The 56241-nt window shown below is 40.0% G+C and overlaps 2 protein-coding genes and 2 pseudogenes across 3 annotated transcripts; 2 read left to right on the forward strand and 2 right to left on the reverse strand.

Annotated features, from left to right (window-relative positions):
• The first annotated feature begins 253 nt into the window (after positions 1 to 253).
• LOC137866706 (SH2 domain-containing protein 3C-like) lies at positions 254 to 34404 on the forward strand. Its single transcript, XM_068702772.1, has 12 exons — positions 254 to 316; positions 3716 to 4394; positions 10925 to 10964; positions 12243 to 12371; positions 14434 to 14828; positions 15532 to 15635; positions 29722 to 30140; positions 30646 to 30761; positions 31023 to 31194; positions 32528 to 32639; positions 32719 to 32925; positions 33521 to 34404. The coding sequence occupies exons 1-12, from the start codon at positions 298 to 300 to the stop codon at positions 33688 to 33690; spliced, it is 2562 nt and encodes an 853-aa protein (XP_068558873.1). The 5' UTR covers positions 254 to 297; the 3' UTR covers positions 33691 to 34404.
• On the reverse strand, positions 19934 to 28461 carry LOC137866708 (UDP-glucuronosyltransferase 2A2 pseudogene; annotated as a pseudogene).
• LOC137866707 (UDP-glucuronosyltransferase 2B31 pseudogene) lies at positions 22910 to 28461 on the reverse strand (annotated as a pseudogene).
• Positions 34405 to 35359: 955 nt separating the features above from the next.
• On the forward strand, positions 35360 to 40335 carry tor2a (torsin family 2, member A). Of its 2 annotated transcripts, none has more exons than XM_068702788.1 (5): positions 35360 to 35509; positions 36436 to 36701; positions 36844 to 37019; positions 37711 to 37838; positions 38240 to 40335. In XM_068702788.1, the coding sequence occupies exons 1-5, from the start codon at positions 35389 to 35391 to the stop codon at positions 38482 to 38484; spliced, it is 936 nt and encodes a 311-aa protein (XP_068558889.1). In that variant the 5' UTR covers positions 35360 to 35388; the 3' UTR covers positions 38485 to 40335. The 2 variants fall into 2 exon arrangements, with proteins under 2 accessions (XP_068558889.1, XP_068558890.1); XM_068702789.1 differs by having other exon boundaries at positions 36847 to 37019.
• Positions 40336 to 56241: the final 15906 nt, after the last annotated feature.

Below are 56241 nucleotides of genomic sequence, written 5' to 3' on the forward strand. Positions count from 1 at the left end.
TGCTGGAGGATCTGGGTCTGTCCACGGTGGACCGGTCTCTGCTGGAGTCTGAGCTGAAGGAGTTTCTGGTGAACCTGCATGGCTAAACTGAGATCTATCTATCTGAATCCTGTCAGGAACATCCACAGTGACTGTCGAAAGTGTGAACTCACAGAGAGACTTGTCACCTGATTGCATCATCACAACGTGAAGCTCTTCCGCTACGTTCAGTTTGACAGGAAGTGGAGTTGCGAGCTCGCGGCTTATTATCACAGAAACTGTTTCGTATGAGCATATCAGGAAGTTCACGTCTGAACCATGAACAGACGAAAACTGAGTAAGTTTTATTTCACTTTATGATTTATTTTACTAAATAATCTTTAGAGAAAGTTATATAAAATCGATGTAGTCCCCATAGTACACAAGGAAACTACTATGTTATACATAATTATGTTTAAAGTAAGTTTAACAAACCAAAAGCTGGTGGATTTTCCTCATAGACGCAGTATTAAAATGTATTTATTTGTATTCTTTACTAAAGTAAAAGCACTAGTACTACTAGTTAACAAGTTAACAAGCTAACTTGTTAAAAACAAGTTCCTTCATTTACAATTAAGTAAAATTACCAGCGAAATGTACTCCAAGTATCAAAAGTTAGAGTACTCATTCTGACTGATATATTAGAGTATTAATACTGTTAGAGCTGATGCTACAGGAACCAGTTTAAACTACTTTCATTAGATAGTTTAGTTCAGTACTTTACTTGAGTATTTCTATTTGATGCTGCTTTATACTTCTACTTCTACAAATATTGCACATTTACTTGACAGCTGTAGTCACTAGTTATAGAAAACACAGGTATATTTTTGGTTTAGAGTTTAGTTCCTCATCTTATTTCAGATTTCTTGTGTGTTCAGCTCCTAGAAATACTTTGCAGCTGTGGTCTGTGGGCAGGAAACAGAGAAGGACACTGTAGTATAAAAACACAGTTACAACACAGTACTACATTCAACATATACTCATAACGACCGCAGTCACCATGAAACTTCCCCAGTTGATTACCTACATTAAGGCAATTATTTTATGTATTACAAGGTTTCTGAACTGTTATGTTTAAATATGCAAATTAGTCATTATCTAATGGTAACTTTTGGTGAATTTAGGAGAAATCTACAGATACAAACAGACAAAGTAGTAAAATAAACAGCTAAATGTGCATTATGTATGTTTTCTCTCCACTATTGTTCTGTGTTATAGAATAGAAATATACAAAAATGTCAACGTCGATCAGTTCAAACAATGTTTTTGCCTAAAGTGTCGACTCTTATAACTAAAAACTAACAGCTGCCAGATAAATGTAAAAGTACAATAATTCCCTCTGAGAAGTAGCGGAGAAGAAATTTAAAGTAGCAGAAAATGGAAATACTAAAGTACAAGTACATCGTAACTGTACTTAAATGCAGTACTTGAGTAAATGTACTTAGTTACTTTCCACCTTTGGAAAATGAATTCCTAACGGAGACGAAGAAGGTGTTTAATGATGATTCAGCGAAAAGTTCCCTGATGCAAGTTTGTTTGTGTAATCCTATAAAAGACAGTAATCTATTGACACTTGTTTCACTCTGAGTGTGTGCGTGTGTGTGTGTGTGTGTGTGTATGTGTGTGTGTGTGTGTGTTGGTTCTTTGTTGCGCTCACAAACAGTTTGTTGGTTCATTGTAAAAGAAGCATAGTCGTGTCTTTGTGCACTGTGAATGGACAGCTGAGAGCAGAGTTTAAGAAAAGACAACACTGTGCTTCTCTTCTTCTGCCGTTTGACTCCATCGTTATTCACGTTTTAAAAGCTGAATTTTACCCATGATGCATCTGAAGGCCGGTCATTCAGTCCAGTTAGAAGCTTTTAGTGTTCTTTGACTTTTACAGGCTGCATCTATGATCTATTGTAAAAACACTTTTCATTTTGGTGTCGATCTCTTTACTTTTACATTTTCCTTAAAGTTTTCCTTAAAAAAGTGAGTAAAAAATGTCTCTGAAAGAAAGAAACAGAGCAACATTTTAAGGAAAATCCTGACAGCTCCAGGATGTGTTTAGCCTAGCTTAAACTAGCTTAGCACAAAGAGTAGAAGCAGGGGGAAACTGTTGGCCTTGCTTCGTCAAAAGTTTAAAAAAACCCTCCAAAACCATCTTATTTGAGAGTCGTCGGCTGGATTCTGTTGAAGACCTGAACAAACATTTGTTGTATAATAGATGTGGAACCCTTTGGGATTAGGAAAGTGAAGGCTTTTGCACAAAAGAAATCTGTATTTATTGTCTAAATGTATTGCATGTTTAATAAGAATACATAGAACCTCATGTTGTGTCAATCAGGTTTAAACACCAACTCTGAAACTTTCGTTCATCAGTATTTAATAAAAAACAGGTTTGATTTGTTTGACCACTCTGAGCCACCGTAAATGCAAACGTTATCAGCCAAAATGATGAATGTTTCTTGGTATTGTGGTAGAAATAATGAAATTTTTACTGTGAAGAAGAACAAAAAGTTAATGAAAGCAGTCAGTAGATCTTCTGGCTTTTAAAAAAAAGCAGCTTCTTTGCATCTGCACCTCCATCATCTTCCTCCTCTCTCGTCCTGAAATTCAATAGTTTATGTAACAGAGATAATAAATATTGGTCGGTGTTTTCGGGGTCTAATTGGTCCCCAGGGCAGAAACATAACCAAACACTGATGAGAGCTCGAGGGGCTGCAGTTTAGAATAGAAACGATGAGAGTTTCAGCAACATGAGGGTACAACAACATTCCTCAGATGACTCCAAGGCAAAGAAAACATTTCTTTTTTTTGTGTTTCACAGGACAAAGTGAAAATGAAATGCAGCTGTTGGTCCCACTGGAGACTCAAAGATCTCACGTTATTCTTTAAATTGTTGTTAAAATGGACGACTACATCTCACAATGGGAATAATGGAGCTGGATGTAATAAATGCTACCATGTCAGATTCTACTCTAAACAACGAGATAATCACATTGAACAGGTTGTATTTCTCTGTGTTGCTGAAGGCAACATGTCATATTTTGAAAGAACAGTCAGTCATTTCCTGCCTGTCATCAGTCAGCATCTCAGAGTGTCTTAAGGACCGGATAAACGGATGTATAACTTGGTATTTATAAACCATTTGGCCTCTCTGTGCTCTTAAAAAACAGAATATAGAAGACAAACTCACATGACAAGTGAAGGAATTTGGAGATCTGCAGGGTTGGAGGTCAGAAAAGTTCTGCAGAATAGTAAATAAATTATCAAACCACTTCTCCTTGATCTCATAAAACTTCATGAGGTCAATAAAATATGTAAAGGAAATTCATAAGGACTTAGGAAAAGAGAACCGCGGTGCTCAGAGAATCGGACTGCAATTAAATTATATCACATAATTATCAATGTTGACTTTAAGCATGTTACGTAAGAAAAGTTGCAGTACATTGTTACGTTGCGTTGTTAATTTGCGTTGATATTTAACGTTGAGACGTTGTGTTGGTTTGTAGCTTTGTTAAAGAACCTATTCAAAAGCTATTGAAGTTTTGAGTGAAACATCTCCACAGCTGAGTCACTGACAGAAGTCATATCTTGTGTCTGTAAAAAGTAACAGATTGGTTTGATTCGTATTTTGCATTTGAGTTGCATATTTCATCATGTCTTTAAGGTCCTTGTTTCTGTCGACTCTAGTTAACGTCCTTCTACTCTCCAGCTTTCAAATGGTTTGGGAGCCTCACCAATCTGTCTACCCGCCGCCCATCAGAGAAGACCAATATCAAGGCAGCCCTAGAGCATGATGGGAGCCTCGCCGGAGCCAAATCTCCAGCGGGGGAACAATCGGTGGATGACATGGATGCCTGCCTCCGCAGCCCCGGCTACGCCTGCTCCAGCCAGATGTACACACATGTGGGCACTGTGCCACGCAGCCTGTCGCAGAAGAAGAACTGCAGGGGGCTGAAGGAGAAGAAGAAGAAGAAGAAGAAAGAGGAGGAGCAGAGCCAGTGGAAGGAGGGGGAACATGTCCAAGACTCTCCTCTGCTCAGTGCCCTGTCCAGCCTCAGCGTGACCAGGCTGGACCGGACTCTGCCTGGTCCTGCACCGGCCCGGCCGCTGCCCACCACCCCAACACCCAGCCGGGCTTCCCCTTTGACCTCGGCACATGAAAGCCGCTTCAATGATCCTTCAGCGGACCCCTTTAAGAGCCAGTCAGTGTCAAGGAGCAGGGATGCTTTAGAAAGGGAGCCTTCAAACATGGCAACCAACGGCACCAAAGGAGCTTCTTCGCAGGACGTTTACGTGCCGATGGACCCGATAGCCGAAGCAGCTCGCAGCCAAACACAGGAAACCACGAAGGCTGTGAGCGGCTCGCAGGAAGTGGAGCGTGTCGACAGGTGAGGAAGTAGATTTAGCTATTATACTTTCAGATGATGACAGTCCAAAAATAATAAACTTCAGTTCACGGTTTTAAAGCCACAATAATCTGTCAGTGCAGTGAGATTATATCAACCTAGTCAGACTAGTCTACTAGTCACAATAAGGGAGATTGCAGTACTTTCAGAAAACTTTTAGAATTTATATTGGTACAATGGTAAATTGTGTTTTATTGCAGTAGAAATAAAATATTTTCTAAAAGACAGAGACAAAAATACCTAAAACTAATTAAATTAAATTGCATAAAACATATTATTAATTAAAACATATAGACTAAAATATTCTCTTCTACTTCAAATATAGGAAAAAAAAACGTAAACAATTAATAATATAACCCAGACTTTTTTGATAGTCATAGATTTAATCAAACAATATGATTAACATTGTTTAATTTCACTTCGTGAAAAAAACATATTTATAATTATTCATGTGCTACTGTTACAGTTTATAATCATGATAATTACAAGAAAAAGGAAGTAATATTATTAAAATAAAGTTGTGTCATTTCTGACTTAAAACGTCATAATATTAAAAGAGGAAATGTAATATTTATACAGTAAAGATGTAATATAATAAAAGAAAAAGTCTTTATGAAGAATGTCCTGGATAATGGCTAATACTACTACTAATAAACTACTACTAATATTAATGCATCATGCCATTAAAAGAGCGGTTGTAGCAGCGGACATGCGCAGTGGCTCGCTGTCTGCCCGCTGTGGTTCCGTCGGTCAGCTGGTTCTCACTCAGCAGCAGTGCGCGTCTGACCGTGCGGGGGGAAAGATGTGCGAACTCAGGGCCGTTAGCTGTCGGACAGTCCGCTGCGGGGAGCGAGAGAGAAGGTGAGAAAACCAACACGAAAGAAGTCTATTAAAAACATGTGAAAATAAAGTCAGCGAACTGTCACTGTCAGAGGAAGAATGCACGGAATGTGTCAACCGTTAAAATCGGCTCCCGGAGTCATTAACACACTGCTTTAATACCTTCAATCAGTATCTTCCTGTTTGTGTTTTTTGATCCATTTAGAGCAGAAACACACGTGTTTTCGGTTAGTTTCATGCCATAAAAAGATGAAACGCTCCTGACTAGTTAAACATTTACTACAACTTTGAAGTCAGCGGGTTACCGGCTGCTCTTCGGTCTGTGTGTTTTATATGGAGGCTGTTCAGGCTGGAACTGGACCGGACTGTGTGTTACATAAGAGGGGGAATTTGATCCTCTGCTCTTAGTCAGTAACAGTGAAGGTTTTTTTTGGCAGAGATGCTGCAGCCTGTTTAATTTTATTATGTCTGTCTGACCTGATTAACACCCGACTCTCATCTTAAAATGTAAAACGAAGCTGTTTGATACATGACACCAGATATGATCTAATATCATCTTGCAGATTAAAAGTCTTCTTCTTCTTCAGGCTGTAACACAAGACAGTTTTCTGACCTCACTGTATCGGATTGATGCTCCTGTTTGTTCGATCGTCATTTTATATATCGTTTTATAGTGGAGGCACATCGCTTCACCTGAAGTAAAGAGCACCTCTGCTGATATCAGAGGAAATTATCAGCAGAATTTTAAAGAATATAACACAATATTAAGGTGACGTCACAACGTAACGTAACCACGTAACCTATTAAAAAACGAAAATGTTATTGTAACGACGTCAGGTATTAACATAACGTCACAACGTCACGAAAAAAGTTAACATAACACGATAACAACTTAATGCAACAATGGAACATAACAACGTAATGTTATTATTAATGAAACAACGCAACGGAACAACTCAACGTTATTTGTTAACGCAACAATGCAACATAACAAGGCAGCGTAACAAGGCAACGTAACAAGGCTATGTAATGTAACAAGGTAACGCAACAATGCAATGTAACATAGCAAGTTAACGTAACAAGGCAGCGTAAGAAGGCAAGGTAACAAGGCAATGTAACAAGTTAATGTATCAACGTAACAAGTTTTCTGATCTAACTGCATCAGATTGTTGCTGCTGCTCGTCATATCTGGAGTGTTTTATAGTGGGGGCAACCCACCTCACCTGAAATAGAGAACACCTCTACAAATATCAGAGGAAATTATGAGCAAAATAGTAAAATAATAATTATAACATTACACTAAGGTAACGTAACAACGCAACGTATCATCGTTACAAGGTAACAACCGCAATAAGGTAACTAGCGTAAATAAATAACCGATTTAACTGGACTTTCTTACGTAACATTACGTAACAAGCGTACCCTCAACGTTTGTTTTTGTGTTCACACGGGACAAGAACATCGTTTTCCTGAGTGCAAGTCCTGTGTTTGTTTGACCCAACCATCATTAGTGCACTCTCTCGCTTGTTATTTTGTCATTTGCTCTGACTGAATGGAAAAACATCCACATTTAATGTATACGTGGTTTGCAGTGTACAACGCCAACATTGTTTCCTGGTGAGTGGGCATCTTTTTCTCCTGACATCTGACCTCTTGTGGTCATACAGATAATGATAAAGTCAGAAGTAGTGTGACGTTTCTACTGGTCAGGATGGCCATCCAGATGAACAAAGACTGCGTTTTGCATTCACATATTTTTATGAGCAGAAATGTTTTTAAGACTCAGTTCAGTTATTTTTTTCCCTTGTCCAAAAAGAGTTGATCCGCCAAATAGGATATGGAAATTTTGTCCCTTTGTCAATTAAGTACTGACGTAGCGAACATTGGACTCAAGTGACTGAGCTCTTTCTCCTGTCAGCGGATATAAAGTTTGATTGTCTTCCGTCTCCAGACAACATGACACACGTGTGTGTGTGTGTGTGTGTGTGTGTGTGTGTGTGTGTATGTGTGTGTCTCATGCAGTGATGTCAGAGTTTCTGGCTGAAGAAGGAGCAGGAAGTGCTGTAAAAATGTAATGCTGGTTTGGGGGAGCGCAGCCCCCAGGCGGAGGGTGGGGTTGGGGGTAACATTTTAGTGTAGACCAGGACAACGCTTCAGAAACACACATGTCAACTTAAACAGAAGAAGAATAAATCTCTCTAACAGCTTCTTAACTGAACAATTTCAATTCAAATTCAATCATCTGTTGAACCGGGATGATTGAATGAATCACTCTCTTGTTGCCTCTTAGAGCCAGTTGTTGAACCACTGTTGTTGGCCAGCTAACCGCTAACACACTTACAAGCCAGGAACTTGGTCGGACAATAAGTTCACACAATTTACTCAAAAGATGTATTTGTACCTTTGACTTGTGTTTAATAACTATCTGCCTCTCTTGTGGAGCACTTTATCCCTCCTTCCCTCCTCCTCAAATTCATTTTAAATGCTCATGTGAAAAATGCTTTCAGACCTTAATGGTTAAAAGAAATAAAAAATTTTATCCACTTTCATGACACAAGTTTCAGCCATGTGAATGAGTTCTCAACTCCCATGTGGTCTTACAAGGTTGTACTTTTAAAGCTGCTCCACCTCCACACAGGTGTGTTCACATATGTCTGATTAGAGCTCAAGATCTCAGCTTGATTAACAGGCTCCTCCTCCTCCTCCTGTTGCACCTGTTAAAGACAGACAACCTTCATCGCCCCGATTGATACATTGAGTTTGGTGACTTTACATGATTTGCCGCTTCAAAATCTAGAAACACCTGTGCAGTTTGACATAATTCTGTTTACTTGTAGGCTCAGCCTCCATGTGACCGGCTTTCTATCAACAAAGTTGTGTTGGACGTCACAAACCAAATACCTGGTGAAGAGAAAGACACTTGTACTTTGTGTACATTTGTTTCTTGGGGACATCAATTCCTGCTTGTGAATAATGAAATATTCAGCTTCAATATATATTTGTTTGCGTTTAGCCTTTCAAAAACATTTACTTTTAGACCAGAGCTTTACATGTAATGAGGGCCAGATGAAGAAATGCTGAAAGACATTTTCTCATGGTCATGAAGAAGATAGTTCATGATCTCAATAATTCAAACTTGTTTTCTTTGTGCTGATAAAATCTGCATTATTTTGTAATCAGGGAAAACAAAATGTGTGAGAAAAGAAAATTGTGAGAAATAAATGCGTGTCATAAAAAAAGGTTCTCCCTAAAAATGAAATCATTCAACAAATAGCTCATCTGATATCACCTGATGAGCTCCATACAAGCAGCAATAATAAAATGGACTGCATGAGGTTTGTGAACGAAGCTTTTTGACTGTCAGGGACTTTCTCATGCATCACGTTTTACTTATGTGTTCACATCTCTGTCTGTGTGTGTGTGTGTGTGTGTGTGTGTGTGTGTGTGTGTGTGTGTGTGGGGGGGGGGGGATATGTGTTGTGTTTGTTCTTGGAGTTTGTGTTTGGGAACAAAAGGTCGCCTCCCTTGACGTTACTCATGGAAATATGCAACATGTTGAGGAAGAGCAGAGTGACCCAAAAAAAGTTTCACATTGCCAACGTGCAGTTTCACTAATTGCTGTCACGCAACTGCACTTTGTTTTTTTTCCTTCCCTTTTTTTCAAAAAAATTCCCCGTCATCCTCTGAGAAGTTTGTTGTGTGGAAAGCTGTTGCTGGGTGGTGTTGCATTAACACACTGCTGCTGTCAGAGGGTTGTGCAACAGGACGGACAGACAGACTTTACTATAGTACTGACACTATTGCTACTGCTATTAGTACTGCTTTTACAGTACTACTTAGGGCTGTTTACGGAACCTCCATACTTCTTTGTTGGCAACCAAAATGTGTCTGTTATGCCGAGTAGCAAACTGTCAAGTACTGAAAGTTTGTGTCAAATATCTGCCCAGATTTGTAATATGTTTCGTCTTATTTACTGATCCGATGTTGATTTAGATTAAAATGGTATTTTATTTAGTCAGAGTTCTTGTGTTTGGACATTTATCGTCCCACACACCAACTAGTAATATAGTAATCTGAATCTGATCAGTTGGTTTTTTGCTTATGTTACAACAGAGATGCCTCCATCAATCAACTCCGATAGATACACACCCACACAATCCTGATGACCAGATTAGTGTTAAACTCCTCCGGACTGTTGACGATAATATATTTATCTTAATTATTTCCTTGGAACGTCCTGGAAACAAATACATAATCTGATACAAATTAAAGGTAAAATGTATATATTGTTTAATGAGTTTTTTTTGTCACCAATAGTCAATGAACAGATTATGTGTATTTTGGTTTAATTAGATCTGCTGCTCTCTCAAGTACATTCCTTTTTTCATCATTATTAAAACCAGTTCTGTGGAGGAAACTTCCAGGGAAACTATAAATGTATTTTAAAATTATTCAACCAAAAAAGCTTGAGTGAAAAAAACACACATTTTAAGTGTCCTGGACAATATAAACAGGCAGCAATATACCACAACAATATGCCTCATATCAGAGTTGTATAGAAGTGTGATTATAAAACTATGAATACAATGTCCTTTCCCTTTGAAAACAACCTAAGAGATGTTTAAACATTTTGCCATGCTAACTACATGGCTCTAGTAACTGAATGCACCTCTGTACATACATTCATGGTCTCCAGAGGATGAATAGTAATAACTTTGGTGACCCTCTGACTTTTCATCCATCCGGTCAAAATTCCCCTAACTTTGGTTTATGACCAAAAACTTGCAAAACTAACTAAACCATTCCCATCAGCCTGAGTTGTACTTTGTGTTTGTTGCTTATTAGCAAATCTTAGCATACTAACACGCTAAACTGACTGTGAACATATTTGTTCACAAACTCTGTGTGTATAAATGTACATGTATAAAACCATAGACTGCCTTTGGTATAAACAATAACATCCCTGCTGTATTTATGTCTAGATTACATTATTTTGAGTGTTGATGGAGCAGCTAAAATGTTAGCATAGCGTAGCCCCCATCGATCCAAACTCCATTCAGAAAACAAGCAATTTAAAAGTTGTTTACTTGTCGTCTTGTAGACAGACCTGACAAAGCATGAATTCAGACTTTTTAAAACTCTGTATTATTATGTAGTTATTTTGGCATCCTTTTAGATCCAATTAGATCACAGCTAAATCTGTTTATTTTAGGTTCATACCGCTGGAGTAAACTAGCCATCTTGAGGCCTGATACAGCTCTGTGAAATACCTCCAAGAGATGTTATGAGCCCAGACAGCACAGCATTTGATTTTCTGGGACATCCACAACAAAGCAGCAACAGCATCTTTTTTTCCCGCCCATGGTTGATAAAATGTTGTTGGTGGCTTCATGGAGCCGCGATGCTTCTAGGGCGAGTGACTCGAATATACTCAAATGATCCCATTGTCAAACTTGCGAGGCTAAAGTTCGCTTTGTGCTTGGTGTGAACACAGCATTAAAGCTCTATGATATTCAATATTTAAATATATAAGAACTAAGAAGTTGCATGCATGTACAGTTAATCTTTAGTTTTTAGCAAAGGCATAAAAGTAGCTAAAACATGAGTAGAAGGTTACAGTTAATAATAATGAATTATTAATAAGTGTTTTTTGTGTTTTGTTTGTTTTTCAGTCAGCAGGACTTGACAGACAGCACTGGAGACTATGTGAAGGTAAACTTCCTCTTTACTAGACTTCGAATCTATTTTCATGCAACACTCTTATCTCTTTAATGTGCAGCTTCCTTTTGCCGTGATGCTGCTGCTGCTCTCTCTTCCTTTTCATCAGAAGAAATAAAGACACCTTTCAGTCCCCTTCGCTGGCAGCGTTTCCAGCGAAGGTTAAATTAAAACGCCGCTGCAGTGATCCTCTAAACTCAGCACTCAGGCTCTAATTCATTCAGGATGGGTGACAGAAAGGACTCGGGGGGGGGGGGGGGGGGGGGGGGATACTTTTAAGTTGGAAAAAAAAGGTGCACGCGGAGAGCGAGAGAATTTCCAGTTCATTGACTCATAATTGGATACTTGACAAACACATTTGTCTGAAAGGGACATGCTGGCAATGAATGATAATGCTAATGAAATTAAAGCTATTCATTAGGGGCTTCCAGGTCTCTCCCCCCCTCCAAAACACACACACACACACACACACACTCCTATGTTGTTTTGAAGTGGTCCTGGCCCGGTGCCCAACCCTTGATTCACAATCCCGTGGGACAAACCATTCTGTCACAAATTGAGGGGTGGGAGGTGTCACCTATAAAACAGCGTAGTAACAGTAACTAGTGTGTGTGTGTGTGTGTGTGTGTGTGTGTGTGTGTGTGTGTGTGTGTGTGTGTGTGTGTGTGTGTGTGTGTGTGTGTGTTTGTGTGTGTGGGTGTTAGTGTCCCAAAAACAAAAGCATTCCCGGCTCGTCGTCGGTGTAAAGTCTTGATATACAGTATCTTCGCTTGTGTTTGTATAAAGACGTGTCGGACAAAAGCGCCACTGAGTGATGACCCCCGTCACAATGACGTTGCCCGGCGACGAGGCCAAGACTCCACGCCAGAGGGTCTAGCGGCTCTCGGGGGCCCCTGGCGTCGCCAGTGTGGGTGCCAGTGTGGGAATGCCCGAGCTGTCCGTCCTCATCCTGCCCCCCCCCCCCCACCCCCACCACCACCTCTGTCCTCTAGTTAGCGCACACATTCACACAAAAACAGGGCTGAAAAAGGCAGCAGATTTACCCACAATGCTTGTTCTCTCAAATATTTCAAGACGTTTTTTTTTAAGAAAGCAAAGAGGAGTCTGGTTTGCTTTGGAAAGAAGCAGCAGAAATGTGTCGGACAGTAGACGTTTCTGTCTTGGATTTGAACCCAAAGTCAGACGATGCTACATGAATGGTCTAAAGTGATGTTTTTATTTTCTTTTGTTGTTATTGTTGTGTCTGATTGTGCGCCTGTGATGCCCTTTAAGTTCTTCAAAGAAAAGTTGTGGTTGGAGCCACCGTCAGACAAACTGAGGAAGCAGCTGGAGGAGGAGCTGAAGCTGAGCGGCACCAACCTGAAGAGCTACGCCTGGTACCACGGACGGGTCCCCTGGGAGGTCGGCCTCACACACACACACACTCACACACACACACACACACACACACACACACACACACACACAAACATTGCATTGGCTGGAGGCTTACTTTAACCTTAATCATAACCATTACATACACCCTTAACCAAATCTAAACTTAAGTCTTTTACCATCTGAAAAGCTAGTTTTTGTCCCCAAATGTGAAGTGAGTCCTCATAGTGATCAGATTTACTGTAGGTCTCCACATTGTAGTACAAGTGAAACAAGTACACACACTTCTGGACAACAACATTTTTTAAACACGTTTCTTAGATTGTTGTTTTAAATGTTGTAGCTTGAACGCTAGCAGCCAATACACCTAAAATGCATCATGTTTTGTTTAAGTAAAGACATTACAGGTGAATGGGGTAAAAAAATAACTAATGGATGTGGTTAAATATGCAAATAAGGCATTCTCTTATTAAATATTTGTCATTTGCATGTCCAGAACATAAATGTGAACTTTGGATAAAGCCAAGTTCAAAATTGGTGTTTCATGTTGTTGACATATTAAGTCAAAGGTTTTTAAAGAGGGAATTTAGGATATATCTTTGTATCATCACTCCATGAATCAGAAAATACTGTCAACAGCCATAAAAAAAAAACAATTTTCTCTATGTTTTTACAACTAAAATGGCTAAAATGTAGCATAAATGAGGCTCTGAATGAAATGTGAACAAACCCCTTTGTAAAAACCTTCAGAATCAAAACTGTTTATTTTGCCAGAGTATGTTGCACATACAATGAATTTTACTTGTGGATGGTGCATAACATTAAACAGTCAACGCAGTGCAAAAAGTAGAAAATATAAAAGAATTTACAATAAAATATAAAATGCACAGACAAAACATAACAGTACTGTAAACAAGTGTAATGTATATAGAGAGGAATGAAAGTATAAAGTTTGTAAGAGCTACTGAAGTGGAGATTTCTGGATCAGAGTCTGAGAAAAAAGTATTTGAAAGAAGACGTCCTTTAAAGAAATGTTTAGTTAAATTACAGACATTTTGAAGACACTACAGGTGAATAGGGTAAAAAACATAACTAATAGTTATCACCATGAAACTACACCAGTTCATTACTGACATTAAGGCGATTATTTTTTGTATTACAAGTTTTCTGAAATGTCATGTTTAAATATACAAATGAGGCATTATCTAATGATAACTTTTGGTGAATTTAGGAGAAATCTACAGACATAAACAAACAAAGTGATAAAATAAATGTTTTATTTCCACTAGTTTGAAAGATGGAATGCTATGGAAAAATACTCTGATTGAACAGTGCTTATAAGTTAGGAAAGTGTACAAAGTCAGTATCTTTCACAGGATTTAAAGTTTTTATAGTTACATAACTGGCATTTAAGTATTTCACCACCTGAATGATTTGTACAATGATTTTTGCTTAAAAAAAGAAACAGAGCCCAATGAAAACAGTTATTTTTTGGCTATTGGGACCTCACCTTCACAAAAATAACACTGTGTTTTTTTTAATTGTATTTTAGAGTGAATTTTCCCTTCAAATTCTCAGGAATCATGCCATGGTTCAACCACAAGAGGGAGCTCTGTTCAAACACCAGTTGATCCGATTCTTAGTTTAGAGGCAAAATCTTGTTCAGCAAATCTAGATTCATAAAATGTGTTTAATACAGTACAACAAAAAGGGCAGAGTCCAATAAGCAGCATTGTTTATACAGTGAACAGTCATTATTTAGACGTAGAGAAATAATTGAATATATACAATATTATTCTACGAGAGCTGATTGAAAGTTTCTGTTGAGAATTTCAGATATCAGGAGGGTGGACTGGATATTAAAACACAACAGCGTTAAGATGAACATATAGTAATTCTTCTATAAGCAGCTGTTGTTTGATGTTGGAGAGCCTCAAAGTTGCATGTTGAAATCTTTCTGGACATATTGCGTTTTTGTTATCAAAAATAGAAGCAAAGCCAAACACTTAAAATGTTTACACAAAATTATTTCTTTGAGAAGTCTACACATAATATAAATACATATTAATTGATATTAATGTCCCATAAGGTGTCAGAGAGTCTGGTGGTAAACCACGGCGACTTCCTCATCAGAGACTCTCAGTCCAGTCAGGGCGACTTCGTCCTCACCGGCCGCTGGGAGCAGAAGACGCTTCACTTCGCCATCAGGAGGTCGGTGGTTCAGTCCTCGGAGACGTACACTCGGGTCCAGTACAGCCTGGAGGGCGAGGTCTTCGACTCTCTACCGGCTCTCGTTCACTTTTACGTGGGGAGCAGGGCGACTCTGACCCAATGGAGCGGAGCTCAGATTCACCGGCCCGTGAACAGGACGCTGCCTCTCAGCTACCTGGAGACGGCATTCTGCACCGTCGTCAGTCCGCCGTCCTGCCACAGAGGGCTGAAGAACAGGACCATGGCCGGCGAGGAGAAGGTCTGTCCGAGGAGGTGAGGTCTCACTTAGAATACTTACAGGACAATTTGTTTTGTTTTATTCAGAGGAGCACAAACTATGAGAGTTTCTCAATAACGCAGCATTTTTTATGACTGATATTTAAATTTTTTTAAATTAGACTTTTGCTTTTATTAAAAAGTTCAATGTAGAGTATAGCAGAAAATGTAGACGGGAAACAAATATTGTCAAACAGACAACAGACATCACATAACCGCAACTTAGAGTGTTCGGTTGGCTCCTTTGTTGCATGTCATACCCCTCTGTTTTCTGGTTTCCCAAAAAAATGGGAAAACATCATAGCATATTATATCTCAACACTATAACATTTTAAAAGCTGTAGAAATGTTAGTGAATGTGGTGCTATCTGATTACAATAACCCAAAACTGATTCAACAATGTAAGAAGTGTAAGAATATACCAATAAGCTTCTAGGCTTTTAAAAATGCTGAAAAGTTGTTTTTGTTGTATTTCCAAGTGCAACTCTTCTGTGACAAAACTTCTTTCGGCAGCACCATTATACACAGAACACATAATTCCCTCTTTATATAATTTTATTAGTCCGAGACAGTGAACAATTCAAAATGAGATACTGTTTCCTGTTTGGTAAAAACCATCCGTCTCTCTTTCTCTCTCTCTCTCTCTCTCTCTCTCTCTCTCTCTCTCTCTCTCTCTCTCTCTCTCTCTCTTTCCATGCAGTCCTTCCTCTCTCCACCACAGGGAGGTAGATGTAAACAGGGAGCAGGACAACCGGCCTCCGTTGACCACTGGAGAATCCTCTCTCTCTACTCTGTACAACAACAGTGAGTTTAATACCAAACTAAAGTCGTTCTCCTCTTTGTTCTGATGCCCTATATGTAAACCCATGAAATATTTTCATCATCAATGAATATCACTGTTGAATTATTCCAGGACACAGTAGGAGTCAACTTTAAATTCTAAACGTGCCCTTTGTTCCCATTCAGTTCACTAGGGAGTGTTTTGTTTGTTTTACTTTGTTGACCAAGTTGGTGCACAGGTGATGTGGGTTATAGAGACATGATGCTAAAAGTTACCATAAAAAACAACAACTAATGCTACATCTATACTACTCCGTTTTCGTTTGGAAACGGAGTTTTCAAACGAAAACGATCTCCGTCTACACGGCGTTTCAGCCATCATTTCTGAAATGATCTCCGTCCACACCACACGCCTGGAAACGAATATCATGTGACTCTTCACGTACACTGGGCATGCGCCGATGTAAACAGGAAGTAGATTGTCGTATTTTGTAACTAAGCAACCAGAGTAATAAAGTAGTCTTTAATGATCGTAAGTACGTGTTTGATCCTTAAGATCTTCTCTCAAATCTTCCTCTATAAACTCAAACAGATACAGTTTGTGGAAAGTTTAATAAGTTTTATTTTTCAGACTTAACATTAGTTACAGCGCTGCGGGTCTCTCTCTCCCTCTCTCCGCTCACTGATCTCTCTTTCTCACGCCGCTCACTGATCACTACAATAACAGCTGTTTCCTCCGCAGACATGCAGACTTTAACTGGACAACAGCTGCTAGTAAAGACAACAAGGTCAGCAATGCCTGTAATCAGTTGTCCGCGTTAAATTAACCTGGTAGTCGATCGCGGGTGTCTACGTCATCGTTTCCAAACTTATGCGTTTCCGTCCGTCCACACGAATACGCTACCCGGAGTTTTCAAAGTTATCCGGCTTCGGGATCGTTTCTAAACTCCTCCGTTTACGGTGCTCGAAAACGCCGGCGTAGTGTGAACGCTCAGTGTAACCGTAGCAAAACATATGCGTTTCCAAACGAGTAGTATGGATGTACTCTAAATGGGATGATATCATAGCATATTATATCTCAAGACAATAACATGTTCAAAGCTGTAAAACAGTAAGTGAATGTGGTGCTATCTGATTACAAAAACAAGTAGTGTAAGAAGATACCAATAGGTTTCTAGGCTTTGGTAGTCAAGGATAACACCTGCTTCAAGGAATAGAAGAGTAATTTAATATGTCACCATTCATTTGAGTTATTCTTTATTTAACAGAGACACCCATTAATAATTATTAATTTAAACACAATGTTCAAGTCATCATGACTTCTAGTAACAAATTTCCATACAATTGTGCAACCATAACATGACAACATCCTATCATCACTAAAAATCATGAACAATATTGGATTATCACCCAGCCCTAGTGATAGACAATCACAAGATACATGTGCAAGTTTTTTAGATAAGTAATAAGATTAATTATATTTTATTTCAAGAAAATTATCAAAAAAGCAAGAAATCCTTTTAAACATTTCTAGATATGGACTAAAAACTGATAACTTGACTCAAGGTCTAACTTTTAACCAAATTGCATTGCAAATTATTTACAGGTAAAAACATAGATGTTCATAATAAAGATGTGCTCACACCACACACACTACACAAAGTATTTCATATAGTTGATGGTAGTTTATCATAGTTATTTTCCTGCTTTTTTATAACTTAAAAAAGCAGATAGACTAATGTTTGAGGCGCATATCACATAACCGTACAGAGTTCGGCTGGGGAGCTTTGTTGTATGTCAATATTTATTTTAGTTATCCTTAATTTAGCAGAGACAATATCCATTATCAATCATTAAAAAAAATGTTCCCGTCCTTTTATGATCCAGTAATCACAGTTGTATGGTCCGTTGTTTACTTTTTAAAATCAGACAATCCAACATTCAGAGTGATAATTGGAACAAATTATCTAATGTTTTAAACATAACTGCACACTACGAAGAATAATAATAATAATAATAATAATAATAATAATATTTTGTTTCAGTAACCTCTCAAAAATTAAAAACAAGATGACAAATTCTAATTACAAACTAAAAAGCTTTAAGAGCATTCCTGGATATGGACTAAAACGAAACAAATTGACTTTCCACAAAACTGCATTGTAAGTTATTTGCAGATTTTTTGATTGTCTTTCTAACTAACAAACAGACAAATGAACGAACAGAAACCTCTTTAGAGACCTCTTTACCAAAAACTTCACCACTGTAAGAGGCTGTTCATGCGTCCCGTTGTTTGCGCCTTGAAATCCACTGTTGTCAACGCAGACACGCATATGGCGCACTCCAAAGCAAGAGTGACAGCATTGCAGTGCGCAAGCTTGCCATAACAAAAACTTTATTATTATCTTTATTGCAGTGGGCAGATTTTGGTTTCTAAGTAACGACGGGCGCGACAGTACCGCAACCCCCCCCCCCAAGCACTTTGTTTAAAAGAATGAAAGTGGCATGGCTGGAGTTTTCCACACATTTTTTGGATGCAACATGTCAACGTCCTCTAAGACTGTTTGTATCCTGCTCAGGACTCTAAATGCAAAACAGAACAGTATGAATGCTTTCAATTTCCAGAAATTAAAATCCAGAAAAGTGAAACAACTACATTGCAGCACATTCTTCATTCCTTTTTGGCTTTGCTTCTAGAAAACACTCTACCCCACAAAAACTTAACTGCAGAAACAAAAACAGTAAATACTAGCAAAATAACTGCCAGCAGAAACACCACCACATCAATTGAGTGGTACTGGATCATTGACATCTTTTAGGACTCCGTCCTCAGATGTGCTGCTCCTTTGTGCCTCATGACAAACTCGATCCAGAACATGGCCCAGTCTATTGGTTTCATGGGCTGCTCTCTATGCAGGCTGGACAGCACCTTCATCTTCTCCATGTAGGTTGGATCATAGAGTACCTCCTTCAGAGCCTCCAGGAAGTTGTCTTTGTTCACAGTTGCAATGTCCAGGACTTTGGCCACACCTCTTGTGACAAGTGGAAGACCCAAACGATGACCCAGAAGGACCCCTGCACCAGTCGCAGGGTCTGTCAGGAGCGCACCAGTCGCAGGGTCTGTCAGGAGCACATCATATTTGGCATCTTGGAGGCTTTGCATCAGTTTTGTATTCTCAAACATCTCCCTCACCATCTGAATCGGAACCTTATGCATCTCATAGAACTGTTCCACCAGTTAAAAATGTAGAGACATACGAGCCCAAAGCGAAGCACCTTTCCGCCGCATGTTAATCATTTTGTCTACAAATATCCCAACGTTTTCTTTATCAAAACCAATAGAGGAATTTACTCTGATGGACTTGTAGTGGGGGGACTCTGGCTTGATGTACAAGGTCTCTGTTGGTATTATCATTGTAATTTCGTGGCCTCTGGCGTGAAGTTCCTCAACGAGGACTTTCATGTTGATCATGAAAGGGAAGGAAACACCAAGACTTTCCCTCCAAGACCGGTCGGTACATCTTTGAAAGAGATTCTAATGAGATTTAAGATTGTTAGATTTGTCCTGATCAGTAACGCTTCACAGTTCTTCAGTTCAAGAGTATGCATCAACTTAACAAATAATCTAAACTAAATCGAACTAAAAAATAGAGAATAGTGTATAATTTTAGCTACTTCATAGTTTTAAAAACGTTTGTGCTGACTATTAGCATCTCTATATTAAGTACATTCGTATCGTCCATTGTTTTAATTCATAAGGAAGAAAATACAACTTTGAGAGTAAAAAGTCTACCACACCATAATATGATTGATACACAAATGGAAAAGATGACAACATAAATTGCTGGCTCGTTAAACTATGCATAGAATGCATTGATTTAATGAAATATTTGTTTCAGTTACCTCTCGAAAATAAGGAAAAACAGGAAGAAAAATTCAAATTACAAACTAATAGCTGTTCTGTATTTTTTAACCTGCATCTGAATTCACTTCTACATAAAAAACAAGCATGATAAATAAGGTTGGACCATATAGTTTAAAACATTATGATATTAACAAGGATATTTTCTAATGTTTTTAATACTTTATTGTATACCATATATGTTAATACCTAAAGCGTGAGTCATTATATTAATATACTGTGTATATATATATATGGTCCAGTGTGTATTGACCAGGGAGCAACTAGGATGCAAGTTTTTCATTGTATATCTGCAGACTGGTGGCACATGATAATACATACATTTAATCATTGAATGTATGCAAAGGTACATACAAAATAACCAATGTTTTGTGAAGCAATTAATCAGTCAATCAATCAATCATTTTGGTATTTTTTATTCACAGCTTGAAATAATTATTTTAAAATAGTGAATTTGTAGAACGATTTGCATGACAACATTCTATCACCACTAACAATCATGAACAATATTGAATCATTGTCCAGCCATAGGGATAGACAATCACAAGATACATGTGCAACTTTTTAAAATTAAATTGATCTCATTTCATTTAAATATGTGCAGTAGTTAATGACAATTTGTTTGAATTTTTCAAAAAACCTGCAAGAAATCCTTCAAAACAAATCCTGGATATTGAGTAAAAACTGATCGCTGACTTAAGGTTTAACCTAACACCAAATTATATTGTAAATTATTCATAGATTTTTGAGGGATTCTGCTACCCGTGGAACACACAAACAAACAAAAATAACGTAAACATGAACTCTTTGGTTGAATTCATTAGATAATACGAGATTTTTGAGTGAATTCAACGACACACTGAGGCATGTTAGGTTACCAATGTAAGACTGCTTGTATCCTCTTCAGCAGAATAGAACAATTCATTAATGTTTTTTGTTTTGTCCTTTTGAATCTTTTCGACAATAAATCAGGATCCAGTTAACAATCTAGCAGCACGTTCTTCATTCCTTTTTGGCTTTGCTTCTAGAAAACACTTTTCGCCACAAAAACGTAACTGCAGAAATAAAAACAGTAAATACTAGCAAAATAACTGCCAGCAGAAACGCCACCACATCAATGGAGTGGTACTGGATCATTGACATCTTGTAGGACTCCGTCCTCAGATGTGCTGCTCCTTTGTGTCTCATGACAAACTCAATCCAGAACATAGCCCGGTCCATTGGTTTCATGGGCTGGTCTCTATGCAGGCTGGACAGCACCTTCATCTTCTCCATGTAGGTTGGATTATAGAGTACCTCCTTCAGAGCCTCCAGGAAGTTGTCTTTGTTCACAGTTGCAATGTCCAGGACTTTGGCCACACCTCTTGCTTTCATCCTGAAGAAGTTGTCAGGCTGGTCGAACATGAGGGGCAGGCCGACCAGGGGAACACCGTGGTAGATGGCCTCCTGGATTCCGTTGGTACCTCCGTGGGCCACAAACACTCTGGTCTTTGGGTGACCCAAGAGGTCTTTTTGAGGCAGCCAGTCCAAGAGTAAGGTGTTGTTGCCGAGGATGGATGGTCTTTTGCCTTTGTGCTTCCAGATCACCTTCTGAGGAAGCTGGGCGAAAGCAGCGGCAATGTCCTCAGTGATGTCCTCAGGAAGTTTTGCCACCAGGGTTCCCAACGTCATAACGATGACACCATGTTCACCAGAGCTCTGGACAAAGTCCTCTAGTTCTTTAGACAGGGGCTGTGAGGGTTTGCACTGAAATCCTGACATGTAGACGACGTTTGGCATTGTGGGTCGTGGGAACTCAAAGGTGAAATCGTTCCTCATCAGCCAGATGTCTGCTATCTGAAACAGCTCCATGTAATGTACATCATTTCCAAAGTAACGATGGACGAACGGTTTGTAGTTAGAATCTGTGACATACCAAATTTGAAAACAAGTGAAAAAATAGTAAAGTAAGTTCTTGACCCGATCAGAAAACGTCATCTTGTCAGTCAGCTCTGCCCCTGGTATTGGGACATATGACAATGGGGAAGGTGCAATCGCATGATGCCCCTCACCCTGAACAGTCCACCTCACATTAAAGACAAGTGGAAGACCCAACCGGTGACCCAGAAGCACCCCTGCACCAATCCCAGGGTCTGTCAGAAACAAATCATATTTGGCATCTTGGAGTCTTTGCATCAGTTTGGTATTGTCAAACATTTCCCCCACCATTTCAACCACTTGCTTATTCATCTGATAGAACTGTTCCACCAGTTCAAACTCCAGAGATATACGAGCCCAAAGTGAAGCACCTTTTCGCCGCATGTTAATCATTTTGTCTACAAATATCCCAAAGCCTTCCTCATCAAAACCAGCAGAGGAATTTACTGTGATGGACTTGTAGTGGGGGGACTCTGGCTTGATGTACCAGCTGTCTGATGACCTCATCACTGTGATTTCGTGGCCTCTGGCGTGAAGCTCTTCAACAAGGACTTTCATGTTGATCCAGTGGCTTCCATCCAACGGGAACACCAAGACTTTCCCTCCGTTAACCGAGAGTGAAGAGCAGAGCAGCACCGCAAGTGCCACCAAGGCCAGTCGGTACATCTCTGAAAGAGGTTCTGATAAGAGATATAAGAATGTTAGATTTGTCCTGATCAGTAAGGCTTCACAGTTCTTCAGTTCAAGAGTATGCATCAATTTAACAAATAATCTGAACAGAATGAACTAAAAAATAAAGAACAGCATTGTATAATTTTAGCTACTTCATAGTTTTAAAAATGTTTGTGCTGAATATTTGCATCTCTATATTAAGTACATTCGTATCGTCCATTGTTTTAATTCATAAGGAAGAAAATACAACTTTGAGAGTAAAAAGTTTACCACACCATAATATGATTGATACACAACTGTAAAAAGATGACAACATAAATTGCTGGCTCGTTAAACTATGCATAGAATGCATTGATTTAATGAAATATTTGTTTCAGTTACCTTTCGAAAATAAGGAAAAACAGGAAGAAAAATTCAAATTACAAACTAATAGCTGTTCTGTATTTTTTAACCTGCATCTGAATTCACTTCTACATAAAAAACAAGCATGATAAATAAGGTTGGACCATATAGTTTAAAACATTATGATATTAATAAGGATATTTTCTAATGTTTTTAATACTTTATTGTATACCATATATGTTAATACCAAAAGCGTGTGTCATATTAATATACTGTATATATATATATGGTCCAGTGTGTATTGACCAGGGAGCAACTAGGATGCAAGTTTTTCATTGTATATCTGCAGACTGGTGGCACATGATAATACATACATTTAATCCTTGAATGTATGCAAAAGTACGTACAAAATAACCAATGTTTTATGAAGCAATTAATCAATCAATCATTTTGGTACTTTTTATTCACAGCTTGAAATAATTATTTTGAAAATAGTGAATTTGTAGAACGATTTACATGACAACATCCTATCACCACTAAAAATCATGAACAATATTGAATCATTGTCCTGCCATAGGGACAAGATACATGTGCAACTTTTTTAAATGAAATTGATCTCATTTCATTTAAATATGTGCAGTAGTTAATGAGAATTTTTTTTTTTTTTTTTCAAAAAACCTGCAAGAAATCCTTCAAAACAAATCCTAGATATTGAGTAAAAACTGATCGCTGACTTAAGGTTTAACCTAACACCAAATTATATTGTAAATTATTCATAGATTTTTGAGGGATTCTGCTACCCGTGGAACACACAAACAAACAAAAATAACGTAAACATGAACTCTTTGGCTGAATTCATTAGATAATACGAAATTTTTTAGTGAATTTAACGACACACTGAGGCATGTTAGGTTACCAATGTAAGACTGCTTGTATCCTCTTCAGCAGAATAGAACAATTCATTAATGTTTTTTGTTTTGTCCTTTTGAATCTTTTTGACAATAAATCAGGATCCAGTTAACAATCTAGCAGCACGTTCTTCATTCCTTTTTAGCTTTGCTTCTAGAAAACACTTTTCGCCACAAAAACGTAACTGCAGAAATAAAAACAGTAAATACTAGCAAAATAACTGCCAGCAGAAACGCCACCACATCAATGGAGTGGTACTGGATCATTGACATCTTGTAGGACTCCGTCCTCAGATGTGCTGCTCCTTTGTGTCTCATGACAAACTCAATCCAGAACATAGCCCGGTCCATTGGTTTCATGGGCTGGTCTCTATGCAGGCTGGACAGCACCTTCATCTTCTCCATGTAAGTTGGATTATAGAGTACCTCCTTCAGAGCCTCCAGGAAGTTGTCTTTGTTCACAGTTGCAATGTCCAGGACTTTGGCCACACCTCTTGCTTTCATCCTGAAGAAGTTGTCAAGCTGGTCGAACATGAGGGGCAGGCCAACCAGGGGGACACCGTGGTAGATGGCCTCCTGGATTCCGTTGGTACCTCCGTGGGCCACAAACACTCTGGTCTTTGGGTGACCCAAGAGGTCTTTTTGAGGCAGCCAGTCCAAGAGTAAGGTGTTGTTGCCGAGGATGGATGGTCTTTTGCCTTTGTGCTTCCAGATCACCTTCTGAGGAAGCTGGGCGAAAGCAGCGGCAATGTCCTCAGTGATGTCCTCAGGAAGTTTTGCCACCAGGGTTCCCAACGTCATAACGATGACACCATGTTCACCAGAGCTCTGGACAAAGTCCTCTAGTTCTTTAGACAGGGGCTGTGAGGGTTTGCACTGAAATCCTGACATGTAGACAACGTTTGGCATTGTGGGTCGTGGGAACTCAAAGGTGAAATCGTTCCTCATCAGCCAGATGTCTGCTGCCTGAAACAGCTCCATGTAATGTACATCATTTCCAAAGTAACGATGGACGAACGGTTTGTAGTTTGGTTCTGTGACATACCAAATTTGAAAACAAGTGAAAAAATAGTAAAGTAAGTTCTTGACTCGTTCGGGAAACGTCATCTTGTCAGTCAGCTCTGCCCCTGGTATTGGGACATATGAAAATGGGGAAGGTGCAATCGCCTGATGCCCTTCACCCTGAATAGTCCACCTCACATTAAAGACAAGTGGAAGACTCAAACGGTGACCCAGAAGCACCCCTGCACCAATCGCAGGGTCTGTCACGAACACATCATATTTGGCATCATGGAGGCTTTGCATCAGTTTGGTGTTTTCAAACATCTCCCCCACCATTTTAACCACTTGCTTATTCATCTGATAGAACTGTTCCACCAGTTCAAACTCCAGAGATATACGAGCCCAAAGTGAAGCACCTTTTCGCCGCATGTTAATCATTTTGTCTACAAATATCCCAAAGCCTTCCTCATCAAAACCAGCAGAGGAATTTACTGTGATGGACTTGTAGTGGGGGGACTCTGGCTTGATGTACCAGCTTTCTGATGATCTCATCACTGTGATTTCGTGGCCTCTGGCGTGAAGCTCTTCAACAAGGACTTTCATGTTGATCCAGTGGCTTCCATCCACAGGGAACACCAAGACTTTCCCTCCGTTAACTGAGAGTGAAGAGCAGAGCAGCACCGCAAGTGCAACCAAGGCCAGTCGGTACATCTCTGAAAGAAGTTCTGACAAGAGATGTAAGCTTGTTAGATCTGTCCTGATCAGTAAGGCTTCACAGTTCTTCAATTCAAGAGTATGCATCAACATTTGGAAGCTGGACTCATTTGCTAATTATGGTTAGTTATGTAGTAAATTACATAACTGTGTTGCAGATGACTTGAACCTTAAGAAGAACTAAAATTGCTGATTAGATTACCTAATATAAAACATAATTGGATTAGAAACAACATGCAGTTGCAGAACCATGTTTCCTCTTAAATCTGCAGTAACTTTAATTCTAGATCCTTTCATTTTAGTCTGGAAAGCATCATCTGAGGATCAGAGGAGCCTGGCAATTGGAAGATGGGAAGTTTTGTTAGTGGTAAGATAAAGATGTAGACTAACTACCAAAGTGCAGGATCTTAGAGAGATATCAAGCTGTGTCGTCTGCAAAAATGCTAACTAGAGTTCACGAGTTGTCCAGCATCCAGACAGACTCCTGACATAAAATTTAGTTTTTTGTAGGTATACCTTCACATCCAAGAGGACTGTTCACAGTAGAAACAAAATCAAAAAGAACTGGAGATGTACTGTAAATATTGGCAATGTAAAATTATGTTTTTGTCACCCCAGATTCTAATTTTGGTGAACTGTTTAGGAGAAGTTGAATGCAGGAGAAATCCTTTTTTTCCAAAGAGAGACACCTTCAAAAATCAAAAGCAAGATGACGTTTGTCAAAAGAAGGGCAAACTTGTCTAATCAAGTGTATTGGGCTGGATAGAATTAAAAATGGACATGGACATGCGTGCGGTTCTGTTTATACAGCATTGGATACGTGGACATGTCCTCAAATGCACATGCAATGCGTGTATGGTACTTAAAGTTTGGGCCAATACGTCCAAATTTCTGAGACCAGATTAGAGCAGTGATTCTCAACTGGTGGCTCGTTTTTAGTGTTTCAGTGGGTCGCGGGCCTTTGCCTGGATATAAAAAAAAAGTTTTTTTAAATCCTGTGCTTTTATTTTGAGGGGTATTTTTTATGCAGCGGAGTTATTCACACTCCTTAACAGTATTTGGCGTTAATGCCTTGTAATGCTAATAGACACCCATTTCACAGTATAGAAGAACACCCAAAATTTGCTTTCATATGCTTATTGAGCGAAACGTAAGTACGACACCGACTACATGAGATATGGATTTTCTTATGTTGAGGACAAAAGAGGGCAAAAACCTCAGTGTGTTTTCCACAGCGGATAAACTGAAAACTATATCTCTGTCAAATGACACTATAAGTAAGCGAATTGAAGACATGTCGGATGACATCAAACAACAGACCACAGCTCAAATTAAGGCAAGTGGTCATTTTGCATTACAAATGGACAAATCTACAGACATAACAAACAAAGCAGTTTTACTCATTTACGTGAAACATGACAGGGACTGACAGGAACAATTTCTCTGTACAAGAGAGCTTCCTACTACTACGACTGCAGAGGACTTTTTCAGCTCAGGTTCCAACTGCACCATCTTTTCATTAAATATATTTGAGAAGTAAAAAATTTGGGTCGTGGCTTGTCATTAAGGGGTAATGGTGGGTCCTGCAGCCAGACCAGTTGAGAACCACTGGGTTAGAGAATTACATTTATGTCACGTAGATACTTGCGGCTATGCCAACAACAACAAACATATTTAAGCGCTTATTTGAAGCAGAGTTTCTATTTGCACCCAGATGGGAATAGTCACATGGCAGCTATAAAGCAATTTACACCCAGCTAGGATGAATTATGCTACTTTATTTAGCAACAGTTAGCCAGTCGAAAGGCTTTTATTTTGTAGTAACAGTAACAGTAGAAGTATAAAGAGCAACAAAGTGTGTGTACGGAGAAGATTTGGTCCAATTTAGGACTTTCATCCAGGAGACCAGGAGTAGAGTCCTGTGTTACACATATTATTTCCCCTATTTGACTTATTATTTTCTATGCTTTTTATCATTATTTTCAGCTTAGTTTAGTTAGATTTAGGCAACACAACTTCTACTACATAGCCTACATATACACTGAAGAGTATCTAATAAATATTATTGTTGGCTTCGGACACCTGGGTGCTAATATCATCTGCCTAATCCAATAAGATACAAATGTTTCTGAGTCTTTCCAGTTGACTTTCACATTTGATGGTAATGACTGTCAGTTTCAGTAGTGCAGCCAAACTGATGCAGATGCACATCACTACAAGACTTTCCACAAAGGATTTTCAGCTCCAAGACTTACATAACTTCCAGATTTCCTGGTTACACAACCACTCAATGTGGGAAGTCCTGCCGCTTATTCCCAGGAGGTTTACAAAAGTGGTTTTGGATTTGGTCCATGTTCCCTCTCTCAGGTTTCACAGCTTTGTGTTCATGTACATGCGTCGCTCAGTAACGATAGGTGTCGAACAATAAAAGGGATTAAATAGCAGCTGCCTTTTGTTTGTAAGAGGACAAGGGTCAAACAAGCTTTCACGTATTGTGCTAACAAGAACCACAACTGTTAGTAAAATGTTCAGCTTTAGCTTCACAGTGTTTCAAACATGATAATAAATAGATTTGTGTCAGCAAAAGTAATTTTGACTCAGGTTTACTAAAGATAATACGTATGTACTACTTCCACTACTACTACTACTACTACTTATACTACAAATAATTATGATACTATAATATGGAGATCATGGACTTGGATTGATTTAGGCTCCTCTCTCAGATACAATTAAAACCATTAGTTGTAAAGAACATTTTGAAACGATGCAATAAACAGCCAAGACTACCAGTAATAAATGTACATGTTCTCTTTAAAAATGAGAGAAAACGTGTGCCCCTCTCATTTATGCAAACAGGAAACATGAGCTGATACACATCTGTTCCCAACAATAATTCAATGCTATTGCTTTAATTACCATTATTGTTTTTTTTCCTGTTGCCGTGAGTCTGCTCATTCAAACTTCCAAACTTTGATATGTCTTCTCATAGCTGAAGGGATGTCATAGTTGTGAATAAGCACCGTTTGATGCCAGGTTGCTCAAAACATTCCTAAATCACTCTCCTCCTGCTTGTCAACACAGAAACATCTGGAAGTCGCTAGACATCTGCAAGTACTCAGGGTTTAGCTGCACATATTCATCATGGTAACACAACATGAACCCTAAAACAACAGCACGGAAACATCACTAAAATGTTTTTGTTGTAGCTTTATATTAACATACCACCGGCTGTGTCCATATTTTAGCCTGTAAAGCGTCTATTCTTTGACGTAAACACTTACCGATAGCGTCCCCAGTCGACAGATTTCACGCGTCAACAGGAGCTTGTTGTTTGTGCGTCCAGCCTCCCTCACAGTGAACTGAACCCCACCGACGTCCAGCTCTGAAGGTTAGAGCAGCTCTCGGAGGGGGTTGACGCTGAACAGGACTAAAGTCCAGAGTGTGTGTGTGCTGTGCAGGTTAGTTACATAAAGGAGAGCTGAATATAAACAGCCTCACGTGGCAAACTTGAACCTTGGTAAGACCACAGGATGTAGTACTGAGATAAGAGTGACCTGTTGATATGGGACAAAGGCAAATGAAGTTGATATTTTTTTGTCCTTTTTGACACACTTTGTTTTCTTTAAAACACAAAGGCAGCAATAATAACCATTGAATTTAAATTAAAACAAAGTAAAAGGTGTCTTTATTTGATTCAAATTATATATAAAAACCTTACAAAATGAAGTAATCTTGACATTGCACCTACATACAGAAGATGGAGGCTTCTTAGTCATTAAGAAGCTTCAATGACATCAGTGTGATGCTATTGGTCACTGTCATGGCAGCGAGTAACTAAAGAGCATGCTCGTACCTGAATTACACAACTTCGTTATCTGACTGTAAAACAGTTGATAGGGTCTTTCACGAGACAAATATATCACACATTAAAACAAATATGTTTCACTCAGATGCTAAGGTACAGGATATTGTGAGGGGAGTACTAAATGTGATTTTTTACTTCAAACTCATTTAAAGGATACGGCCCTTTATTTTGAATTTTGGGATTTAATGTTTAATATATGTTTTAAGATCTTTTGTAAACAATCAAGCTAAACTCCATCAAACATTTTTGGGAAACCAAAAATATATTGATGAAAGCTGCTCAATAATAACACAAGAAAACCGAGTAGACAAGACTTCTGTTTTGTTGTCTGATGATGTCATCGATGTTGATTAGTAAACTTCCTATCGTCAGATGAGTCTGACAAACAGTATTCTTATTTTCAGTGGTTGGGTTGGGTGCTTTTATATTTCCATGGAGATATTTGTTACTTTTGGATATTGTATTTGTGCCTACATCTCCAATAATACTTTAATAAATACTTTTTATATTTATTTTTATTAATGCTGAATAATTCTTCTTCTTTTGAGTTTGACTTTAATCTGGATTAATCCGCCACATCCAAAACAAATATGCCATTTCCTCCTGATTGTTCGACAAAAATCCAACACTGTTTTAGGAGACTTAAAAAATATAATAATATAGTAATTTTCAGAAGAAGTAAGAACCAATGGACATTTTTTTATTTTTGAAAACTGACTAACACCATCATTTGATGGTTTGACTGAAACATGCTGTTGTTTCCAGCCTCGGAGTCCACGAGCCCCAGCAGCCGCCGGGCAGCCAGTGTGGCTCCATCCCCGTCCCTCTCCAGGCGCTTGGATCCCGACTCTCCAAACAGCACCCTCCACCGATGGTGTACCGAGGGACCCCGACCTCATCTGAACCGGGACTCCCCGTCCTCTGATGATCTTGGAAGCTGCTACACGGAGCTCTACCCCGGCCCCCAGAGCTACGTGGAGAGGCTGCGGGTGGAGGACGGGAACGTGTACTTGTCGCCGGTGGTGGAGACGGTCTCTTCTTTTAAACCGAGCAGGTACCAGTCGCCACTGATGCCCACGGAGAATAAACCTTTGGAGGTGGGCGTCCTGCGGCGGGTGAAGGAGCTGCTGGCCGAGGTCGACCCCAGGACGGCGGCCAAACATATCACCAAGGCCGACTGTATGGTACTGTCTGAAGCTGCTTATGATTACCAGTGGCTAAAATTACTATTTTTAATGGGAAAAGAGTAGCTTGTTGTGTTTTTTCAATTCACTTTTTAGCCTCTTTAGTCTCACTTTATGGCCCAAAACATAACTGCTTTGATTCAGTCTCACCACTTTCATCATTTCCAGGTGCAACAGGAAGCAGAAAGACACAGTTTAGGACTAGTTAGAGAAGGAAGTGGCACATCTAGCAGCTTAAGAGACCGACACATTTCTCAGTTAAAAAAGAGAGAGTTAAAAGAGAGAGAATGTTGGACTGACATTCATCAGTGGGACACAAACGCCACTTTAAATGAATGGTTGGGAACTGTTTTCTTACCCATTAGCCTTCACAACTTAAATATAAGATGATACAGAAAAACATGGGCGGTCAGGATATCTCATAGGTACTGTGCATTAAAATCGCTCACCAAATATAAAGAGACCTATTCAGGAGTAGACCAGTAAACATGTGTCTGTTTCCCAGGTGGCCAAAATTCTGGAGGTGACTCCGGAGGCGCAAAGGATGATGGGAGTCAGTTCTGGGATGGAGCTGCTCACGTTGCCACATGGCCAACAGTTGAGACTGGACTTGCTGGAGAGGTGAGTAAGGATTCAGAAATCCCGGACACTCAACTTGAAGTTTTTATTGAATATTTTAACAAGCTACGGTCCTTTATGCATCGTTTTATTTGTGTGATTAATCCCCATGTCAATTTATTTTTGTAACGTAAAGTTGTTGCTAGTTGACTTTTTGTGAGAATAGATCATAATTTACCTCCTAAAGCAATATAGGACTTAAGTGTCACCCTCCTCACTGGTGACGTGAGCTCAACTTTTAAAGTGTCTCCAACGGTCCTGCAGGTTCCAAACCATGGCGACCATGTTGGCTGTGGATGTGTTGGGCTGCACGGGGACGACCGAGGAGAGGGCCGGCCTGCTGCACAAAATCATCCAAATCGCAGCGGAGCTCAAGGGCACCTCGGGCGACATGTTCGGCTTCGCCACAGTCATGAGAGCATTAGAGCTACCGCAGGTGAGCATGCAACGTACAGAGACAGGAAGCATGGGGAGAGAGAGAGAGACAGAGAGAGAGACAGAGAGAGAGACAGAAAGAGACAGAGAGAGACAGAGAGAGAGAGACAGAGAGAGATGGAGAGAGAGAGAGAGAGAGAGAGAGAGAGAGAGAGAGAGACAGAGAGAGAGACAGAAAGAGACAGAGAGAGACAGAGAGAGAGAGACAGAGAGAGATGGAGAGAGAGAGAGAGAGAGAGAGGAGAGAGAGAGAGAGAGAGAGAAAGAGACAGAGAGAGACAGAGAGAGAGAGAGAGACAGAGAGAGAGAGAGAGAGAGAGAGAGAGAGAGAGAGACAGCCAGAGACAGAGAGAGGGGGCCTGACATGCAGCAGCTGAACAATAGTTGGGAGATTAACGGGTTATGATATTGATGCCTTAGTCAATCATCTGCAATAAAACCTGCAGTATAACCCCTTATCCACTGAGCATAAAGGAACAATGAGCACTGCTGCACACCGATAATACTCTAGCGTGACCACATTATCTACTATTCAACCTCAAGAATTTATTGTTTTCTCATTTCAAAGTTGGAAGCATGACCTGGCGAGTTAGATATCACTAATAGCTCACCTTTATAACAGTAGAGGAAGAAACTCTACTGAACGACAATACAACTTCATTTTTTGACTTTTTATTTCAAGTTTGTCCTCTTTTACAAAATCACATCAATGTATCACCTGTGAATGGACTGATCTATAATATACAGTATGTCAGCATTGATTCTGCTTCCTCAGCCCTCTCTGCCCCTTTACATTTTATGTAATTATATTACTTTTTTTTGTTTTTTAGACTCTAATATGTCAACAACATGAAACAAGAATTTAGAACTTGGCTAACTGATTTTTTGATTTATGTTCTGGAAATGTATGAAAATTAGCACATATTTGATAAGGTAAAGCCTAATTTGCATATTAAACACACAATCCCAGAAAATTTGTCATACAAAAAAAATTATGTAATGTAAGTAATCAAATATCATATATTAGTATTTTTTACCCTATTCACCTGTAGTGTCACAAATATAAATAAAGGTACTGAAATGAAAATGTTCAAATCCAATTTCATTCACTCAAGAAAAATTCTACATTTACAATTTCTTGGTTATTTCATGTGGTACAGGTAAGTGGAGATGAACATCACATCCAGTCGAATTACTTTCCATCAAATAATACCAAATATCCTATTAATAAAGCTAAAACTCTATTGAAGCAAGATATTCTCGCATTTAAATCACAGGTTCCATCTGGAAGAATCACTGCCAGGTTTTAATGCTGATGTCTCTCTGTCTCTCAGGTGTCCCGTCTGGAGCACACCTGGACGGCGTTAAGGCAGCGACACACAGAGGGCGCCATTCTCTACGAGAAAACCCTGAGGCCATTTATGAAGAGCCTGAACGACGGCAGAGGTATGTGTCCGTTTTATAGACCAACAAACTTCCGTTTAAACTGAAGACACTGACTGTCTGTGCGTGTCCGTCCATCCAGAGAGCTGTCCGCTGTCCAACACCACCTTCCCCCACGTCCTGCCCCTCCTGTCCCTGCTGGAGAAGAGCATGGCGGTGGGTGAGGGGGCGGAGCCGTGGGAGACGGCCGAGGTCGGGGTGGACGTGGTCATGTTCCACCTGGGGGCGGCGAGGACCATCGCTCAGCTGGGGGGCATCTACCGCTCCAACGCTGAGAGCAAACTACAAGGTAAAGGAGACTGTGTGGTGTTGATGAGGGACATTTTACCTGCATTAAATCCATACTTGTAAGATTTTAAACTTTCAGACTTTGGTGCCCCCCCAGTGGTGGCAGACAGATGTGAATAAACTTAGAGAATATCCCCTTTTTTACCAGGTGGCGACCTCTGGTTGTATAGAAGTCTATGAGAAATTGACTCTACTTCTCTCTTGATTTATTCTCTCAGTAAACATTGTAAACATGAGTTTATGGTCTCAATCTCTAGTTTCAAGTCTTCTTCAATACAGCATGATGTTCATTTAATAAACCGATGTTTATGTTTATGAACAACCGATGAACAGAAGTGACCATATTAGAACTGAGGAGGAGTGACGTAGAGATGCCGTATACGTCTCTGGTAGAGAGACCTGTCAATGACAGTAAGCCCCGGCCCTAAAGCATACCCTACTTTATGGTCTGTTTGACTCTAAATGGACCATAATTTATTAAATGAACATCATGCTGTATCATGCTTCAAAATGAAAAACAAACGTTTAGAAAACTATTATAAGCCCATTCTTCTGTTGATCCAGTGGTGTTGTTGTTGTTGACGTTGATGCTGCAGGTTTCCAGGAGCAGCCGGAGGTCCTGGAGCTCTTCCTGACCGACTTCCAGATGAGGCTGCTGTGGGGGAGCAGGGGAGCCGAGGAGAGCCAGGCTCTGCGATATGCCAAGTTTGACCAGGTTCTGACCGCCTTGTCCAACAGGCTGGAGCCGCCCGTCAAACCGCGCTGACCCCGGAAAGAAACCACTAGATGGACAAACGATGCAAACCAAGAAGCTGCAGAATTCACAGTCTTCACATCTGATTTGTTTTCTCACAAACTCCTTGTGTTCTCATTTACCGTCCTCATCCAGTATCTATATTCTTAACAGAGGACTTTAACGTGTCAGAAATAAACTTTATCCTGCCGCTATGAACCAAAATTGCAAATGGAAGATATCCGTGTAAATATGCAGCGCTGTGCCAGAATCTTGTAGCTTTTGTTCAGCGGAAACAAAACAGGAAGTTGTTTTCTGTTTTCGTGAAGACGAGGCTGAGCCTCAGTGTGTTAGAAACGTGTTCATGTCTGGAGCTGAAGGCTGGACCTTCCCTAAATTTACAAACGTATGTCATATTGTACAACCCAATAACAGAATAACATTGTATCTACATTTCCAACGTGTTAATCATTAAGATTTTCTAATTTGAATATGTAATGTAATGGATGCTGTAATCAGTGCTGAGGTCAGTTCAGAACTTTAGTTTTTTTTTTCTTCCTGTTTCCTTCAAAGTTAAATCCGTACAGTTTCTCACATGATCACACATTCTCTCATCATCGCTTTGTGAATTTATGTTTGAACTGACCCCAACCACACGAGTACAGCAGCACGGATACTTTTACTTTACAATACATAGTGTTAATGTCTGATATGTATCTGAAATGTAAATAAACATGTTTACCTCACTGTCACGCCGGTTTATTGGATGAAACTGTCATCTGTCAGTTACATAGCTGATGCTTATTTCTCGGTTTCCACTAAAACCGATTCATCCTCAAAACTTTTGAAAAGAACTTTGAGGATTTCAAAAAATATATATATGTTCTTTGAAGTGTTATGACATTTGAGCATTTTGTTGCTAGATGGCATGATCACATCTGTGAAGGAGCATGCATTAGGAACATCTCGACAACTTTTACAAACACAAAGACTACACACCTGTTCTCTCTTAATGAAACCTAAATCTCTCTGAAGTGTTGTATCCCCTCTAATGTGGTGTACCATGAATGGATGAATGAATAAATAAATAACTAAAACAAAAGCATGCAAAGTTCTTTGAGTTCAGTTTTTACCGTCTGGCCACTTTTTCTAAATTACAAGTCATTACAAATATAAATGTCTAATATCAGAATCTAAAAGATCCCTTGAGACCTGATGACCCAAGAAGCCTAGCTGCTATTTTAGACTGTCTTAATGATATCAACTGTTGGATGGTACAACATTTTTATTGTATCGACTTTCTCACTGAGCTTTCAGTTATTGTTATTATTGTCTTGCTTTTGCTGCTTTGTCGGTCAAATAACTTTGCAAACTCTTTTTTATAGGTGCTATAAATAAAGTTATTTTTTTTAATGCAATTAGAAAAATTATACTATTTTCTACCATGTTTTGTAATTATGTTCAGTATAATTATATAAATTATAATTTGAATATTTTTCTAATAAAATGCTGCATATAAATGTGACTTTTATTTTCCTGATGTTGTGTTTACCGCTTTGCTTTCTGGACTGTGATCTTCCAACGTGTCCCTCCAAAAATACGCCCCCATGCCAGATGCTTTCTGGGAAATGTAGTCAACTTCTGTCACTTCGTTACCTGCGTGTGGACGGACTTCCGCGAAGGAGAAAAACTACAAACTGACCGGTCGTCGTTGCGGAGAAGGTTGGAGAAATGTTGGCCATTCTATCTGTGCTGTTTGTATACCTTTATAGTCCGGTCTGTGGCGTTTTTCAGAAACTTTACTGCACCATATCAGACAGCTGTGAATGCGACTTTAAGCCGAATATCAGAGGTAAGACGAGATGTGTAGCTAGCTAGCTAGCTAACTAGTTAACGTTAGTTTGCTGCTTCTAGCTAACCAGGTAGCTAGGTTAAAAAAACAGCGAGAGTATCGCAATGTGCTTGTTCAGTGACTTCAACATTTGTGATATGTTTTGTTCCAATGAATAAAGGGTTAGCTAACTGACGTGTTAGTCTACAGTGTTCACGGAGAGTTAGTTATTACTGTTATTGTAATCACTGCTTTGCTAGTTAGCGTTATGCTAGCTAGCAAAACACAGGAAGTGTTCTCTGCTGTTAGCTAAATACTGAAGAGAGAGAGCTCTTTATTTAGCAAGTAGCAAGCTCTAAACTATGGAGATAATTACAAATGTGAGGTACTTGTACTTAACTGGATTGTTTATATATTTCTGCTACTTTTTACTCCACTACATCTCAGATGTATGTATTGTACTTTTTACTACATCTCAGAGGTAAATATTGTACTTTTTACTACATCTCAGAGGTAAATATTGTACTTTTTCCTGCCGTACTACTTAATTTAGACCTCTCACCATCTAGTACTGCAACAACAGGGGGTCAAACTCAAATCAGCAAAATATATAATATCCTTAACTTGGAGAAGGTTTTTTTTTGATTTTCTCAATTTTAGAAATGACCAAATGTGTGGCACCGTTCTAACGTGAGTCTACCGATGGAACCTCAATGGTCTTTTCTTCATTTTTTTCTACCAGTGTCTAAAGCAAGTTCCTCAGCCAAACAAAGTCTATGTGCTGGGACGGTATTTTTTCTTTTAGTTTCTGGTTTAAGTTCCACTTCCTGTGGCTCCTTTCTTCCTGGTCTATTTTGGTGTAAAACGTTTTAAGCAGCCAGCCATGTAGCTGTTGAGGATGGCTGATAACATCAACTTTTCCGCTGTCCTTATATCCTGACAACCAGACCTGGAGTGGGACCTCTATAAGAATGTGTACGGCCAACATCTGGCCCAGGACATCGTGTCAGAGGAGGTGGCGAGGTTCCTTCAGAATAAAACCCCCGAGCGGCCCCTGGTGCTGTCCTTCCACGGCTCCTCTGGGACAGGGAAGACGCTGGTCAGCTCCATGCTGGGAAACCATCTGTACGGCTCGGCGATGAGCAGCCCGTATGTCCACCAGTTTGTTCCCACGCTGCACTTCCCCTTACCGGACCGGGTTCAGGAGTACAGGGTGAGTCAGGGGCCATTAATCCCGTTTTAAGAAGTTTTAAAGATTAAACGTGAGACGCTTGGTGGGTGGAACGTGCTTATCGTTTGCAGCCCTCCGAGCTGCTGTCAGGACTGAGTCTTCCCTCCTTTGGTTCTTTCCTCAGAAGGAGTTGAAGAGTTGGGTGCAGGGGAACCTGACGGAGTGTGCTCGCTCCGTCTTCCTGTTTGACGAGATGGAGAAGATGCCTCTGGGTCTCATCGATGTCCTGGAGCCCTTCCTGGGTCCCTCCCACGTTGTGTTTCGCACCAACTACCGCAAGGCCATCTACGTCTTCATCAGGTATACACACACACACACACACACACACACACACACACACACACACTAGGGGTGTAACGTACACAGAAGCTACAGATCTGTTTCTTTAATTTATTTAAGTGTCAAAGACAAAATCCTCCTGCTGGGAACTGAGGAAACATTTAGTACATTCTGTGGTAACTTTGGTACTTTAATTGAAAACAGTTTTCATTTCAAACACTAAACAAGAGCTGCTCAAGAAACACCATTTGTTTACAAACAATAATAATAAAGAAATGTTGATTCCTTTCTTCATTAATTGTCCTTTTTTTTCACAAAATAATGAAAAAGAACCGATAAGAGTATCAATAACATCCTAACGATACTACAAAGTACATGAACAAGGTGTTGAATGGTAACACAAATAAGTAAATCTAATATTTATGATTTCTGGTCGATAGACAACAGAAAGAAAGAAGAGTTTAGTGGGTCATGTTGGTGTGAAAAGAGACAAACAGTGGATTTGTCCTCTGACTTCCAGCATGGAATACTTCCTTATTTAATGCAAAGTGAATATGCAGCAACATTCCCCTCACAAACAGCAGCATTGTGTGTGTGTGTGTGTGTGTGTGTGTGTGTGTGTGTGTGTGTGTGTGTGTGTGTGTGTGTGTGTGTGTGTGTGTGTGTTCGTGTGTGTGTTCGTGTGTGTGTTCGTGTGTGTGTGTTCGTGCAGCACCTCAGGAGAGGAGGTGATCAACAGGAAGGCTCTGGAGAGCCGGCAGGCTGGACGGGACCGAGAGGAGATCACAGCAGATGACTTACAGGAAGCCATCGCACGGACGGTTTACAACAGCACAACCAGTGAGTGAACTGTGAACAAATAGTTAGAAAAAGGTGGAATACATTTTAAAAATGTTTAAACTAACAGAAGTTGCTTGTCTTATTTGCTTCACCATACTTTCTGTACGTCATTTAAATGTTTGATATTCTTTATATAGAGCCACAAATTAATCTGATTTATGAAAATGTGTGCTTCTTTTTTATCTTATGTGACATTGACTGAATATCTTTTGGACTTTTGGTGTAATATTCACAGGTTTGTTACAATTCCTGGACCGAGGATTGAGTCTCAGGATGATATAATATTCAATAATCACCATAATATTTTAGAGATGCAGCGGTGCAGGATAACAAACAAACAACCTCTTAGTCACATCACTGTGGGATGAAGGAGACTGAAGGTAGTTTCTTTCTCTCTCCAGGTGGTTTCTTCCAGTCCTCTGTCCTCCATCAGAAGCTCATCACGCGCTTTGTTCCCTTCCTGCCGCTGAGCCGGCGTCACGTGGAGCGCTGCGTCCGCTCACAGCTCTGCCAGCGGGGCAGCTGCGGTCGCAGCGACGTGGTGGAGGCGGTGGGCGGAGACATGACCTACGCCCCCGTGCAGGGACACTACTTCTCCACCACCGGCTGCAAGGCTGTCCCCGCCAAAATAAACCTCTTTCTGTGAGCCGAGGAGGAGAACTTGTTTTTAAAAGACTGAAAGAGAGAAGGGGGGAAACTCCCTCTGGAGGTAAGACAGTAAGGAGGAAACAAATCAGTTTCAGAGCAGCAGCTAACTACACTCTGGGGGAATTGAACTCGCAGCTTTTGTGCCGTCAATGTAGAGGGTCCCTGAAGGCATCGCCGGTACGCGTCTGGCTGAAAGCTCAGGAGAGATTATTCCCTGAGTCATGTGACGCTCTACCTCAACTCCTCCTTTCCTTTATGAACTCTACAGTTAATACTTTCATATTTCAGCTGCCATCAGTTTATTTATTCAGTATTTATTGGTCTTTTTTTTCTCCCCCTTGACACCTCCATTTTACTTTGATACAGCCACACTGGTCCGGTCCCAGTTGACCCACAGGTGGAGGTGCAGATTTTAGTTTGGGTGTTTGAGTATAAAAGGGATTGAAACTTTTTTTTTAAGTCTTGTTGATTTTAATACGTCTGAATGTTTAAATTTGTGAGAAATCAACATAACGTTGCTAATATTTCCTGCGTGCAGCAGTTTAACAAAATGTTTGTTTCAGCTGGTGCACGAAGTCACTCAACTTTTGTGAAAGTGTAAAACACCAGAAGAAGAAATTTAATTTGGCAACAGTGGATGTGATTCCAAGATTTAGAGAATTTAGAAATATATTAGATTTTTAAGCACAATGTTTTCATCATCATGGCGCCGGACCAAATTTAATAAATATAATTGAACAATAAACACTAATTTAAATATCTGATATCTGCTCATACATATCCCTAAATAAGAACCCGATTATTAAAATATCAGCTTCACTCAGCATCCTCTAAAGTATCAGCATAACATCATGTGTTGTACTAAAACTACGTGTATTAAAAAAAAAGTACAACGTCCATAAGTATTTGTCTTCTGGATTTTACTTGAAAGTAGTTTTTCTGCTGCTCTGCAGGATTTTGGAGCACATCATCATCTGTGCCACCAAGGGGCAGTAACGACCTCCTTTAACCAATGAGAGGACGAGGTGAAGCAGAGTTCACCTGCAGCTCCATGCATTTATATTCAGACGAGCTCTGTAAAATAAAAAAAGTATTTAGTGTCTTTAATGTAAATTGTATTGTGAAGACGAGTCCTGTGTGTTTAAGCACAGAGAAAAAGTGCACTTTACTATGGAGGATAAAACGGACCTGGTGTGTTAGAGTCTGACTTTTGTGAAGGCAGAGCTTGTGTTTGAGTCCAAATGAAGGCTTTTAATTCTGAAATATTGCCACGCGTTTGAATTGTTTACAACTCGTTAATGATTGTAAAGATTTGTTGTGTGCGTGAAGAGCTGCAGCAGCAAGTCAGACAATTAAAGTGCAATGAAAATCAAACTTAATTGAATTTACACGTGCAGTACAAGAGAGGAAGTCTGTAACGTGCGGTTCATCTTCACTGTGCAGTCAGTGTTGTCAAAAGAGAAATCCACAAAGATTGATCAACTATTTAAGATTTATTTTCCCACCAGCTATTGTTTTCAGTTGTTATATTTCCTATTGTTTGTTTTTGTTATTTTGTATTAAATATCAGAGACTTAAATGTTGTTGAACCTGTACTGTACACAAAGAAGACTGTAAACTCCCACCAGACTCAATGCAAATATATAATATATGCAAATTAATCTTTCTTTTTTTTTTGCCACAACGATCACTCTCAGAAGTATTTATAGTATTGTTTGTGTCTTCTTTGGACGATCTGCCATAGTTGAATACTAAGTTTCAGCCACTGAAGTGCCTGAGTGTCTGTGACTGAAGCCAAATGCAACATGTGGTACTACAGTGTAATAAAAAAATAAAATTGAAATGCTCAACAAAACTGTTGTTCTGTTGTCTTTCAGACATTTAAGAAACAAAATGTCCATTAAATACAATATAACGTGATTCCAGTGATTGATTGACTTCGCTTCATTGAAATGATTCATTTAAAATTTTAAAGTAGTCTTATAGTTTCATCATTCTGTTTCTTTGTTTTTGCTTACAGTAGGTATTTACACAGCTATTTAGCATTGTGAAAAAATTAAGTAGTTGCAGTTGAGTTGAGTGTGTTGCTTAGACAGAAAAATATAAAATATCTGTTGTTTGAAAACCAAGATGGCTACTGTCCAAAACCCAAGATGGCAAATGTCCAAAGACCAAGATGGCGACAGCCAAAAAAACAAGATGGTGACTGTCCAAAAACCAAGATGGTGATGGACAAAACCCAAGATGGTTATGCCCAAAAACCAAGATGGCGACGGGCAAAACTCAAGATGGCAACTTTCCGAAAACCAAGATGGCGATGGCCAAAATATCAAACTCAAGGTTTCAAATCTTCAGTCCACAAACCAATGGGTGACATCCCGGTGACTACGTCCTCTTCTTATATACAGTCTATAAGGAGTCACATTTTAGGTAGAAAACCTAAACACAGTCCGTCATCAGTTTCCAGCATTTCAAAGCTTTTACCACCGACCTGACGTTTGGTATGTTTTCAGGTCTTAAAAGCGACTTTGATGGCTGAGAACTGGTGTAGAGTCCTCACGTGTTTGTCTCCAGCTGTCACTGATGGAGAACGAGTGGAGCTGCTGTTTGTCAGCTCTGAACAGGAAGCAGAGACAGAGACACAGCTGGTGTCAGAGGTCTTTAGTATTCTCTCTCTCTCTCTCTCTCTCTCTCTGTGTGTGTGTGTGTGTGTGTGTGGGTGTCCACTGAGCTTGTGGGGACATTGTGGTTTGCGAGGACATTTCAGGTGGACTACACAGAAGAAAAAGTATTTCAGAGTTATTCCATAGTCTTGGTTGGACTGTCATTCTCACAATGAAATGTTTTTTAGGCAAAATTCAAATTATATCTTAAGGAACTTCACGTACATTCTTACTGGACTGTAAAATGCTGATCATACAACAGCAGGTTTAATCTGTGTTTACCATCATCCTCTTTCTCTCTTGTGATTCTCTGTCACCTCTTTAAAGTTAAAGTTTGTTGCTCAACATCAAACCCGTTTGATCCGCGACAGTAAAAAAACGGCCAAAAACGTCCGCTGCTCGACTCTCAACTCGTTGACTCGCTACCTGCTGGAAGGTGACATCCTCGTCCTCCGATCGCATCCCGTCGCCTCCCCAATATCTGCCACATCTCTCCACGATCCTGCCGTGATGACTTCATTACACACCCCCTCCACCCCTTCCTCCCACCCACCACACAGGCGGTGTGAGGAAGAGGAGGGATTCGAAGGTCAGCTTAGAGGCCTCTTCACCCCAGCTGCTTGTATCGCCGTCTCCATCCTCCTGGACAATGAGACACACACACACATACATAATAATGCCGGGATGACCACCACACACACACACACACCTCTTATGACCTCTGAGCTTGTTTTCACACGCTTCCTGCAGCAGAACAGCTGGAGCAGCTTCTCTTCTCTGCTATTGGACAGAAATAAGAGAGGACAGTAAAGGGAGGACAGAAGAAGAAGCCACTTTATTTCTTATTTCACTTTCGTCTTCCTTTTACTCGCCCTTTACTTTCACCCCCCATCCTCTCTTTCCTCCCCTCTGCTCCCTCATCACAAATCGGGGGTAAAAAGCCACTTTCACCTCCTCCTATACCTCCTCACCCCCCCCCCCCCCCTTCCCAGCCCTCGCTTCTTTCCTCCCCTCCAACAGGGGGGTATCGTGGGGGAGGGTTGGCAACAATGGGAAGCTGCTCCTCCCCTCCTTCCCCATCCCACCTCCACATCTGTGAGTGCCCCTCTGTCTCCTCATTCTTCTTCCTAACCGCTCCATTATTGGGCCTCTTTCACTTGTAAATGTGGCCAGCGATACTTCTGATGGGTCTTTTATGCACATGGCCGAGGTCAGGAGAGGAAGAGGAGGGGGGGGGGTCAGGGTTGAGGGGTGAGGAGAGGGGGTTGGTTTAGGGAGTCTTGTGCTGTTTTTTTTTTCTTTTTGCAGGCCGGAGTGTGAGGGGACAATTGTGACAAAGAGTTAAATCCTTTTTTGTGTGTGCAGTCATTTGGGACGGTTTGGGACGGGCCCAGCTCTTGGCCTTGCATTCCTGCAGCCGGCCGCCTCCCCCCACCCCCCCCAACCCGCCCCACCCGGCAGGACGGCGGAGAAACGGGACAACGGAGGTGGAGGAATGACCAGGGTGGAAGCTCAACAGGCAGAAGTTGTGTAGGTGGCCCTTTAGCGTACCATAGCAGAGCACGGTGTTGTACAACTTGTGCTCCGGCAATACCATGATGGGATTCAGATAGTTTCTGCATATGCAGCACTGTCTATTATATTAAAGCTAAACTTTCATTTTGTGTAGATTTTGGTGGTCACTGTGGACAGAAGTTTCAACTCAAAGTGATTTACAAATGATCGACCAGATGAAAGATGAAGAGACTAATGCCAAGTTAAGTTAAGAAAAATACATAAATAAAATACAACACCGGATAAATTTGTCAACATTCAAGTAAATAAAAATATGTATAAATATTTAAGCCATAGCATGAAAACATTAAGACACTGTTTAAAGTTAGACTTAAAAATAAGCAAAAAATTATTAAAAAACAAACAAACATTAAATCAGATCCGAGGGTCCTGACTGGTTCATAAACTTAAACAACATCTGACAGCTCTGGACACATAGTTCCTTTTAAACTAATTCAGGAAAAACTTAACTCCAGCTCTGTGATTAACAGCTCATTGTTTCATGTGTGGTTCAGTTTAGGCTCCAAAAACAGTTAAAACTAAGATTATGGTTCTAGTTACTGTTGAAATCTTTCTTTTCTCTCAACCTTTGAGTGTTTTCAGTCTCATAAAAGTGTCAATCATTAGTTAGCTGCCATGAGTGAATACCGTTTCAAAGGCTCAGACTACAAATGTACGACTTATTACATTACAGTCATTTAGCAGATGCTTTTTATCCAAAGCAACTTACAATTCAGTATCTATCTATACACCGTAGCTATGGGAGCAATTTTGGGGTTAAGTGTCTTGCTCAAGGACACATTGACATGAGACTAGCGGAGCAGGAGCCGGGGATCGAACCACCAACCTTCTGGTAGCCCTGCTCTCCACTTAGCCACTTAGGTGACCAACGGTCACCCCCACAGTCCAACCAAGACTTATATTCAACTTTTACTGTTTCAGGAGCTCAAAACAGACTTTTATCAACAGTCCTAACAGACTGTGGAGTGTCTAAAGAAACAGAAAACACAACACACACATCGGACATCGTTACAGGGAACTGCGTTGGTGCTGGTTATTTATACTGAGGAAGATGATAAGGGAAATGAGGGTCAGGTGTGTCGGCAGGTAAACATAAGCCAACAGCTCAGATGCTCTCTGGTTATCATGTTTCTTTAAATCCATAAATAAATTATGACAGTTTGTGGTTTTATTTATACCACTTTGGTCCAGACTGAAATATCTAAACATGAAATATCAACTAACGATGTGATGCATTGCTATGAAGTTTGGTTCAGACATTCATGGTTCCCAGAGGATAAAGAACACCGACTGTGTTACATTATAGTGAGAGTTTTGAATATGTCAGTTCAACACAACGTGATCGGTTGATGTCTTCATGTTACGGTGCCAAAGCTCCAAAAAAATCAACCTTCATCTGTCTCTTTTTCTACGACTTATATTCACATTCATTGTGAAAGTATTCATGACAAAAAAAACAAAAAGATACATTATTTTATCGTGCAAAATAATTGTGTGAAAAAAAAACATGGTTCCGAAAAAGGAAATGTAGGATTCAGATATCTTGTCGAAAAAAATAAAGAAGTATTTCTCAGTTTATACATTTTGGGAAATACTGAAGTCGTGAGTCAGATTCCCGTCCAGCATAATTTAACCCTTGCGTTCGTTTCTGTGACGTTGCTCTGCGCTTGTTGCTTGTGTTGTCGCTGAGTGGCCTCCTGACCGATGTTCTGTGGGATTATCTGTTATTTTAGCTCCTGTTCTGACCTCTAACACACACACACACACACACACACACACACACACACACACACACACACAGAGGGGTGGTCTCAGTGGCAATCGAGTCTCCAGGACAACAGGTGGACAAAGGGGACGCGGCGGGGGGAATGTGAGGCGAGGAGGAGGGAGGTTGAGTGTGTGTGTGTGTGTGTGTGGGGGGGGGGGTCCTGGAGAGGGCTGATGGGAGATGATGAGATGGTGTGTGTGTGTGTGTGTGTGTGTGTGTGTGTGTGTGTGTGTGTGGGGGGGGGGGGGGGTGTTAGGCTGACCTTGGCCTCGGTGCCGTGGTCAGATCGGGTGCGAAGGCCACCGGCCGTGAAGGAAGAGGACGAGGAGCGAGGGGGGGGATGAAGGCTGTGACGCCTCTCGCTCTCTTCAAACCCATTTGATTAATGGCTAAACACACACACACCCACACACACACACTGACCCCTCTGAGCACCGCTGCTCAAACAAGCGGCTTTGGTCGTGGTCACTTTCCCAACACTTCTGATTGATGAGCAATTCCTTTCCCACCACAAATTATGGTAATAACACTGAAAGAGGAGAAAGCGCTGCAACTCTGCAGCTGCTCTGCTGCTAACCCTCTGATCCCACCGAACGAGCGGGATCACAACCTCAGTGTTCAGTTTAAAATAAATAGATATAGTTCACTTGGTTAGTCATCTCTTACCTTGACTTGTGTGTTCATGTTGCATGTTGTCACCTGTAGTGTCTCTGTTTTTGTCTCCTGCCTCGAGTGCCAAGGATGTAAATTAGCATTCTTGCTAACTCCGGCATGTTTACATGTTGCATTTTATACTCAGGTTCATTCACGTGCTCTGTCTCTATCAAATAAACACATGAATAAATAAAATAAAAATGTTTCTACGTGCTGGAATTACATCTTAAGGCCTCTACACATCGATGAATTAACCACACGAAAATGCTAAATACTCGCCTGTGAATATTTTACATCAAAGACGTTTCATTCTGGATGTGCATTTGCAGCACTTTTTCAATAAAAGCTTTGGATAGATTCACAGACAGAGAACCAACTACCCGGATCCTGTTGACCCAGAGCAGCTTCTGTCTGAGGTAAGCTGTTCATCTCATCTCATCTTCGACCGCTTATCCGGGATCGGGTCGTAAGCTGTTGTATAGCTTAAAGTACTGTAAGATATTTTATTGAGTTTCCTTCTTGTGAAAAGCTCTGAGTTCCTTCTGGTAAACAGTTAACACTGCATATACAGTATGTCTTGGGCTTTTATTGTGAAAGGTAAGAACAGAAGGAGTGCATCTGTGCTGCTTTTGTCAAGGTTGAAAGGAGAAATAAAGTTTGACATCTCAGTTCGACTTCAGAGCCTCAGTGTTGTTGTACAATATATTAGAATTTGTCCGTTCAGCACAACGTGATTGGTCGATGCGTTTATTTGTGGTGTGAAAGCTCAAACCTCCTTTGCTTTTCTGCTGCGTAATATTTGTGTACTGTGTGAAAGTACTCATGACAACAGTTATATATATATATATATATATATATATATTAATGTAAGGAAACATGTGAAGGTCTTCAGGTAAACACTGTTACTGTAGCTCTGTCAGCACTGTTGCTAGCCACCGGCTCAACCCTTTAGCACCTTTAAGGGTTGACATCATGACGCTGACTTCATGTTTAAGGGAATGTGACTCTTGATCCCAGAAACATGATGAAACAAGTCAACGTTCCCTCATACGACGGTTTCGTACGATACCCTATGGAAAAGTTACTTTTTATGCGTCCAGCAATGTCAATTTGCGTTTCATGTATTCAGTATTTTCAAAATAAACTTCTCAGTCTTCACAGGAAAAAACAGAGTTAGGTTTAGGAAAAGGAAGTGTTGATACTGAAGTAAAGAATTTACTGGCTGAATTTTACTGGCTGAAAGACCAGTTTTAGTTTGTTCAGACCTACTGTCTTCTTTACTTCCTGGTTCATGATTATATTGATAACATTCAAAATGATTTCTCAGGATATCCACAAATTACGGTGCATTATTTTTTTATAGGTTTCACTATGATCGCTGGATGAGAGCAGCCTCAAATAATGTTCAAAACGTCATCCTGTCCACGAAGAATAAAAGAATGAGAAGATAAAACAGGATGGGAACGGACACGTAACTTTCAAAGACTACAATAAAGAGTTTTATCTCAGACAGTGAACCCGTGTGTTTGTATGAGAACGTGTTGAACCTGTTTCCCTCCTGGTTCTCCACATTCAGACAAACTGGATCTTTGCTGATTTAGAGAAACTGAATTGAGAAATCAATGTTTTCTGTTGATGATTTTCCTGAAGTGTCGCTTTGATTCTCTACACTTGAAAAGCAGAGCGGTGTTGGAGGCCTGAGAGAAGATCAACGGGTGCTGAAGGAGTTCAGGTGGACGTTCAACTGTCTAAATTTTTCTCATTTGACATCCTACCATTTGCACTTAATAGGTTTCTATTTTTTGAGCTTCCCTGTTTGACTGTTTGATCTGCGTTTCGTGAGCCTGCTGCAAAAGGACGGACTTAATTTGCATAAAGTTGAGCTTGAGTCAAGATTATTGCAAATTCAGAGGCAGCAAATTGTTCGGTCGACTCGTCGTATCCATCATGGGACGGTGCTCTCTCTCTCTCTCCGTAGATAATAAATAGAATTTGATCAGTCTTAGCTGTTGTGCTAATGAGTTTAGGAAACATTCCAACATAATAAACTCACGGTCTGTGTGGAAGGAAAGGGATTTAAACATTTTACTGTCAATGCAGTCTTTTCTCTCAAACTTGCTGTTGATGTTTTTTTAGTGTCTGAACAACGGAGACGACTTCCGGGAGAAGACCCAGCGACGTGTCCTCCTTCTGACCGAGTGCTGCCTAAAATAAGCAGAAGCAGACGATTGGCCGACAGGGAGGAGGAGGAGGTGGTGATGTCAGAGCGCCCCGGCTAGACCGTAAGCTGGTGCTGAACAGTGGTGCAGTGCGTGTGTGTGTGTGTGTGTGTGTGTGTGTGTGTGTGTGTGTGTGATGGGGGAGGGGCGTCTGGGTCGTGACGTCCTAAAGAAGCGTGTCATACACGTCATGAACTCATGTGTCACTTTTTGAGCGTCAAACATGGCCGACTGTCCTCGTCGTCTTCGCCGCTGTGTTCGTCTGCTCTGCGGCGAAGACGACAGGAACGGTCGGCCATGTTTGATGCTTTCGCAGGAGGTGAAGGGTCACAGGGTGATGATGTGATTTGGGGGACTCGTGTTCATGTGTGTGTGTGTGTGTGTGTGTGTGTGTGTGTGTGGGGGGGGTGTAAACCCATTTCAGTCTAGCTCGCACTCTGTGGCATGCATCCAATGATACATGTCAACAATGTGGAGGATGCACATTGTTCTGTAGAGTTCTGTATGCCAACACACACACACACACACACACACACACACACTCCGTTTCGTGGAGTCAGGAGGTCATTTTCCAGCGACAGACCTTCGTGCACGTTTCCTGTGAGATGCTGCTGTGTGTGTGTGTGTGTGTGTGTGTGTGTGTGTGTGTGTGTGTGTGTGTGTGTGAGAGAGATGGTAAAGGAGGGAGGGAGGGATGCTGGGAAGGAGGTCGTGATGTGACGTCACCTGTGATGCTCCCACACCCCCTCCTCCTCCTCCTCCCCCTCCTCCTCCCCCTCCTCCTCACACCGCCCACATCCGGTTCCCCTCCCTACATGTCTGTCTCCATCCTCCCTGCCTTTTTTTTTTTGCTCTGCGACGGTGTGTGTGCACGTGTCACAGTGTCACGTGACTGTGGAGGTGGTGGTGTTGGGTGGGAGGAGGAGGAGGAGGAGGAAGAGGAGGAGGAAGTGAGTGACCCGGAGCAGAACACAGCAGGACGAGAGATGCTCGAATGGCGTCCAACATGGAGACCGAAACAGGAAGAGGAAACAGTGTTTTTGAACGATTTTAACGCTGTGTTGACCCTCACCCCCCTCACCTCACCCCATCCTCCCCCCCTCACCTCCCCTCTCCTCAATAGACACATTAACCTCTGACAAAAACATGCAGATGAAGACAGAGACACATCAGAGCTTCTCTCTTGAGACGATTCCAGGCTGCGGAAATGTTCATAAACGTGTCAAATGTGACTCTGAATACGAAGAAAGTCTTGTGATTTCATGAGAAAAGTCAGATTCAGAAAGAAACAGACATTAAAGCGACAGAAGAAGAAGAAGAAGAAGAAGAAGAAGAAGAAGAAGAACTAGAAGAACTAGAAGAAGAAGAGGAAGTATGATGTCTAAACGTACAATGAAACCACCGGGAGGCCCGGCGATCCGTCTAAACCTCGTCAGCAGAGGTTAAACGGCCGTAATGATCTCTCTGATCATTACACCGCTCTGCTAATTGTTTCCTCAACATATCTTTGTCATCAATATCGCTGCCGATACTGATCAATCCCTTGCTGAGGCGCTCAGCTGCTGGTGCACCTGAAGAAGAAGTGGCCTTGGTTTAGGGTTCTGTTTGGTATAAAAACATGAGGACAGGTTGATGGGAAATGGTTACATGTGAATCCTAGTACGAGCTAATGAAATCATTTCTTCTCTTTGATGATTATAATTTTGTCTTTTGTCAGAAACATTCACATCAAATCATGTTTTTAGCTTTTTAAATATACATTTTTGAGTCTTTAAATATAACATCTTTAAAATAAAAAAGTGTGCAATTGTTTTTTTTGTTTGTGTTTCTCTTCATCATAGCAAATGATGAAGACCTCAGTGTTTTATGAGGCTGAAATAAAGGTTTGAGTGAATGAAAAAATGTAACCTTATGCAATAAGACAATGGTTCCCAACCTCTGGGTCAGGACCCTCAGAAGGAGACACAGGATAAATCTGAGGGTTCACAAGACGATGAACAGAAAGTTTCTTCACTAAAGTCTGGTTGTTTTTTTCAGACTTTCAGGACATTTTTCTGAGTTACTGAATAATTTAGAACTTTCAGGCCTCTTAAAAAATAAAATGAATGAAAAAACAACATGAGTGACGAGCAGATATATTACTTTGTTTAAATCTTTTCTTTAAACTTTTTTTCTGATTTGATATTTGAGCTTTTTTTGCTGTAGTAAAATAAAGGTTAAATAATAAATGAAGCCCAAAAACATGGTAACCACTTCAATAAGAGATATGAAACCACATATTTTCCTTAAATTAAAACTTAATTTGTATTTGGTGTGTGATAACTCTTGTTTTCTGGACTCACAGACAGAGCTGTGTATAAAAAATGTTCAGGACCAGACTTCAGTCGAAATGTTGCCAATTTCAGACCGTATTCTTTTTGGGACAATTTCTTGTTTTGAATTATTGATTCTTTTGTTAAATGAAAACATATTTTTACATTTCCTGCTCTCCTTGTGAACTCAAAATGATCTGATGGTCACCTCTCTGGCCCAGTCACGATGGGGCGTTCAGTGACACTCAACAGACGACCTGTGTGTGTTTTCTCGCTCTCACCATCTTGGGTGGTGGTGTTTGGAGGTTTTTTTTAATCCACTGAGCTGCTCTGCTCCTCTGGGCTACATGCTGAGGACGGATTACAGCAGCAAATTAGCTGGAGGAGACCCCGACGCATCCGAGCCGAGGTGACGCTGTGGTGTGAAAATCAAACAGACCCCTGTCTGAAAAACTCAAGGAGGCCAAAGTCAGACTGAGGGTTTGGTTCACTCTGCTGCTGACAGCCTTTCAGATGCCTGTCATGTCACAGCCTTCACACGTCGCCATGATTAAAACTCAAATAAAATAAATTTTATATCTTCAGAAAATAGTTTCACTCAAAGCTGAGACTAATTTAAAAATAAATAAATAAATCACCAAAAAAATTAATTTAAATATGACACATTATTGAATTGTTTAAACTCTTTGAAGATATTTTTTTAAATATTAATCAGACTGTAATTATCAGTTTTTTATTTTTATTTTCTTGACTGAATTTTTTTTTTTCTTAAAACAGACAAAGCAGTTAGACGTTTTATGCATATTTTGATTTCTGATGAATAATGTCAGAAGTCACGTGACTGAAACACTCCAAAAAACACTAAACATAGATTCTGTTAGACCACAAAGATAAAAACATATTTTCCCCAAAGAATTATATAAAAAGTAAATGCACAATAATTTAGTTCTTTTCAAACATTTAACCTTCTTCACTATTAAATAAGATTTAAATAAAAATAATAAACCTTTCAAGAAATATGCATGCACGTGAGATAAAATGAATCAGGAAAGATGAACATAAAAACAAAAACATTGAACAAAAAGTAAATCTGATGCCTCCAATGATCATTAATTCTTTATTATTCACCAACAGTAGAATCAGTACAAACGAATTCCCCTTTATTGGCTTGTAATGGCATCTTTCTTTTTATCAAAGGGATAAAAGGCTTGGACAAAAAAGAAAGGTCACGGTTTGTTAAACAAAATTAAAATGATACATTCCTGGAGAATTATGCTAATTATAATCCCCCAAAACGCCAACAAAAGGCGGCAACAAAAGCTCACCAATAGAGCGACAATAAACCTTCTACTGCAGAAAAAAAGTGCAAATAAAGAGAGAAGCTGCGGAGCTGAGGAATATTAGTTTCACTCCAACAACTTAGGAAAAATGTCCCAGCTTGTAAAATACTTAATCATCACTCTTTATTTATTTATTTTATTTTTGGTTGGCCTCCTTCTGCTGCAGGCCTGCAACAGAACAATGAATTCTGCTTCAGTTCATCAGTTAAAGGAGCACAAATAACCCATTATTAGAATTAAAGTTAATAAAAAAGTATAGTGGAGGACTAGACAGGAAGCCTGCAACATATGTGGACTAATAACTGAAAGAAAAAAGATGATTATGTGCTTTAAAAAAAAATTAAATGAATAATGAATTGAACATGCACAGAATAAAAAGCAGCATGTTTTTTTCCGGTGAAAGAGGAGCAGAAGTAGAGGAGCGTCCAGCAACAGATGTCCAGGCACAATTCTCGGGTTTGGATTTGAAATTTCACAAGAATTGCGTTTGGACAATCAGCAGCTAGAGCTCAGAAACACACAGCAGACATGACAAGACATTACTTTAAGATTAGATAAAGATATATATATATATACATATATATATATATATATATATATATATATATATATAATATATATATGTATATATATATATATATATATATATATATATATATATATATATATATATATATATATATATATATATATATATATATATATATAAAACACAGTGTGTGGTAACAAAGTGGATCTCCTCCTCCGTGGCTGAAGTCACAGTTCCCACTCAAACAGCTACTACACCATCAGAGGCCATATTATCCAATTACAGCCGCTAATTAGAAGCTCTCCAAATTATTAGGAAAAAAAACAGCAGCCGAGAAAAAAAAGCAACAACACAGATAATAACTTAATGAGGAATCCCAGGAATCAAAGCCCCAAAAACTCCTCTCCGCCATATCTGCACCTGTTAAGACGCATCTCTCTCCTCCATCCTTCCTTCCCCTTGTAGTCCCCCCCCCCCCCCCCCCTAAAAAAAACCTCCAAAAAAAAAAGAAGAAGATGCAACTACCATCTAGCAGCTCGTTCTGAGGTGCACAAACCTGCAAAAAGGAAGAAGAAAAAATGACGGGAAATGTGTTGCAGGTTGCGTGATGCACCTGCTCCTCCGCGTGTAGTTCCACAAGCAGTTTCTGCTCCTCCAGCGGGAGAAAAAAAAGAGGATGACGACGGAGGAGGAAGGGGAAGCGGGCAGGGAGGCTGGACGCTGCTTCTCCTCCTCCTGGATCCGGGATGGTCGCAGGGGAGAACGGGGTGCGAGCGGACTGCGAGTCGCCTGCCCAACCAACCACCAACCGCCGCCGCCGGTGTCCTTCTGTCGCTCCTGGTCTCCTCCTCCTCCTCTTCCTCCTCCTCCTCCTCTTCCCTTCCTCCCTCACTGGCCGATTTTGGGGGGCTTTTTCTGGGGCTCCTCCAACAATAAGCCCCGGTGCGTCCGTGTCACCGACAGAGAGAGAGAGAGCTCGCGAGTGGAGCCGGTCTGCTCTTGGTACTGAGATTTGAATAAACGCACATATTCACACACAGACTCTCTCTCTCACTCTCTCACACACACACACACACACACACACACACACACACACACACACACACACACACACACACACACACGCGCGCACACCGCGGGGGTTGATGATAAATGCCCATTGTGCCCGGGAGGAGGAGGAGGAGGAGAAGAAGAAGTAATGAATCTGCACTGAGAGAGAGCGAGAGAGAGAGAGAGAGAGAGAGAGAGAGAGAGAGAGAGACAGCAGCTGCGTGTGGAAGACCAGCAAACCTCTTAAAGACACAACGGTCTTATTTTTCCTTTTCTCTTTCCCTCTTTTATTTTTTGTTTTTTTTCTTCATTTCTAATTACAATCAAAACACTGTTAACACCCCTACATAAACACTGTATTGTAACACACACACACACACACACACACACACACACACACACACACACACACACACACACACACATTGAGCGCTACAGATGACGTTTCCCTTTTTGCGGCTGTATGGGACAGTTGGAGGCTTCCCTCACTGATGATGTGACGGTAGAAAAACAACAATAAACAAACAAAAGGTACATTAAGTCCATTTAAACTCAGACAAACGAAATTCATTTAAAGAGTAGAAATGTGTGCGTCACGAACAGCCAGACATTAGTTTTATTTAGAGGAAAACAAAAGTTCAATTCATCTTTGTTTGAGTGTGATATGATCCAAAGCTCCAGAATAGCTGGACCTCGAAGTGAAACTGTTTGGTCAACTAAATTAAAAGAAGCGCATGTATGAAGTTAAATTATCTAAATTTGCTTTTTAATTAAAATGTATTCAAAATAGTTTAAGTTTTTCTCATGAATATGAAAAATACCTTATTTCCTTATAAACGTCTTGCAATAAATTAAATAATCATTAAACCTCATATTTCTAATCTTTTAATTCAAATGAAAGAGAACTGACCCAATCAAAATCAATCAATCAGGCAAATTTAATCAAAAGTACATTATTTATTTCCGTAGATAAAATGAAGACATCAGCTTCTGCAGGATTTTACTCAATAGATCCTATTTTGAAAGTTATAAAAATAACACAATGTTGCTACAAAATAAAAAATCTAAAATCAGTTCAGAGCAGGAAAAACAACACAATAAAAGGTGCAAATCAAACAGCTTAAAGATTGTTGAAATGTGCATTTGGGTCTCTTTTAATTTAGCTAGGCTAACAGTTTCCCCCTGCTTCCAGTGTTTGTGCTAAGCTATAGGCTAATCACGCCCTGGATGATATTTAAAAGACAGTCAGAAAAACGCTTTTTTTGGTTAATTAGATGATCACAAATCGACTCGGATGATCAATCTATCAAACACAAACCTGGTGAAGACAAAACACCATCAAAGCCATTATCCTTTATTGAGTATAAATCAATACTGATAGATGCAGATGAGACAGAAAGGTGTTTGTAACAGCTGAGTTGTCAAGCTGTCATTACCATGGAGCCCACACTGTCACTAACTGCACTTCCTGAATAAATATTATCTAATAGTTCCGAGGGCCAGGACTTAGTGAAAGGTCAATTGTGCACGAATATAACATTGCTTGTGCTACAATAGAAGCAACTTAAAGGAAATCTGCCAAAAGTATCCAAAAATTGGATAATGAGAAGAAACACCGAAGGCATTTTCAGCGCTGTTTTCTCAGCATTAAGCTAGCTTTAATAAGACGTAAGGGTACTCATGTGGACGAAAAATCAGAAGAGCCCATCTCGTTTGTCAAACTATTAAAATACTTCCAACACTTTTCATAAGAACTAAACAACATGAAAGTCTTTGACGAGAGACTTTCTCAAAGTGCTGTTTTCCCAATTTATATAATTGATCACGTCTTCCACGAATATATTTTGCCAGACTTTTCATCTCACGTGGCCCCTCAGAATGGGCTCAGTTAGGTTTAGACAACAAAACTACTTGGTTAGGTTTGGGAAAGGAAACTACTTAGTTAGGTTTAGACAACACAGGCTAATGTCAACCACTTAATCATGAACAAGGAAGTATTAAGACTGCAAATATGATCTGTCGTTCAGAAGACCGCTGTTTGTTCCCTGTGTAAATGAGAACTCAACGTTGATTATTTGTAATGTAACTTGCGTACTTCATTAACACTATTTCGGGAGTTATTTTAACCCAAATCTTTTCCAAAACCTAACAAAGTAGTTTTGTTGTCTTAACCTAACTAAGTAGTTTTGTGTTGTCTTAACCTAACTAAGTAGTTTTGTGTCTAAACCTAAATTGACACGTGATTTGCATAGAAAAAAATGCATTAAAAATGATGAGCAACTAGTAGAGTATCATACTCTACATAAAGGGGTAACTATTTCCTGCAGTGGAGATGGATGAAAAATGTGGGGCGTGGAGATGCTGAGCTACGTTAAAAGCTTAAATATATCTAAATAGATCCCTCTTTCACTCGCCCATTTAAAATTTGCTCACCATGAGGAACTTCTTCACTTTGGGTTTCAGGTGCTGTACATGAAGCTTTAAACAATTATGAGAACATAATTCTTGTAATAACACTTGTGATTTTGGGTATGAAGCAATGCAATCTTGATTAGAATGTATCTGTGTTGGCTTCTCAAACTTGCATCACACAGTGATAATCCAGCATGAGAATCTTTTTGCTGTATAGAACCATCAGCTTAGAGTCAAATGTAAACAGTTAGACAAGGGGTTAAAGGATAAATTACCCAGCAGGCTTTGCCTTCAGGGCGATGGCGGACCCTTCCCTCAGCGGATTCCCTCTGCCTGCTCGGCTGTGTGTTCGGTGAGCTAACATTTCCGTTGCTGGGAACATCTTTGCACGTTTGGATGCTCATTTGCCTCTTAAAGGGCCCCGCTGCTGCCTTTCACGGCCCTGTAAGAATAATTTAGTGCAGGAGGCCCGAGATCACTGGAGATTATGGCTGTGAAAGGGGAGAAAGGACGCGTTATTAATGCTTGCTCATCGGGAAGAGACGAATGAGAAGAAGGATCCCGGATTCATTGAAACATACCGGCTCTGCAGTGGGAAACCATGACGGCTTAAAAAAAACATAAAAAAAGACAGTGTAGTGATACTGAAGGACACTACAGGTCCCTACTGGAACATTACAGTAATACACCAGGAGATAAAATACATTAAGGTCACTACAAAGTGCTGTTCAGGCCTTGCAGGAATATTAAAGGGACATCATGAGGGTTTATCTGAAGACTAATGGGGATGAAAATAACATAAAGCACGCTAAGGTCACTATTCTGGGGCCATAGAGACACTATGAGTCAATGTAAGAATTTATATATAAATATTATATATGTGCATGCATTTACATATAACCTTATTTCCACCTGCAAAAGTTGACAATTATAGGACAATATAAATCAATTTAAAAGGGACTGAAAGCACAATATGTTGTAAAAACAACACACTATGAGATCACAATATATTATTAAAAAACACTATTATTAAATATATATATATATATATATATATATATATATATATATATATAGGGACCACTTTGTAGTGTTGCACTTCCATAAAGTTGAGGGACTTTGGGAGAGAGAATAATAAAAAAAAAAAAAAAGCAGAGAAAGCCGAGAGAGCCTGACTCATTTATTTATAGTTATATATTTTATTATTTCTCATCTATATATATATATAAGTAT

The sequence above is a fragment of the Cebidichthys violaceus genome, unplaced genomic scaffold, assembly GCF_023349555.1.
Source record: "Cebidichthys violaceus isolate CVI_PGR_0920_01 unplaced genomic scaffold, fCebVio1.0.p SCAF_89, whole genome shotgun sequence".
In the NCBI taxonomy this organism is placed as follows: Eukaryota; Metazoa; Chordata; class Actinopteri; order Perciformes; family Stichaeidae; genus Cebidichthys; species Cebidichthys violaceus.

Coding starts and splice junctions, on each gene's coding strand:
- tor2a (XM_068702788.1), top strand. CDS start 35,389: ATGTTGGCCATTCTATCTGTGCTGTTTGTATACCTTTATAGTCCGGTC. Junction 37,020..37,710: donor GCCATCTACGTCTTCATCAG/GTATACACACAC, acceptor GTGTTCGTGCAG/CACCTCAGGAGAGGAGGTGA. Junction 37,839..38,239: donor GGTTTACAACAGCACAACCA/GTGAGTGAACTG, acceptor TTCTCTCTCCAG/GTGGTTTCTTCCAGTCCTCT.
- LOC137866706 (XM_068702772.1), top strand. Junction 12,372..14,433: donor ACGGACGGGTCCCCTGGGAG/GTCGGCCTCACA, acceptor ATGTCCCATAAG/GTGTCAGAGAGTCTGGTGGT. Junction 32,926..33,520: donor CGCTGAGAGCAAACTACAAG/GTAAAGGAGACT, acceptor TTGATGCTGCAG/GTTTCCAGGAGCAGCCGGAG.